The sequence below is a fragment of the Helianthus annuus genome, chromosome 12 (assembly GCF_002127325.2).
Source record: "Helianthus annuus cultivar XRQ/B chromosome 12, HanXRQr2.0-SUNRISE, whole genome shotgun sequence".
Lineage (NCBI taxonomy): Eukaryota > Viridiplantae > Streptophyta > Magnoliopsida > Asterales > Asteraceae > Helianthus > Helianthus annuus.
In genome coordinates, this window is record NC_035444.2 from 161,308,095 (window position 1) to 161,380,183 (window position 72,089).

The following is a 72,089-nucleotide window of genomic DNA, read 5'->3' on the forward strand; positions in this document are numbered from 1 at the left end:
TTTGCGGCAGCACTTCGTGAATTGTGTGTGTTTAAAACTGTTTCTTCTATATCTCAGCGTCTATTTTGAGTTTTAACGTCGTTCAAGTGCCAAAATTCGATTGCCAACCCCCTCTATTTATACACGAAATTTGACCCCCCTCGCGTGACGCGAGGGGTACCCCTGTGGGCGTCGCGTGACGCGAGGGGTCACCCTACTTCATAGGGTAGCCACGTCCTAAACTAGCTCATCTGAGTTGACAGTTTCTCAAATTTCGAATTCTACAGCAAGTTATTCAGATAATCGTCAGCTAGGGTTTACCCCCCCCCCCCTCCCGAGTTTTAGGGGCCCTGATCCTGATTCTGATTGTTCTAAAAATTTTAGGGTTTATGCAGAATTACTTGGGTTTCTCAATTAGGGTTTCCTTATTAGATAATTAACATAATAAGTAATGATTTTAGTGAGAGTTGTTACATCCTCCCCACCTTAAGAAAAATCTCGTCCTCGAGATTTACTGGAATAGGTAAGGATATTTCCGCTTCATTTCTGATTCTAGCTCCCAAGTGTATTCTGGTCCTCTCTTTGAATCCCATTTGATTTTGACTTGCACTAGTCGTTTGTGTTTGAGAAACTTGACTTTTCTATCTTCTATCTGTAGTGGTTTCTCTACAAATTTTTAACTTTTCATTTACCTCTACATCTTGAAGAGGTACTACCAGGGATTCGTCAGATAGACATTTCTTGAGATTGGATACATGAAATACATCATGTACTCCAGCTAGTTCTTCTGGTAGTTGTAAACGATAAGCAACTGGTCCTATTCGTTGCATTACTGGAAATGGTCCTACGTATTTTGGACTCAGTTTTCCCTTTTTACCGAATCGTACTACTCCTTTCCAAGGAGAGACTTTCAAAAGTACTTTGTCTCCGACTTGAAACTCTAGTGGCTTGCGGCAATTGTCTGCATAGCTTTTCTGGCGATCTCTAGCAGTCTTCAGTCTTTCTTTGATTTGAGTTATCTTGTCAGTGGTTTCTTGCACAATTTCAGGACCTGATAATTGGCTTTCTCCTATTTCTGCCCAACAAACTGGAGTTCTGCACTTGCGTCCATACAGTGCTTCGAATGGGGCAGCTTCGATACTTGAATGATAAGTATTATTATAGGAGAATTCAATTAAGGGTAAGTGGCATCCCAATTACCACCAAAATCAATTACACATGCTCGGAGCATGTCTTCCAGGGTTTGTATCGTCCTTTCACTTTGTCCGTCTGTTTGAGGATGATATGCAGTACTTAAATTTAGTCGGGTTCCCATTGCTTCTTGGAAACTAGTCCAGAATGGGAAGTGAAACGACTATCCCTATCCGATACAATGGAGAGTGGGACTCCATGTAAGGATACTACTTCATCTACGTACAACTTAGCTAATCTTTCCATGCTAAAGGTTTCCTTCATCGGTAGAAAATGAGCTGATTTGGTTAATCGATCCACAATTACCCAAATCGCATCATTACCTTTTCTGGTTTTGGTCAACTTAGTAACAAAATCCATTGTTATGAGTTCCCATTTCCATACAGGCATTTCTAATTGTTGTAGTATTCCTAAAGGGTTCTGGTGTTCGGCCTTAACTTGTGAACAAGTAAGACATTTAGATACGTATTCAGCTATATCCTTTTTCATTCCTATCCACCAAAAATTAATCCTTAAATCTTGGTACATCTTATTATTACCTGGATGTATGGTATACCGAGATTTATGAGCTTCTTCTAAAATCTTATTTCTTAATTCTGCCTGCTTAGGTACCCAAATTCGTTTCTTGTGGAATCTCCAAATTCCATCATTTCCTTGCTCTAGTTCCTTTATATTACCTTTCATTCCTTCAGCATCATCCTTGATTGCTGTTTCCTGAACTTTCTTCAATTGTTCCATTAAATCTACTTGTAGATTTAATCTAAGCATACGAACTCGTCGTTGCTTCTCATGATACTTACGACTTAAGGCATCTGCAACTACGTTCGCCTTTCCTTCGTGATATTGAATATCACAGTCGTAATCACTTAGGATTTCCATCCATCTTCTTTGCCTCATATTTAATTCTTTTTGCCCAAATATGTACCTTAGACTTTTATGATTTGTATAAACAGTAAATTTACTTCCATACAGATAATGTCCCCAAATCTTAAGGGCAAAAATTATGGCTCCTAATTCTAAGTCATGAGTCGTATAATTCTCCTCATGCTTCTTCAATTGCCTGGAAGCATACGCAATTACCCTATTGCGTTGCATCAACACACATCCTGTCACACCCCCAAAATCCCACACGCGGAGTACCACCGCTTGGAGGCGTGACATGACCAGGATCAAGCCATCAATCATATCAAACATAGCATTAATATTAAAAGTAGATATAATTGATGTTCCAATCCAAAAATTGTAAACGTAGCGGAAGCATTAAATGTAAAACCCAAAACATAAGTATTAACGTGTGATTGTAAAAGTGTTGAAATAGCATTCACAATCCTTTGCCCACAACGACCTGCTCCTCCCTGTGCAAGCTCCATAAAGTACCTAAAGTCCTGCAAGGCATGCAGCAGATAATCAACAAACTAGTTGAGCGAGTTCACAGATAACAGTTCAGTAATAGTAATAGTGCGAGTAGCGTTATGTTCGTTCGTTATGTCAAGTATCGTATCAATTCGTATCGCGGCCTCCCAGGCAGGTGTGCGAAGATTAGGGGAACACGTCCCGAGTTTTCTAGACTAGGTTTGTTTGTATCGCGGCCTACCAGGCAGGTGTGCGAAGATTAGTAAGTTATAGTTCGCGGCCTTCCCAAAGGCAGGTGTGCGAAGACAGTCATAATATCGCGGCCAATCCTTGGCAGGTGTGCGAAGATCGTTGAATAAGTGTTACTAGTCTAGCAGTAGGTTCCATCGTCTACGTAAGTACATTAACCATCCAACCCATTCCCACCCTGGGAACCCATGCCTTGGCTGTGTGAACTCACCTTGGTTTGCTCGGTATGCTAGGTTATGCGCTCACTAGTAATTAATCACGTCCTACTGTACGCACGTATAACAAATCAGTTCATGTTCACAATGATTCGCATGCAATATAATGTTCACGTAACAGTCAGTTTGTACATCGGCGCAACACGTACCATTTCCTAGTTACTCATCAGCTAGTGCACACAATTACAAATGTAAACATTCATCATCAAGCATGGCATGTCAAATAGTTCATGTATACATTCCATCCTTCGAAGGATGTTTATAATTGCTACTATCCTTCGATCCACTGTTAACTTTCGACACATCAGTAATCTTTCGACACTTACAAGTTTTCACAGTTATCTTTCGGACTAGTTGGTATGTTTCGTACCATCAGTCATCTTTCGACCTAAGGTATCTTTCGGTCAACTTAATTATGTTTCGGTCATATCTATCCTTCGGTCAATGCTATGTTTCGACTACCAGCATCTTTCGACACTACCTATGTTTCGACAAACAGTATCTTTCGATCAATCAACAGTTACGTTTTCACAATCAGTTACGTTTTCACAGGAACAGCAACCCTAATCATCTGTACAGCCGTCATCATCATTACCAAATCATCAGAATCATTTAGCACATCTAATCATAACGCAATCATCCAGAAATCATTGTCTAGCATGAACCTAGTTTAAACGTATCACGAAACCGGTTAACGCACATTAACACATCATCAAACCCTATGTGAAATCTATATCGATATTCAATCGTATCCAAAATCATGATATTCAGGCATGTATCAGTTCAGGTTACATCAACAATCAAGAACACACTACACGTGAACACATACGCATATAAACGAACGATCGAATCAAATAGATTTTACTAACCGAAATGAGGGTTTGGTCGCAAGGGTCTCCTGTGGTTACTAGCTTGCCGTCACAGTTTGGAGAGCTCTAGGGTTGGGAATATGATAGAAAATGACAGCCGGTACATGTTGATACGTATTTATACGTATTACAGAAATGGGCCAAGCCCATCTGAAAGACTGGGCCGAAGGATCTGGGTTCCAGTCGAAGGATATGGTCTTGGTTCGAAGGATATGTTTCGAGATCCTTCGAACCGGCAGTTGATCCTTCGAATCGAAGGATATCTTTCGGGGTCCTTCGATTGGCATAACATGTTTCGATCTAAACTAAGTGTTTTAATAATATTCTAATAATAACTTTAATACCACAGCAAGTAATCACATATGTGCAACACGACAATTCATTTCATCAAAACACAACGTGTACAATTACAAGTCCATAATCCAAACAACTAAACAGTCAAAGTCAACGCGCATTTAATGCGAAAGTGAAAGTCAGAAACTCGAGTTGTCACATTATCCCCAACTAATTGGAAATTTCGTCCCGAAATTTGGTATGCGTTTACTGAGGAAGCTAGGTGAGTCGTATCGTTGACTGGTTTTTTTCCTGGGGTGTCACATCCTCCCCCCGTTGATCTGGAATTTCGTCCCGAAATTCCGAAGTAGTAGCTTCAGCCTCAGTAGTGGTTGCATTGGTTTCATATAACTGGGGGTACTTTTCTGTCATCCTGTCTTCGCGTTCCCAGGTGTACCCTGGGCCACGTTTGGAGTTCCAACGAACTCGAACAAGAGGGATTCTCTTGTGGTTGAGGACCTTAACATCCCGGTCCGTGATTTCAACTGGTTCCTCGACGAACTGCAACCGCCCGTCGATAGTGAGTTCCTTAAAAGGAACTATAAGGGTCTCATCTGATAGGCATTTCTTCAGATTCGACACGTGAAATACATTGTGAACTGCACCGAGTTCAGGAGGTAGGTTTAATCTGTAGGCTACTGGGCCTATTCTTTCAGTGATTTCGAACGGTCCAACATACCGTGGATTAAGTTTACCCCGTTTGCCAAATCGTACTACACCCTTCCAGGGTGAAACTTTGAGTAGCACTCGATCCCCAACTTGGAATTCGGGCGGTTTCCTGCGTTTATCAGCATAGGCTTTCTGGCGATCACGTGCTGTCGCCATGTGTTGTCGTATGATTGAAATCTTTTCTGTGGCGTCCACAACAATATCTGGACCCGTAATTTGACTATCTCCCACCTCTGCCCAACAGAGAGGTGACCGGCATTTACGTCCGTACAATGCCTCAAATGGAGCGGCTTGAATGCTGGTGTGGTAACTGTTATTGTATGAGAACTCCACCAAAGGGAGGTGCTTTTCCCAGCCGTTGCCGAAATCAATAACACATGCCCGAAGCATGTCTTCAAGGGTTTGGATAGTTCGCTCAGACTGCCCATCCGTCTGAGGATGATATGCTGTGCTCATGTCTAATCGTGAGCCGAAAGATTTGTGCATCGCTTGCCAAAGCTCTGACGTGAATCGTGCATCGCGATCCGAAATGATAGAAGTGGGCACTCCGTGCCTCGAAACAACTTCTTTCACGTAGATGTCTGCTAGGGTAGAAAACTTATCCGTTTCTTTGATAGCCAAGAAGTGAGCAGACTTTGTGAGCCGATCAACGATCACCCAAATAGTGTCATTCCCACGCTGGGATCTAGGTAAGCCCGTAACAAAATCCATGGAAATTTCTTCCCATTTCCATTGCGGTATCTTAGGCTGCTGAAGCAGGCCTGATGGTTTCTGGTACTCGATTTTAACCCTTGCACAAGTTAAGCACTTGCCGACGTAAGTTGCGATAAGAGCTTTCATGTTTGGCCACCAATAAGTTGTTCTGATATCGTGGTACATCTTATCCGACCCTGGATGTACCGAGTAGCGAGACTTGTGCGCTTCATCCATCACAAGTTCGCGTAAGCCGCCATAAAGTGGGACCCAAATACGCCCCGTTACATAGTAGGCGCCGTCTTCCTTTTGTTCCATTTGTTGCCTTGAACTGCGCAAGGCTTCAGCCTTGACGTTTTCGGGTTTCAGTGCTTCTAACTGAGCAGCTCGTATCTGTGCAGGAAGACTGGACTGAATAGTAAGCTGTAGCACTCGCACGCGCTTAGGTAGAGTGTCTTTCCGACTGAGGGCATCAGCCACAACATTGGCCTTGCCTGGATGATACTTGATGGCGCATTCATAGTCGTTTAGAAGTTCAACCCATCTCCGTTGACGCATATTCAAATCCTTTTGCTTAAGAATATGCTCGAGACTCCTGTGATCGGTGTAAATCGTGCACTTGGTACCGTACAGGTAGTGTCGCCATATCTTAAGCGCGAAAACAATAGTTCCCAGTTCTAAATCGTGCGTCGTGTCGTTTTGTTCGTGAATCTTGAGTTGTCGCGAAGCGTTGGCAATAACCTTATCACGCTGCATAGCGTCACTATAAACCACGAAGTCATCTGTGCCCTCCGGCAATGAGAGAATAGGTGCGCTGCAAAGCCTATCCTTTAAATACTGAAAAGCGGTTTCCTGGGAATCTCCCCAACGGTAGGTGACACCTTCCTGTGTCAGCATAACAAGTGGCTGCGCGATCTTGGGGAAGTCCTGATAAACTGCCTGTGGTATCCCGCCAAACCCAAGAATCGGCGTATTTCTGTTGGTGTACTCGGTGCTGGTCTGTTCCTGATCGAATCTATCTTGGATGGGTCGACATGGATCGCATCCCTGTTCACTACATGGCCTAAGGAGTGGACTTCACGTATCCTGAGGTTGCATTTAGAAAACTTGGCGTATGTTTGCTCTTTTCGAAGAAGTTCCAAGATAAAACGTAAGTGCTGTTCGTGCTCCTCCTGACTCTTGGAGTGTATCAGAATATCATCGATGGAGACAAGGACAATTTGTCCAGGTAGGGTTTGCACACCCTGTTCGTAAGGTCCATAAATACGGCAGGTGCGCTCAATAATATCAAAACATCCATCATACCAAACATAAAATATAATAAGTAAAATACTTCATAAAACCAAACACGATTAATGTTCAATCCAAACTTTGTTTGAGTAGCGTAAACATAATAATGAAAATCAAAGATAAGCTATGAGTTCAATTTGCGTTCATTGCGTCTCCTCCTCCTAACATGAAAACTCGACCTCTTGCCTCGTTGCCATTGTTGTTGTTGTTTCCCCCGTTGTTGTTGTTGTTGTTCCCGTTGCCCTGGTTATTGTTGTGGTTCTGATTCTGGTTCAACTGAGGACAATCGCGTTTGTAATGACCCTCTGCCCCACACTGGAAACATCCCCGATTTCCACGCTGTGGTTGCTGCTGCTGGTTCTGTGGAGCTGGCGGTGGGAGTTGCTGGTTCTGATTTGCTGGCCGAGAGCTCCTACAATCCTTAGCCTCATGACCCATCTTGAGGCATCTTTGACATTGTTCCCTGCGACATCTTCCACTATGGTGTTTGTTGCACTTATTACACAGTGGGTGAATTCCCCGATATCCACCCTGCCCCTGACTGCCAGATGATTGTTGGCTCGGGTTCTGATAGTCATTTGTCTTGCGCTGCTGAGACTGAATAGAAACCGATCCCTTACTGGAATCCCCCTCCCATTTCCTCTTGTTGTCACTGGGAGTAGCAGAAGTGGTGACAGCAGTAGTGGTAGCCTTGACACGTTTTGGCAGTTTGTTCTGATCCACTGCCTGATCTGTAATACGGTGAGCGAGGCGCTGAATTTCCTGGATGTTGTCGAGGTTAGCCGAGGTAACGTGGCTCTGGATTTCTGATGCCAAACCTTTGAGATACAACTCAATACGCTTGTATGGAGGGTCTACCATAGTTGGACATAACACAGCCAACTCATTTGATCTCTTGGTGTAGGCTTCAATTTCCGATCCAACCATCTTCAGGTTATACAACTCGTCTTCCAACTTGTGAATATCTTCACGTGTACAATACTCTCTCTTAATAAGTTCTTTGAATTCGTTCCAGGGTGTGGCGTTAGCAGCTGCCAACCCGAATATCTGCACTTGCGCGTTCCACCAAGTTAACGCGATTCCCTCTAGGGTACCGGTAGCGTATTTCACCCTGCGTTCCTCAGGGCATTCACACATTTCGAATACTGATTCTAGCTTCTCGAACCAGTGAAGGAGTCCAACTGCTCCTTCTGTGCCGCTAAACGTGCTGGGACGGCATTCCATAAAGTTCTTGAATGTGCAGACAGGCTGTTGCGCGTGTTGACCTATTGTGTACGAATAGGGCAAAGTTAAATACGAAAGTTAAGGTAGGATCTAAAGATCCTAGTGTGTGTCTATACTGCAGGGTATACTACCTGCTTGGGCGGCTGCAACTGCCGCAGCAACGAGAGCCTCTAGCTGGGCTTGAGTCATGGTAATTCGTGCGGCCATTGATCTTCACATCAAAGGCAACATAAGTGAGAAAGGTTCGCGAGTAGTGCGATGACAGAAGAGTGTAAGCACATAAGTATTCTCATGCAATGTCAAGTTGTGAGCAAGTAATGTAAGCATACTACGAGCAAAGTTCTATGCAAATTCTAGCATGTAGGCAATAAACATAAACCTTATTACCTAGGGAGTTGAGTCTTGCACGTGGAGCGAAGCGTCGTTGTGGATCGTTGAGAGCACTGTTCTGGTTATAGTCTGGTTTTAATAAAACGTTTTCCCATATTAAAACCAAGTTCTCTATAACCAATGGCTCTGATACCAATCTGTCACACCCCCAAAATCCCACACGCGGAGTACCACCGCTTGGAGGCGTGACATGACCAGGATCAAGCCATCAATCATATCAAACATAGCATTAATATTAAAAGTAGATATAATTGATGTTCCAATCCAAAAATTGTAAACGTAGCGGAAGCATTAAATGTAAAACCCAAAACATAAGTATTAACGTGTGATTGTAAAAGTGTTGAAATAGCATTCACAATCCTTTGCCCACAACGACCTGCTCCTCCCTGTGCAAGCTCCATAAAGTACCTAAAGTCCTGCAAGGCATGCAGCAGATAATCAACAAACTAGTTGAGCGAGTTCACAGATAACAGTTCAGTAATAGTAATAGTGCGAGTAGCGTTATGTTCGTTCGTTATGTCAAGTATCGTATCAATTCGTATCGCGGCCTCCCAGGCAGGTGTGCGAAGATTAGGGGAACACGTCCCGAGTTTTCTAGACTAGGTTTGTTTGTATCGCGGCCTACCAGGCAGGTGTGCGAAGATTAGTAAGTTATAGTTCGCGGCCTTCCCAAAGGCAGGTGTGCGAAGACAGTCATAATATCGCGGCCAATCCTTGGCAGGTGTGCGAAGATCGTTGAATAAGTGTTACTAGTCTAGCAGTAGGTTCCATCGTCTACGTAAGTACATTAACCATCCAACCCATTCCCACCCTGGGAACCCATGCCTTGGCTGTGTGAACTCACCTTGGTTTGCTCGGTATGCTAGGTTATGCGCTCACTAGTAATTAATCACGTCCTACTGTACGCACGTATAACAAATCAGTTCATGTTCACAATGATTCGCATGCAATATAATGTTCACGTAACAGTCAGTTTGTACATCGGCGCAACACGTACCATTTCCTAGTTACTCATCAGCTAGTGCACACAATTACAAATGTAAACATTCATCATCAAGCATGGCATGTCAAATAGTTCATGTATACATTCCATCCTTCGAAGGATGTTTATAATTGCTACTATCCTTCGATCCACTGTTAACTTTCGACACATCAGTAATCTTTCGACACTTACAAGTTTTCACAGTTATCTTTCGGACTAGTTGGTATGTTTCGTACCATCAGTCATCTTTCGACCTAAGGTATCTTTCGGTCAACTTAATTATGTTTCGGTCATATCTATCCTTCGGTCAATGCTATGTTTCGACTACCAGCATCTTTCGACACTACCTATGTTTCGACAAACAGTATCTTTCGATCAATCAACAGTTACGTTTTCACAATCAGTTACGTTTTCACAGGAACAGCAACCCTAATCATCTGTACAGCCGTCATCATCATTACCAAATCATCAGAATCATTTAGCACATCTAATCATAACGCAATCATCCAGAAATCATTGTCTAGCATGAACCTAGTTTAAACGTATCACGAAACCGGTTAACGCACATTAACACATCATCAAACCCTATGTGAAATCTATATCGATATTCAATCGTATCCAAAATCATGATATTCAGGCATGTATCAGTTCAGGTTACATCAACAATCAAGAACACACTACACGTGAACACATACGCATATAAACGAACGATCGAATCAAATAGATTTTACTAACCGAAATGAGGGTTTGGTCGCAAGGGTCTCCTGTGGTTACTAGCTTGCCGTCACAGTTTGGAGAGCTCTAGGGTTGGGAATATGATAGAAAATGACAGCCGGTACATGTTGATACGTATTTATACGTATTACAGAAATGGGCCAAGCCCATCTGAAAGACTGGGCCGAAGGATCTGGGTTCCAGTCGAAGGATATGGTCTTGGTTCGAAGGATATGTTTCGAGATCCTTCGAACCGGCAGTTGATCCTTCGAATCGAAGGATATCTTTCGGGGTCCTTCGATTGGCATAACATGTTTCGATCTAAACTAAGTGTTTTAATAATATTCTAATAATAACTTTAATACCACAGCAAGTAATCACATATGTGCAACACGACAATTCATTTCATCAAAACACAACGTGTACAATTACAAGTCCATAATCCAAACAACTAAACAGTCAAAGTCAACGCGCATTTAATGCGAAAGTGAAAGTCAGAAACTCGAGTTGTCACACATCCGAATCCTAATTTTGAAGCATCACAATATACTTCAAAATCTTCAGTTCCTTCTGGAAAGGCTAAAATTGGAGCATTTGTCAACCTTTGTTTTAAAATCTTAAAAGCTTCTTCTTGTCTAGGTCCTCATTCAAACTTAACTGCTTTACAAGTTAGCTTAGTCAAGGGTACAACTATTTTAGAAAAATCCTTAATAAATCGTCTATAGTATCCAGCTAAGCCTAGAAAACTTCTAATCTCCATAACCGTTTGTGGTACCTTCCATTTGGTAATTGCCTCAATTTTAGCAGGATCTACCTGAATGCCTTCATGATTCACCACATGACCTAAAAATTGTACTTCTTGTAACCAAAATTCACATTTTGAGAATTTGGCGTAGAGCTTTTCTTTTCTTAACAAAGTTAAGAGTGTATGCAAGTGCTCACAATGTTCTTCCTGACTTTTTGAATAAATAAGTATATCGTCGATGAAGACAATTACAAATTTATCCAAGTATGGTTTACAGATTCGATTCATCATGTCCATGAATGCTGCGGGTGCATTCGTTAATCCAAAGGGCATGACTGTAAACTCATAATGACCATACCTAGTTCTAAAAGCAGTTTTAGGTATGTCTTCTTCTTTAACTTTCAATTGATGATATCCAGAGCGTAGGTCTATCTTAGAGAAGTACCTAGCTCCCTGGAGTTGATCAAAAAGATCGTCGATTATAGGTAATGGGTATCAATTCTTAATTGTAACCTTATTCAGTTCCCTATAATCGATACACATCCTCATCGATCCATCTTTCTTTTTCACAAACAACACTGGTGCTCCCCAAGGGGATGAACTAGGTTGTATAAATCCTTTGCTTAGTAATTCATCTAATTGCTTTTTCAATTCTAGCATTTCAGTGGGTGCTAATCGATAAGGTGCCTTGGCTATTGGTGTAGTTCCAGGAATTAGATGAATTCTAAACTCTACTTCTCTATTGGGTGGTAATCTGGGTAATTCTTCTGGAAAAACATCTGGGTATTCTGAGACTACAGGGATGTCCTGAAGTTCCTTACTTTTAGTGTTAATGATTACGGAAATCATATACACTACTTCTTGTTTTCTTGAATAACTAGCCAACTTCATTACTGAAATGAATTTCAGTGGCTTTCGAGGTTTATCTCCTGAAATTGAAATTACTTCTCCTGTAGGGGTACGAATTTCTACGGAATTCTTATCACAAAGGATTTGAGCATGGTTAGCTACTAACCAATCCATTCCTAATACCACATCGAACCCGGCTAACTTCATAGGTAACAGGTTTGCAGAAAACTTATGGCCTAAGAGTTTTATCTTTCCGTCTTGCAAAACCTTATCTATCTTAACAGAATTTCCATCCGCTGTTTTGACTGTAAAAATCTGCCTAAGGGTGGTTAAGGGTAACTTAAGAGCTTGGCAGAATGAAGTATTGATAAAACTTTGGTTGGCACCAGAGTCGAATAGTACTTTTTCATAAACGTTGTGAACTAAAAACGTACCGGCTATGACGTCAGGAATTAGTTCGGCTTCCTGAGTAGTCAACTGGAATGCTCGTGCATTCTTCTTGGTTGTTCCGTCGGTTGGTTTAGCCTTGTTGTCTGCTGGGTTGACCAGTTTGGGGCATTTAGGTCTGAAATGTCCGGCTTCTCCACAGTTATAGCAGATCCTGGTCTTTCTCCTACAATGTTCCTCACGATGCCCTATGGCTTTGCAAAAGTTACAGGTCTCATTGCATTTTCCAAAATGTTTCTTTCTGCAATTCCTGCAGAAAGGCGGAGTGGAAGATTGCCCGATTCCCCTTTTCTTGAACTTGTTGTTATTACCCATACGAAATCCTTGGGTAATTTTCTGAGCCAATTCCTTCTTCCTGTTTTCTTCCCTTGTGCGCACCAGTTCATCAGTTAGGGTTTTAGCTAATTCCACAGTATCCTCAATAGTGCGTGGTCTCGCAACTTTAACGATATTACAGATTTCGCCAATTAATCCCCAAATATAACGGGAAATAAGCACCGGTTCTGGCGAAGCCAGGGTTGGTACCACTCTCGCATATTCAAAGAATGTCGAAGTATATCCTCGACAATCTACGCCTACCATACGATGGCTTAGGAACTTATTTGCCATTTGTTCTTTTTCATATTCAGGACAAAATTTTCTTTCTACAAGACTCTTAAATTTTTCCCAGTTCATAGCATAGGCCATCCTTCTTCCTTTTGCTTGTAATACCGTGTTCCACCATTCTAGCGCCCCTTCTTTGAATAAATTTGACGCATACATCACCTTATCTTCTTCGGCACATTTACTTATTGCAATTACTACTTCGGTTTTCTCTAACCAACGCAGTGTTGCAGTTGCCCCTTCATTACCTGCAAATTCTGCTGGTTTACAGGCAAGGAATTCTTTGTAAGTGCAACCAGGCGTTGCAGCTTTCATTTTCTTAGGAAGTGTGGCCTGCCGTGGATTATTCTCGTCATGATTGCCGCCCCCATTTATGATGTTACTGCCGTTATCTTCCGGAGTACGTTTACTAGGAATGATTTGTTGTGGTTCAGCAGGTTTCTAAGCAGCAGCCATGATGGCTGGAATAGCATTGGCTATCCCTTGAGCAACAATATTCTCGATATCTTGTCTAGTCATATATTGGTTTTCCTGATTTTGCTCAGATTGGTTTTCTTCATTAACTGGTTCATTATTAGCATTTTCCATTTGTTTATTATTGTAAGTGTAACTTATTAGTGTCAAATAATTGATAAAATATATAGATTAAGTACACATAACCACACAAAATTTTTACAACACGCATATATAGCCAAATTGTCGATTTCTCGACTTTCATTTTTATAGATTATATAGGCATCCATACACACTGTTTATCTTACAATGTTTTATTTCTATTTTACAGTGTTATATGTTTGTCACTACTTGTTATTATACACTACAGCTTCGTAACCCACTATTTCTTTGCCAACTGGTATTTTAGTAGCGATGCTCCCTTTCGTCATATTTCCAGGAGATTTGTTCCCCTATTTCCCGAATCCTATTCCCTGTACCTATCAGTTCTTCACCAAACTGACGAAGTTCGGCTAAGTTTTCGTTGCTCATTGGCGGGTTGGGGATAGGTTCTGGATCAAACTGAGGGAGAAAGGTATAAGGACTATTGATTATGTTTTGGAATTGCCAGTCGTTCGTCCACCACTCTTCCATTTCGCCTAAAGGTCGAGTGTGGATTAGAGGGTCTGGAATAGCCGGTTCTAAATTCACAGGGAGTTGAGTTTCGGCAGGATAAGGGTAGAAATTGTTGTTAATAGGGCTAATGACATCACATTTTTCCAGTAGACGGTCTATTTCTTCTTGAAATGTGATTTCTTCAGTTTGTTTAGAACTTTCTCCAATTTTTATTCCCTTTTTCCTAGAATTTTCCCTGATTTCTATTTCTGCTGGCTTAGAACTCTCTCCGGTCTCGATTCCTTTTCCTTTGTCCATAGGGTTTTCTACTTTGGGGAGTTTCCTAGTTGCTAGTTTCCTTCTGCGCACTTTCCTCCATCCTACATATCTTCTTCTTTTCTTAAGCTTTGCCTTTTCCGGAGGTGGAGCTTGAAATTCCATGGGTTCCTCCACATCAGCAAAATAACCAGTAAAGTCGTTGGAGACTTCGATTGGTACTGGATAGAGATTGAGATTCTGAAATGCTTCAGATAGCTCACTCATGCTGTTTAGCATATATGCAAAAATGCACAAAAATGCTAAGTTAAAATCTTATAAGGAAATTTAGATAAACATTCCATTTATTGCATATCGAAAGACTAATTTTACAAAGGATAACGGAAAATTTAAAACACACCAAGATTTATTTATTTACGGAGTAGTGGTTTTCTGGATAAAGATGCTAATACTGGATCAGGCTTATTAGAGGTTTGTATTCTCTGCTACAGTAGCTAGCATATAGAGGTTAGCCCATTTTTCGTCTAATTTATCTTCCCAAGGTGGATTATTGCCTATTTCCTGGATTTCTGGATTAAACCTCACTTTCTTGAATTGGGGTTTCTTTCTTTTCTCCTGACTTTTCCTAATAATTGAATTTCTTTTCTCTGGGGTAAGAGGATTCTCATATTGTGCTTTACGGACAAAGATTCCCTCTTCCAGATCTGCTAGGTATTTTGAGGAAGAGGTTCCTTTTTCTTTAGGTGCAGTATCTAATTTGTGATAGATGGCAGAAAGTCTTTGTTTACCCATACTGTAACTAACAAATAACTAGTTAAAAACACATAATCACAGAATGGCAATTTAAGTATTCCTCAAATGATTTAATAGACTTAAATCAGTGGCAAGCTTACATCAGTGGCTCTGATACCACCTTTTCCGGTCACGGCCCTCGGCCCTGGTTTGACCCGGTTCAGAGCCGTGGGACAGGAAATCCCGTGGTATTAAATTTAAGCGACAGCGGAAGTCTTTTAATACAGGATCTTTTAATATTAAAACTGCCCGTTTACATAATTTAGGGATAAGACTTTGTAATTTACAATAAGGTGATTTCACTGGGAAATCTTTATTTTACAAAACATGTTTCTTTATTTATTTACATTGAGCCACTTCTCTAAGCTTGTAGTGCTTCACGGCACTTTTCTTGGATCACAACAGATCACCTAAAACATGTTTGAAAAATGTTTTGTCAGCGGGGAAATACTGAGTGAATCATTCAGTTTAATGAAAACGACACATTTGTTATAATTTACAGTATTAAGAGCGATTACAATGTTTCTATATCCACCATATACCCACGGTATTTGTCACTCGACTACCCATTGGCTATCTCGTTGTCCAAATGGTGTCTGTGACCATGGTCAGATCACCCATTGGCTAACTCGTTGTCCAATGGTGACGGGAAATAAGTAATGTATACAAAACCCCACATACCGGCTGTAACTTGGTGATTACAAAGACTTAATCCCTGTAATTATAACTTTGAAAAAAATTTGGAGTTTTGTAAAACAGTTGATAAAAAGAGAATGACTCACATTGCAGTTTTAACGAGCAGTGTATAAGCCTACTGATTAGCCTTGTTTAACCTAAGTTAAATAACAATGCACACAAACTGGGTTAGTAACTAATACAGCAGTTACGACAATTCACGAGATTAAACCCTCACAACGATTGACAAAGTGCAATACTTAAATATCCAGCGGATTCACAACGAATGACATAGTATAGCCCGAGTTCGGGCAGCACTCAAACATCCTGTCGAAATCACGATGAATAACAAAGTATAAACCCAATTTGAGCAGCACTCAAACAATCTTTGGATAGTTTCAATCGATCGGACGTTGAATCGTAATAGCGCTCGAGTTATTACCCTGTTTTGCGGCAGCACTTCGTGAATTGTGTGTGTTTAAGACTGTTTCTGCTATATCTCAATGTCTATTTTGAGTTTTAACGTCGTTCAAGTGCCAATCGATTGCCAACCCCCTCTATTTATACACGAAATTTGACCCCCTCGCGTGACGCGAGGAGTACCCCTGTGGGTGTCGCGTGACGCGAGGGGTCACCCTACTTCATAGGGTAGCCACGTCCTAAACTAGCTCATCTGAGTTGACAGTTTCTCAAATTTCGAATTCTACAGCAAGTTATTCAGATAATCGTCAGCTAGGGTTTACCCCCCCCCCCTGAGTTTTAGGGGCCCTGATCCTGATTCTAATTGTTCTGAAAATTTTAGGGTTTATGCAGAATTACTTGGGTTTCTCAATTAGGGTTTCCTTATTAGATAATTAACATAACAAGTAATGATTTTAGTGAGAGTTGTTACATCTAGCCCTCGTTACTGACACCTCGAAGAAAGAAAAGAAGATCGAAGATATCCCGATTGTGCGTGATTTTTCTGAGGTATTCCCTGAGGAATTACCTGGTCTCCCACCCCATCGTCAGGTTGAATTTCAAATCGAGCTAGCTCCTGGAGCAGCGCCAATAGCTCGTGCACCTTGTCGTTTAGCTCCATCCGAACTAGAAGAACTGTCCACGCAACTACAAGAGCTCTTGGATAAGGGCTTTATTCGTCCTAGCTCTTCGCCTTGGGGAGCTCCAGTATTATTTGTGAAGAAGAAAGACGGTAACTTCAGAATGTGTATCGACTACCGCGAACTCAACAAGGTGACTGTAAAGAACCGCTATCCACTCCCACGCATTGATGACTTGTTCGATCAGCTGCAAGGGTCGAGCTACTATTCGAAGATTGACCTAAGGTCCGGTTATCACCAACTGAGAGTCTGTGATGAGGATATATCTAAGACAACATTTAGAACTCGTTATGGGCATTACGAGTTTCTAGTTATGCCTTTCGGATTGACGAATGCACCTGCAGTCTTCATGGATCTTATGAATAGAGTGTGCAAGCCCTATCTGGATAAGTTTGTTATTGTATTTATCGACGACATCCTGATCTATTCTAAGAGTCAGGAGGAACACGAGCACCATCTACGGCTTATCTTAGAAATCCTTCGAACAGAACAGTTGTATGCCAAGTTTTCGAAATGCGACTTTTGGCTTCGTGAAGTCCACTTTCTAGGCCACGTGGTAAACAAGGATGGGATCCATGTTGATCCATCTAAGGTAGACGCGATTAAGAACTGGCCTGCACCCCGTAAGCCAACAGAAATCCGCCAATTCTTGGGTTTGTCGAGCTATTACAGAAGGTTCATCAAGGACTTCTCCAAGATTGCGCAACCTCTCACTTCGCTAACTCATAAGGGCGTCACCTACCATTGGGGTGATGCACAAGAATCTGCATTTCAGCACCTAAAGGATAGACTTTGCAGCGCACCAATTCTCTCATTGCCAGAGGGCACAGACGACTTTGTGGTTTATTGTGACGCATCAATTCAGGGTCTTGGTTGTGTATTGATGCAACGGGATAAAGTCATTGCTTACGCCTCGCGCCAACTTAAGATTCATGAAAGGAATTACACTACACACGATCTGGAGCTGGGAGCTGTTGTTTTTGCGCTTAAGATATGAAGACATTACCTGTATGGTACCAAGTGCACCATTTACACCGATCACAGGAGTCTCGAGCATATCTTCAAACAGAAGGAGTTAAACATGAGGCAACGTCGATGGGTCGAGCTTTTGAATGACTACGAATGCGCGATCAAGTACTATCCGGGCAAAGCCAATGTGGTGGTCGATGCCCTCAGTCGAAAGGAGACTACACCTAAACGCGTGCGTGCGTTACAACTCACCATTTAATCTAGCCTTCCTGCTCAGATACGAGAAGCTCAGGTTGAAGCATTGAAACCAGAAAACGTCAGGGCTGAGGCCCTACGCGGATCAAGGAAACGGTTAAAACAAAGGGAAGACGGCGCTTACTATGTAACAGGGCGTATTTGGGTCCCACTTTATGGCAACTTACGCGAGCTTGTGATGCTTGAAGCACATAAGTCTCATTACTCGGTACATCCTGGTTCTGATAAGATGTACCACGACTTGAAGACAACGTACTGGTGGCCTAGCATGAAGGCCCACATAGCAACTTATGTCAGCAAATGTTTGACTTATGCGAGAGTTAAGACTGAATATCAGAAACCAGCAGGCCCACTCCAACAACCAAAGATACCACAATGGAAATGGGAGCAAATTTCCATGGATTTTGTTACTGGCCTGCCTAGGTCTTAACGCGGAAATGACACTATTTGGGTAATAGTGGATCGATTGACTAAGTCCACACACTTCTTGGCTATCAACGAAACGGATAAGTTCTCCACTCTAGCAGACGTTTACTTAAAGGAAGTGGTTTCAAGGCACGGGGTGCCAACCTCCATTATATCTGATCGTGATGCGTGTTTTACTTCTGAACTGTGGCAAGCAATGCACAAATCTTTTGGCTCACGTTTAGACATGAGCACCGCAGACGGATGGGCAGTCTGAGCACACTATTCAAACCCTTGAAGACATGCTTAGGGCATGTGTGATTGATTTTGGCAACGGCTGGGAAAAGCATCTACCGTTAGTGGAATTTTCGTATAATAACAGCTACCACACCAGTATCCAAGCCGCTCCGTTTGAGGCATTGTACGGGTGTAAATGTCGATCACCTCTTTGCTGGGCAGAAGTTGGTGACAGCCAAATCACTGGCCCAGAACTTGTGGTAGACACGACTGAGAAGATTGCTCAGATACGACAACGAATGGCGGCGGCTCGTGACCATCAGAAAAGCTACGCTGATAAGTGTAGGAAACCTCTAGAATTTCAGGTCGGGGACCGGGTTCTACTTAAAGTCTCACCTTGGAAGGGTGTGGTTCGCTTTGGAAACAGGGGCAAACTCAATCCGTGTTATGTCGGACCGTTCGAAATCATTGAGAAAATAGGCAAGGTGGCCTACAAACTGAACCTACCAGCAGAACTCAGTGGAGTTCACAACGTTTTTCACGTGTCCAATCTGAAGAAGTGTCTGTCAGATGAGACCCTCGTAGTTCCTCTAAAGGAGCTCACTATAGACGACCAGTTGCAATTCGTCGTGGAACTAGTAGAGATTACTGACCGAGACAATAAGATTCTAAAACGTACCAGAATACCTCTTGTTCGAGTTCGTTGGAACTCCCGTCGTGGCCCAGAGTTTACCTGGGAAGGAGAAGATCAAATGAAACTCAAGTATCCCCAGTTGTTCGGAAATAGTGCAACCACTATTGAGGCTGAAGCTACTGCGGAATTTCGGGACGAAATTCCAAACCAATGGGGGAAGGATGTGACACCCCAGGAAAACCATACAACTTAACTAGCTTCCTCAGTAACCGCATGCTAAATTTCGGGACGAAATTTCTTTCAACTTGGGGATAATGTGACAACTCGTATTTTAGAACTTTCTTTTGTATTTCGTGTTAACCTATATGAACTCTATGTGATTACGTGATACATGGTTTTAATGGAATGCTATGTGTTACATGAATGTGTTTTGAGTATATATATATAATAAACTTGGCCGCACACCTAGATTCTAGTCGCACACACTTTCCTCGGGCCACTCTACTCGATTCGAGACCTAGAGGGTAGCCCAAGAAGGGGTTCGGCCCACTCCTTATGCGCATACATGAACCTTTAGGGGGTTTAGTTTTCTCATAACTTGCAAAACAAGAACAAACACAAAACCCTAAGCTCTCTTCCCCTCTCTCTTGTTCGACGGCAAACCTTGCACCCGAGACCTCTCAATCTCCACCAACCTAGTTCTTCGGTTTTCTGGTTAGTGAGTATCAGTTATGGATTTCTATTTTCTTGATATTGTTTTGTAGTGTTTTTGACTAGGTTTTCATGCTAGAAAATATATGGTTAAAACTATGATTATGAATTAGACTCGCATGCTTGATATCGATACGTACATATATGTGATGAGGTTATGTTGTTTGATGATTAAGAGCATGATTTGATCCAGAATTGGTTGATACCGATTTCATAGATGGGATTGATGAATTTCGAGTATGTGATTTTGGTTAGTTTGATTCATGTGGATAGCAAAAGGTTGCATGTTAGTCCTTGAATTTGTTAATCAGATGATCCAATTGAATGTGTAATGGTTGTTCATGATTAGAGAATTATTAGGGTAGATAATTGTTGAATAATTGTTTTGATCTGATTTGTGAAACTGCCAAAGTTGTTACTGATGTTACGGAATTATGGAGCTGATAATAAGGAAGTTTGTTACACATTCATAGTCTCGACACGGGTTGCGAGCCGAGACTGCACAGTCTCAACTCGAGACCACACCTTAACAGCACACAAACAAGACTCGAGACCACGGTTGCGGGTCTTGTTGCGACTCGAGACATGACTCGAGACCATCTGGTCTCGAGTGATGAATACATGACCCGAGACCCTTTAGTTGCGACTCGAGAACTCCAAGACTCCAACCCGAGACCGCACTGTCTCGACTCGAGATCCTTAGTCTCGACTCGAGACCACATAATCACACTTCCGATTCGGACTTTCACTGCTATAGGCTTGTGTAATTAGGCTGCATGTTTGGGCTCTGTCTGTTTACGTAAATGTTATTGTTGAATGTTGTATGTGGACTACTAACTGCCATGATTATACGTGTATGCCATGATCAATACCTGTATGCAACTTGTTAGTATACGTGTAGAAAACCATATGTGCATTACTTAAACCTAGACCTGACTTGTATGGTAACCATGTTAGGACGTGGTTGACCACTGACGTGATGTCGTGGGTCACGCAAATTTAATCCCTAAACAACTGTAGTTAGTGGTAGTAGGGTATCGAACTCAGGGAGTATGTGGAAAATGTGTTGATTGTATAGCTTTGTAATTAAACTAAAATTAAACTAAATTGCAGAAAATTAAAATTCAAGATTATGGATTGTTGTTTTAGAAAACTAATTTAAGAACTAAATCAAATCAAAGTTGGTTGTAAACAATGAGGAGAAAACAATGATCACCCTAGGTTTCAGTTTCTTTAAACAGTTGTGTGCAATTTCACTAGAAAGAGTTACATAGACATAACTCGTGTATGTGTGATTGAAGTGATAAAAGGGGACAAAGTACTCGGATTAAATAATGTGAGGTTGTTTCCCGATGACCTATTAACCAATAACCAACCCTAACCCTTCCCGTGATATCTCGGTTGCCAACGGCACCAAGAACGTACGATCAAGACTAGAAATTGCAATATGGATTAACACACTACAAACAATCAAACATACACCATGACATTCAAGCAACGCAAGATATCATTCTAGAAATGCAGAAATTAAACACACAAAAGTCTTAGAAACATTCACCTAGGATGATCACCGAAGAGTTTAGCCGGACATGGCTCGGTGAATCATCATCAACTTCAATCTAATGTTCATACAAATTAAAAACACAAACCGAATGATTGGAAATGTTCACAAAGCGAGCTAGTGCTCCAAAATCGCCCCCAAAATGTCCAAGAACCGTCAATGATGAGAATAAGTCCAAAAGACACCCCAAAACCGATTAAAACATGGCAGTTACAAATTTCCGTTCAGGCTCCACCGTAAATTACGGCTCCACCGTAATTTACGGTGGACATCAAGTTGTTACGGTGGAGCAAGCCTGTGTTACGGTGCAGAATAAAGTGGAAAATGGACCACCGTAAATTACGGTAGAACCGTAATTTACGGTGCTTGGCTGTCTTCAATTCTTTGTTATTCTGTTGTTCTCCTCTTGACCCGTTTTCCACCAAAACCTTCAAAAGCTGCCTTTGATCCATCTTTTAGCTCCTAATTCGTACCTGAAACATAAGCATCGTAGTCATCTAATTCAAGATAATTACACGGCTAATTGGAGGATTATTTCATATTTTAACACGCTTAAGGGTTGTCCAAAGGACCACCCGTCACATCCCCACACTTAACCGTTGCTTGTCCCAAGCAACTCGTCAACATAGTTTCAAAACAAGTGATCAAATCAAACCAAACAAAACATGCAATTTCTTTACCAACCCCTTTTTAACGCCCAAGCAATGCACCCCTCACAAATTCTCTCCTCTCGGCTACAAGTGGAAACTAGCAAAGATAAGCTAGACACACATTAGGCAAACGGGTGGTTGCACAATCATAAGCTTGTACTTGAATCAATCATTCTCCTATAATGGGTCAAACATGAATGCAAATCAAAGGGACTTAAAGGTTGTAACGTGGCTAGGTGTATAGGGAGGAAATGGAATATATATGAGTAGCGAAAATTCGACCCGGTCTTTTTATTACAAACATCAAAAACCAACTAACAAATGCGCACTACTATATACAAGACAAAGAAACCTTCTCTTTTTTTTTTCTTTTCTTTTTCTTTTTCTCATTGTTTTTTTTTTTTTTTTCAAGCAATACGATAATACATTAACCATGACTACTTCAAACTCACAAAACTACTAATTCTATCACTAATACTACAAGACCGGGTCAAATTTGGGTGAATTTTCAAGTAAGTAGCTAGGGGAAACAAATGATAAGCTTTAAAGGCACAAAATGGGCAACTAAATGTCCAAACCCCCGCCCCTCTCGCAACCATGCTCATATGTATAATTAATGAGGTTCAACCCCCCAAATCCCACACTCGCTCACACCAACGACGAGGCTACCTAATGCCCTTATCCTTTCTACATTCATGTCTAACTAAGGATTCAAATCGCATTCAAGCACAAGTTCTAACGCACCCCCACCCATAGCCACTCTCATCGAAGATTATTTATGTACACGTGTGGCTACAATTCTCACCAAGAATGAAAAGGACAATAAGGGTTGCCGGTGCATTAACTTGGGATAAATTAGGGCGTCAAGATTTCACATTGTTTTGCTCGGCTTAAAATTTTTCAAAAATCTTCAAAAAATTCCCCCCATCCCCACACTTGGGATACATTGACCCCAATGTATGGCTTTGGGAGGCTTTGATAACTAACCCACTTCAACATCCACAAAAAGCTTTTTATCTCAAACCCCAAATTTCTTTTTGTATTTTTTTTTTCATTTTATATGTTTTTTTTTTATGTTTTTCATTTTAAACACAACACCACCAACCAACACCAACCCAACAATCAATCATATGATCAATCACCACCCATCCTCCAAACCATAATCAACATAAACCACAAATATATACAAACTATACAAGAGAGAGAATACCACCTGATCAATAATAGCGCGGTCCTGGGGGCCCAAAGATGGACGACATCATATCGTTCCATTCTCCAAACCCGAACGAGCCAAAATTTGACGTGATGTCGTGGGTCACGCAAATTTAATCCCTAAACAACTGTAGTTAGTGGTAGTAGGGTATCGAACTCAGGGAGTATGTGGAAAATGTGTTGATTGTATAGCTTTGTAATTAAACTAAAATTAAACTAAATTGCAGAAAATTAAAATTCAAGATTATGGATTGTTGTTTTAGAAAACTAATTTAAGAACTAAATCAAATCAAAGTTGGTTGTAAACAATGAGGAGAAAACAATGATCACCCTAGGTTTCAGTTTCTTTAAACAGTTGTGTGCAATTTCACTAGAAAGAGTTACATAGACATAACTCGTGTATGTGTGATTGAAGTGATAAAAGGGGACAAAGTACTCGGATTAAATAATGCGAGGTTGTTTCCCGATGACCTATTAACCAATAACCAACCCTAACCCTTCCCGTGATATCTCGGTTGCCAACGGCACCAAGAACGTACGATCAAGACTAGAAATTGCAATATGGATTAACACACTACAAACAATCAAACATACACCATGACATTCAAGCAACGCAAGATATCATTCTAGAAATGCAGAAATTAAACACACAAAAGTCTTAGAAACATTCACCTAGGATGATCACCGAAGAGTTTAGCCGGACATGGCTCGGTGAATCATCATCAACTTCAATCTAATGTTCATACAAATTAAAAACACAAACCGAATGATTGGAAATGTTCACAAAGCGAGCTAGTGCTCCAAAATCGCCCCCAAAATGTCCAAGAACCGTCAATGATGAGAATAAGTCCAAAAGACACCCCAAAACCGATTAAAACATGGCAGTTACAAATTTCCGTTCAGGCTCCACCGTAAATTACGGCTCCACCGTAATTTATGGTGGACATCAAGTTGTTACGGTGGAGCAAGCCTGTGTTACGGTGCAGAATAAAGTGGAAAATGGACCACCGTAAATTACGGTAGAACCGTAATTTACGGTGCTTGGCTGTCTTCAATTCTTTGTTATTCTGTTGTTCTCCTCTTGACCCGTTTTCCACCAAAACCTTCAAAAGCTGCCTTTGATCCATCTTTTAGCTCCTAATTCGTACCTGAAACATAAGCATCGTAGTCATCTAATTCAAGATAATTACACGGCTAATTGGAGGATTATTTCATATTTTAACACGCTTAAGGGTTGTCCAAAGGACCACCCGTCAACCACAAGTGGCTCAAGTAACCTTTTAATTATCTGCCGAGCAAACCAAGGTGAGTTCACACTTTCTACAAGGCATGGGATTCCCAAGGGTTGGGAATGGGTTAATAAACTAAAACGGAATCTACATATCCTCCTTGGGTAGGATATGTACGGCCATCCTCCTTGGGTAGGATGCCACTATAACTCCTACGTATTCTCCTTGGGTAGAACTACGTACGTTCGTCCTCCTTGGGTAGGACAACAACCTTACAACTTACTAGACAAAACTCTATCATGAAGTCCCTCCTCTTTATATCGACTTAATCGCCGAGGCCAATGGCGAGCGGGTCATTAGTTAATAGCGCTATTAGGTTTAACAAACCTCATACCATGTCGTTCGAACGGGCGTGTACTAATGGACTATGGCAAACTGTCAGTGATGATAGACACTGATGTAGGGCACAACTTATATTTCGTTAGTAGTCGATATAGTACGGTCTAGTGGTTCACAGGGGAAGCCCCCCACTGATTATGGTTATGGTTTGGGAAACAAAAGAACTGGTTAACTCGTGGTACACGAAACAACTTATGATTTCAAAGCAAACTGGTAAAACTAAACAACCCACTGTGAACTCGCTCAACTTTGTTGTTGACTCGTTGTTACATGCCTTGCAGGTCGTTAGGTGCTTATGGAGCTTGCATAGGGAGGAGCGGTCGTTGTGGGATTATGGACTGTTATGTTCCATACTTAAACCTTTGAACTTTAAACTATGTGTTGGTTATTTAAACATTACTATGCTTCCGCTGATTTCTTAGACATGTTTGGTTTATTTTAAGACACCAATTATATTGCGTTCGGTTTTAAATATTTAATTGTATTGTTCAATATGATTGGTGGCTTGATCCTGGTCAGTCACGCCTCCAAGCGGTGATACTCCGCATGTGGATTTTTTTGGGGGTGTGACATTTTGAGGCGTTGACAAAAACCCAGTTTAGAAAGATTCTTTCAGTTCATTTAATGAAGTGTGTTTTTTTTTGTTGCTGGAAAAACCCTAAAAATTTTGATGAAATTTGGGGGTTTTTTGGATCTTGTTTGTTTATTTGGTTAATGGAAAGCTTAGGGTTATAGTTTAATTATGTATGTGATGTAAAAGGTCAAATGTATGATACCCTTTAGATCAAAGAGACCAAGAGGGATCTAAAATGTTCCTTTTTTACAAATGAGAGTGGTTGATCAAGCTTTTAAAGTATTGATAGGATGTATTTTAGTGGCTCGTATTGTTATTGTTACTGTCAACTTTTTTTTGGTATCATGTAGAAAGGTTTATCTTTTGAGGCTATATGTATTTGTTTGTTAATGTTTTCCAGCTAGGGGTGGTTTTGATACATGTCGAGATAAGCACTTGATTAAATGCATTCGTAACAATAACATTCAAGAAATACACTTGATTGGGTTCCAAAGAGTGTTTTTTAAGTATTTGTAAACATCTTGGTAGCGTTTGGGGCATTTGTTAGAAGAATGCTTCTCATTGTCATCATTGCATATATTGAGGCCATTGACTTTTATCTACGATGTTACTCTTTACCACATTGATTCATCACCTTTGCCGAGTTTTCTTCTTTTTGTGTTGGTGAACTCTTTAATGGTCATATATGCCTCCATTTTGATAGTTATTACATCAAGAGTTACACAAAAATACAGTCATAAATGATACCATTTTGTGACTCACTCTCTGTATCAAATGCAATCATGGTTGGTGGATAGCAACCAATTTGCTTCTAAGATCAAAAGTGCCTCTGGTGCATGTGATCCTGAAAATATCATATGGAAAAGTAATCCCACCAAAGCATGCCCAAACTGTCACCATATAGTCGACAACAGTGATGTAAATTTCTCTTTGTTACATTCCTACATTATTACAATGTTCTTTATTTCTTTCGGGGCCTAACATTCATGTTTCTAGGTTAATCAAGCCTGGTCGGGGTTGCACCGAGGGGTTAAATTTGACCCGCTGGATCAAGAAGTTATGTGGCATTTACTTGCTAAAAGCGGTGCACGAGGTTTCTAGCCTCACCCTTTTATCGATGAGTTTATTTCGACGGTCGATGAAGATGACGGAATCTGTTACACTCATCCTCAAAAGTTGCCAGGTACTTATAAATGTTCATATTTTCTCATATACAATGACACACATTTTTTGTTATATGAGTCTTTTTTATTTTGTTTTAGGTGTCCAACAAGATGGAAGTGTATCTCACTTTTTTCACAGAGCAATCAAAACGTATAATACTGTAACTAGGAAACGCCGTAAGATACACGGTGATGATTTCAGGGACTTTCGCTGGCACAAAACGGGTCGAACAAACCCCGTTGTGTTAGACGGGGTTCAACAGGGGTGTAAGAAAATTATGGTTCTTTACGTAAGTCAGGTAAATGGCGGGAAAGCGGAAAAAACAAATTGGGTTATGCACCAATATCATTTGGGAACTGGAGAAGATGAGAAGGAAGGCGAGTATGTGATTTCGAAAGTCTTTTATCAACAACAACCGCAATCTAAACCAAACGGAAAAGATGAAGAGATTATAGTTGCGGACTTTGTTGCTCCTGTTGTGAAAGTTGACCCTGTGACCCCTAAGTCCATGACCCCTGAACCACCTCGTGCTGAAAAACGGGTCGTAGATATGGGTCTTGAACAAGAGCCCGCTGAAACTTTTGCAGATCCTGTTCAGGTATCTTTTACTTATCAAATTGTCTCGCAAACTTACAAGATGAAATACTAAGGAAAATCTATAAAATCGTGACATTCTCATAAACTTTTGCAGATCTTGTTCAGGTTTTTCGGTTTTAGCAATGGTTCGGTTCGGTTTTTACGGCTTTTTTTTTTTGTTTTTGGAACAAGTATAGCATATTTATCAATGAACGAATTTCAATGGGATAAAGATGTATCGATCTTGTTTCTAACTGGTACAATTTCTACAAAATCTAATTTGTTTCCTAATTTAAGCGAAGTCCATTCAACCCGAATGATTTTGTAGTTTTTAAAGATGTATCGATCTTGTTTCTAACTGGTACAAGTTTGTAGAAATTGTAACCAATTAGAAACAAGTTTTTAAAGATGTATCGATTTTGTAGAAGTGTTGGTCCATTTAACGCCCTGTAATACCGTGCATGTAGTTTTTTACACCACAAGTTTGTGGTTTACGAGTTCCGTAAATTTACGGAACTCGTAAACCACAAACTTGTGGTGTAAAAAACTACACGCACGGCATTTTTTATACGAATGTGTTTATAATACATGCATCTACGTTTTTGAAAAAAAAATTGGTGCACCTCGCCCCGGATCAAGTAGTTCTCGCGGTTCTTACAACTCGAGGTGGTTCTCATTCTAGCGGCCCCTTATATATATATATATATATATATATATATATATATATATATATATATATATATATATATATATATATATATAACACTACAATTAACATCTAGGCTCGTTTGCTAATAAACATTATCCAATATAAGTTCCAACATTTGTTCTCTTCCCCCAATTATTCATATAAATTGGGCCCAATATACTCCTACCATAACCTAACCAAAAGCAACCCACAAAAATAAAGACGGTAAGCCCACGTTCCCAAACAAAACGCTACATAGCAGGCCCATTTATCTCCAACTCCAACTCAAATATTAAAATAAATTAAATTAAATTAAATTAAATTAAACTACATATAGTTGAGTTGTGTGATTGGCCAGAATGGCAGCAAGCAATTAGCTCTTTTTTTCTTTTTAAGTTAGTTATTTAATAGAGACTAATAGTGTCAAATAGCTGTCTGACAATTTTTTATTGGTCCAGACAAATTACGAATTTACCCTATTTAAATTTACAGTTTTGATATTGGTTTTGTTTTTTCCTCTAACAGTCAAATTACGATTTTTCCTCAGATCAAATTTACAGTTTTGACACCGTTTTACCCCTGTTAAATTACAAATTTGCCCCCAATGTAAACTTATAGTCATACCATTGTTTTAATTTTTTTAACAAAACTATGGTAGTGTTTTGTTTTAATTGGTTGACCGCCTGACACACGCTTATTTGTTTTGCTTCAAGTTTAATCATAGTATATCAATCGTTTTAGTTTTTTTTAGTAAAAGTATGGTAATGTTTTGTTTTAGTTGGTTGACTCGATGTAATTTTTTTTTGAAATCGTGTTATAAGCAGTATGTACAAGTAGCTGAAACACAGACGTACATGTTATGAGAGTGAAATATTTGGCTTAATGCCCCGCAACGCGGGCGGAGCAAAATCTAGTTTACTACATATACATTTTCAAGATGAGGGACACGCAGCTTACCTGACACTTCCCTATTGAACCAACTCATTTTTAATTTAATTTTATTCCCAGTTAAAAATTACGGTTTCGTTCTTCGTTTAAAATTACGTTTTTACCCTCAGTTCAAAATAAAATTATAATTTTCCCCTAGCTCAAAATTACGATTTTGCCCTTAGTTCAAAAACCCATTTTTTTATTCCCAGTTTAAAATTACAGTTTCGCCCTCCTTTTAAAATTACGTTTTTACCCCCGGTTTAAAATTAAATTATGTTTTTGCCCCTAGCTCAAAATTACGATTTTGCCCTCAACTCAAAATTACGTTTTTGCCCACAGGTCAAAATAAAATTATGTTTTTCCCCTAGCTCAAAATTATGATTTCACCCTCAGTTTAAAATTATGATTTCGCCCCAATTCAAAATATAATTACGACTTTGCCATCTGTTCAAAATTATGATTTTGTTCTCATTTCAAAAATTACGATTTCTACCCCAGTTAAAAATTGTGATCTTGCCATCATTTTACTTTTTTTTTTCTTTTTTTACAAAACTATAGTAATGTTTTATTTTGCTTGGTTGACTCAAGCAGTAGTCTAACACTCGCTCATTGGTCCTGACAAATTAGTATTTTACCCCCAGCTAAAAATTACAGACCTGTCATCGTTTTAATTTTTTTAGCAAAACTATGGTAGTGTTTTGGTTTAATTGGTTGTGTCAATGTTTTTTTTTAGATCGTGTTATAAGTAGTATGTACAAGTAACCTAAATACATGCATACATGTTATGAAACTAAGAAATATTCAATTTAACGCCCTGTAATGCGGGCGGGCATAAGTAACCTGGTACATGCTCATTGTCCTGAAAAAATTACAATTTTGCTCCCAGTTTAAAATTATAGTCTTTCCATCGTTTTTTTAGTAAAAGTATGGTAGTGGTTTTGTTTTAATTGGTTGACTCGATTTATTTTTTTTTTTTAGATCGTGTTATGAGTAGTATGTACAAGTAAACGAAACACAGACATACATATTATACGAGAGAAATATTCGGCTTATTGCCCCGCAACGCGGGCGGGGCAAAAACTAGTTATCTATATAAGGAAACCATCTCAATTCTCACATAAACTTATGGGTCACTTAAGTAAATATGTATTAGTTTGTTTCTATTTAGTATTTGTAACATAAACATTTCTCACATAAACTTATGGGTCACTTATGTAAATATGTATTAGTTTTTCTACTTTGTGATCCTATTGTGTTTGATCTTGGAGACTTTGATTGTTTGGTATCAATTCTAAGCAAGAGTTCACGAGTTATCCACGGGTTCCTCAGTGGGATGTTGCATGGCATAAAACTGTGGGTTTTTTCTTGATATTCAACGATTAGACTATGGGGTATGGGGCTTGGGTTGGGAGTGTGGGTTGGATGAAAACGCGCAAGCCACCACCCCGGGGTCTTGGGTTGGGGCGTGGCCCAAGGGGCGGGAGTTTGAAGTCGGGCGTGGGGCGGGCTAGCGATCCTATGTGGTGGGCTCCTATTCGCTTTGTTGGCCATGTCCTATTCGTTTTTTTTTAATAAACTGCCAAGCCACGCCCCAACCCAAGCCCCGCCATACCCCACGGACACGTCACTCACCGGTGAGGGGGCTCGAACTCCACGTGTCACCTCATGCCCCTAACCCAAGCCCCACCATACCCACGTTCTTACATCTATTTTATTTCCTACAAAAGGATGCATTTATAAAACGAACGTTACATTTTGACCCCTATGTTTTTTTTTTTTTTCGGGAAGTTTGAAAATACAAGTTTGCAACCAAGGGTGTAGAAGAGCTGAGCTGAGCCGAGCCGAATTCAAAAGCTCGTTGTATGCGGGTTGAGCTAGGTGGGTGTCCTTTTCTGTTTAAGTTAATTTAGTTTTTTTTTTAATCATTGTATTTTCTTTTTTATCTAAATATTTAGGTTTTGTAATTTTTTTTAAAGGTAGTGAACACTTAGATACTTGGGTAAGGTGCGCATCCAAAAATTGAGTACTTTAAATAGTTTTGAGGTGACAAAATTCTATTAACCGGTTTAACTTACTGAGTACTTGGGTATTTGACTAAGGGGTGGTTTACCCAACCTTGTATGGTTGTCGTTGCAGGAACAGTTGCATGATCACATGAGTCATCTCACTGCCTCCCTCACTCACTCACTATCAATCACAAGAAAACCGCTTCAATTCAACCCTCCTTTACTTTTTCTCTCCAAATTAAACCCCACACCAAACCAAAGCACAAGTTCACATTAATCTGTGCAATGGCTCACGATGATGAGCATGATCCAAAAACCAAAAGATCCCACTACCCACTCAACCCCAACGGTTACCAAATCCTGGATGAAATCGGTAGAGGATGCAGTGCCATCGTCTACAAAGCCTTATGCACCACCACCTCCACCGTGGTTGCCATCAAATCCATTGATCTTGACCGATCAACCACCGGTGATTTCGATAACATCCGTCGTGAAGCTAAAACCATGTCCCTTTTATCGCACCCCAACGTTCTCAAAGCCCACTGCTCCTTCACCGTTGGCCCTCGTCTATGGGTGGTCATGCCCTTCATGTCTGCAGGCTCTCTCCAATCCATCATGGCCTCTTCTTTCCCTAATGGCATTTCTGAGAATTGTATTTCCATAATTCTCAAAGAAACACTTATGGGTTTGTGTTATCTTCATGATCAAGGCCATCTGCATAGAGACATCAAGGCTGGGAACATTTTAATGGACTCCAACGGCTCAATCAAGCTGGCAGATTTCGGTGTTTCAGCTTCCGTTTACGAAACAAGCTCTCGTTGTCTTAACCTCAACGAAATCACTGGTACGCCTTACTGGATGGCGCCAGAAGTTATACATTCACATAATGGGTATAGCTACAAAGCTGATATATGGTCATTTGGAATAACTGCACTTGAATTAGCACACGGGAGACCTCCCTTGTCCCACCTTCCGTTTTCGGAGTCTTTAGTGATGAAGATCACAAGAGGGATGCGATTTTCCGAGTACCAGAAAGAAGAAGAAAAGGGGAAGAAATCAAAGTTGTCAAAGTATTTCAAGGAGATGGTAGGATTGTGTCTTGAACAAGATCCTTGTAGACGGCCTACTGCCGCAAAACTTTTGAAGCATTACTTGTTCAAGAACTGTAAAGGTTGTGATTTTCTTGTCAAGAATTTGCTGCATGGATTACCTTCTGTTGAGTTTAGGTTCAAGGAAACTAAGGTTCAAAGGAGTGGATCAATGAGTAAGGAACATGAGGATGAAGATGATGATGATGAAGAAGAGGGTTTGATAGGTAGTAATGTGAAGAAACACAGGAGGATTAGTGGATGGAACTTCAGTTTGGATGCTTGTCAGCATGGTCCTGTGTTTCCTCTTGTGGACTCCATAAGTGGTATGATTTATTCTAAACATATGTTTTGTTTTATTGTTTGTATTTAAAATAACATATTTTTCGGTGTAACATCAGAAAATAGAATATAACTCGGTTTTCAATAGAAGTTTATATCCGAACATGGAAAAAACTAACCTATTTTACGGTTTTGTAACATCAGAAAATACCTACTTTGAAAATAACTCGGTTTTCAATAAAAGTTTATATCCGAACATGGAAAAAAAATAACCTATTTTACGGTTTTGTAACATCAGAAAATACCTACTTTGAATATAACTCGCTTTTCAACAAAAGTTTATATCCGAACATGGAAAAAACAAAATTGTGTATTTAAATTTTGGAAGTATAATATATTACAACTTAATAGAGAAAAACTGAAAATGGGAGATGCGCCCTTGCAAAGTGGCAAGTTTATGTGTAAAAGTTTCTAAGATAATACAATGTAATGTAATCACTCTTTTAAAATTACCCATTTAAAAAATCAAAGTTTTTCAAGGGATGCCTTTTTATTAAAAATTTTTATTGTCTTTATATTGTTGTTTTTATAAATTTATATAGATGAATATTGCGCCTTTCATGTAGGTCCATCCACGAACACAAGTTGTGGAGACGAGGAAACGGCGAAACAAGTTGCATTTTCAGGTGAAAGTGTTGTGTCTGAAAATGAAGGGAGTTCGCGTAGTAATGTAACAGATGGTAGTGAGGGAGAAGTGTGTATTGGTGGTGGGAGTTGTGTTGATAAGGAGGTTGTGATGGGGAGTTTGATGACATTGAAAAGGAGTTTGGATGATCAAAGAGAGAAGGTGATATATATGCTCGCGGTGGTTGGAGCCGAAGAGACTAGCGGCGGCGGTGGTGAATTCGGTGGCAAAGAAGAGAAGCTAATGCAAGTGATTGAAAAGCTAAAATTGGAGTTGGAGAATGAGAAGAGAAAGAGGACTAGTTTGGAGATGGAGCTAGAGTTCTTAAAGCTTAATATCACAAATACTTCTGATGTCTAAACTTTTCACTTGTCCATAGAGGACTCTTAGATAGCATTCGTTTCGTGGAATGTAATAGAAGTGGAATTGGAATTTGCATAGGAATTGAAATCTAATTTGGAATTGTAGGCATGTTTGTTTCACATAATGGAATGGAATCTCAATAGAATTGGAATGTAGATTTCGTTCCTTATGCTATTGTTCAATTCTAATTCCTTATTTTGTTGGAACAAATGACATAAGAAATGGAATCTGCATTCCTATTCCATGCAAATAGCATACCATTTTGTGAAAGTAACACTATCTTAAGTTTCCTTTTTGAAATTGAGGTCCCTCACTTTTTATCTCCGTTTCTCTTTCCTTAATGTAGATTTTACTTTCAATAAATTGAGAAAATACACTCGCCAGTTATACATGTGAATTTTTGATTGTTGCAGGTTATTTCTGCAACCCTAAGCGCTGGGAGGTATGGTTGTTTATAGTAGCAACGACTGCTTATTTGTATCAGTGACGATTGATGAAGCTAGGGTCTCATGGTGATGACGGTGGCTAGTGATGATGGCTGATGACAACGGCTACGGCTAGGGTTAGGGTTAGCGACGACAGCAGTGACTGAGTTGTGGTTGTTATGAATTGGGTGGTTGTCGGCTTTAGTGTAAAACGATGGTATGTGTGGTGGTGGCTAGGGTTTCTCCATGGGTGGAAGCAGTAGTGGTGATGTTGGTTTTGTCGTAGTTAAGGGCGGCAGAAGGATAGAAGAGAAAGACCGTGCGCAGGTTTTGTGGTGGTAGGGCAGCGGCGGTGGCCAGCCGCCCCTCCGGTGGTTGGCTACAAGGCTCTGATACGAAGTTAAACTTTGTAATCAGAATTGTACTAGATTGTAATTGTGCAATTAGGGTTACATGAGGTGTGTATTTACATACAACACCATATTACACATCTAGTCCCTATACTATAATACTTTTTCTAACGAAAAACAAAGACACTTATACATCAATATTTATTAGAATATATGCATGATGTATAAAGTAAATATATTGCAACGGCAAATTCAATTCTAATAATCTACCAATTGATTGACTATCATTTATACTGACAATTTGACCAGTGATAATTATAACAATTTGACTAACGTTCATTTTCGTTGCCAAAGACAACACCACCATAACAGAGAAGTAACTATATATGCCCATGTAGTTGACATGGCATATGCCGTGTCAACGAGGTGACATCTACCTGGAAACATACAATCCAACTTAAGCCAACTATAGCAATTACTAAACCAACATCATGTTGTTTCTACCCGTCATACCTTCTTTGACATGTTCGTTTTCTAGCCTCTTATTATCTTCCTCTAACATCCTCTTACCTTACTCCATATAACGTGGACGAAATAAAGGTTTGGAAGGAACACGGTTCAATTTGTCTGTGATGACAATTTATGAGCCCCAGGTGGTGAAGGGCCGACATCGAGGTGCCAAACCTTCCCGTCGATATGAGCTCTTGGTGACATTATATTTAAATCTAGAAAAAGTAGGTCCAGATTTTTTTCTTATCTTATAACCCTTTCTTATCTTATTAACATTATAAGATTTGGTGTTAAAAGTTAAATATCAATATAACCCTTATAGACACCTTATAATTTAGTTTAAAACCATCAAATAACCAAATTATTCCTTGACACACATACATGGGAACGTAATCCGACTTCAAGGTGAGTGGTCGTGTTTTGTCCCGAGCACTTAATCGTCGTCCAGCATCTTATATGAAATTTTACCAAAGACATTACAATACAATATTTAGTATAATTACGTATAATCATCATTAGATATCTAGAACCAATAGAACCAGGCGTATGATACACCATCACCTTGGTTCTTTCTAACGTGCCACGTAGGCAACCCATTTGGGCGTATCACCAGGGTAGGTCGGCGTATTATACGCCCTGCTTGAAATCAATTTATGCGCAAAAAGGGTGTTTTGGTCATTTTAAAGTACATAACAATCGGCTTCATCATATAACTAACCAAACCTTATGACCATAAGGTATAACCTCAGAGGGTTGTGTATTTTTTTTAAAGCATCTAGATCATGTACAACTTGTTATCAAATCTAAACCCGATATATACAAATATGTAATTTTTGGTAAGTCCTAATGACACATTCCGCTCATAAATCTAGTTTATTGATTCACACAATCCATTTACAATTTGAAATGAGTCAAAATTTCAACATGGAAACTACAAACTAAACAAGAAAAGTCTAATAAATCTTATCACCCTAGCTTCATTCATTCATTTAACCTCCTGATACACCATTTTACAACTACAACAAATACAATGAAACTATTAACAAGATTAAGTTCCATTATGTGATTTTTTAATATGTCATAAGTCACAACCGAACTATATGTCATTTGCAGTCTTACATACCACACAAATGTTACACTACTAGTAATTAATCCCCTTAACATGTTGAGAACTGAACAACTAAGATTCTGCTCTATAAATCTATGAATTCAATGTATATTTTCATTTATTAAATAGGGTGTAAGAATCTCTTACCTTCGTCCGTAGGATTGATTCGACGTTGGACTTCCTTGCCGGACCGTTGACCCCCTCCTTGAAGTCAAACAATTAATTCCAATGTAAATCACCTTACTATAAATGGGTCCATTGAATTACATATACCTGTATCTTCCTTCATGATATTCATTCAAGATATAATACTTGCGCAACTTGTTGCTCGTCTACCTGTCATTAGTCTGTAATCGTCTTTGTTTTAAATGATAACAAGCATACAAGGTCTATTGACCCGTTAGTGCTATATCATCATAAATTTCTCCGTAGCTACAATATTTAACATTTTGAAACTGTAAAAGTAGACTAAAAAAAGTTTCCAAGAATATACAAAACCCTCAAGCGGACACTCGTATGAGTTTTTATAAGATTTTTGCCAAACATGAAATTATGTTTTATTACAACCTGTACAGCTACTGCGTATTCATATTTTTCACCCATCTAATGATCGTATTGATTATTGTTCTAAAAATCTGTAGAAACTAGACTCGTCAAGCTTTCCGAAAGTATATAAAAACCTCAATCGGATAGATGGTTGATTTTATATGATTTTTGCAAAAAAAAAAAAAAAAAAAAAAAGGTCTAAGATTTGGACTGAAGCTGAAAAATTCAGCTAAAATGTTATTTCCCCATTTCGACCCAAAAAAATATTTGAAGCCTCGTTTTCATAGTTTAAATCCTAGTTAACCAATCAAGACAAGTTATACACATTAGGTACACAACACTCGGCAATTAAGACAAAGACCAATTAGTACATGTACTCCCTTGTCTTTCGGCTGTCAACGTCACCATATGATGCATGATCAACCATCCTCCTCTTTTAACATTATTTTCACGAAATTAGTAAAATAACGTTAAAATTAGTGCACTTTCACTTTTGCCCCCTAAGCGCCCACACATATATACATTATATGCGCATACTGCAAGCGGGGCGTTCTATCAATCTTTTAACATGCCTTGTCTAAAATCTAAGCACACTCCTCTTTTGGGATATATTTTGTAACTAAATATGATTCAACATAAACCCATCATGATAAACCTTTATGAAATGTAAAGATAAAGATTGGGACCTAAATTCCGCTTAGATTTCAAGTATCGAGTTTTCATAACTTTCAGCTCTACACAATAGATGCCGGAAGAGAATACATCCTAATTTACTAAAAGTATTAAATTGTGCATTTGTTACTAAAAGTAGCCAACAAGTTCATATTAAGCGAACTTCCAAGATGATGACGTAGTAGCAGGTGACTTTATAAGCCTCTGCAACCAATTGACTTTGTTGACCAGTTCCTCCAGATCAACCATGGCAGCCTCTAGCGTGTCTTCACGCATTATATTCAACTCTCTTTTTTCAACCTCCTCTGGTGCTGCTAACTCTGCCGCTTTTCTCTTTTCCACACGCAAACTCGAAACACTCTCAGAAGATTCCACTAAACCGCAATCCGTTTTCGCATTTTCATTCTGCTCACCATCTCTATCTCCCTCTGTTGGTATACGAGTGGTGGAAGATGCGTTCACAGGTCCATCAGCCGCATGCTCCACTTCCAAATCCATTTTCGCATTTTCATTCTGCGCACTATCTCTATCTCTATCTCCCTCTGTTGGTATACAAGTGGTGGAAGAGGCATTCGCAGGTCCATCAGCTGCATGCTCCACTTCCAAATCCGTGCCTGAAACATATGTACACTTTGCTCAACTAAATTTTATAATAAATATAATCAACTGCCAACAAAATAAATAAAATCGCTTCCCGTTTATATGAACGTTAATCGGATTAAAAATCAGAAACACAAGTGTAACTGCTTTTACCTTGCTTTGTCGGAATAATAAGTTTTGCATCACATAAAGTCTGACCCTCCTGCATGTAGCAATATTTGAAATCAAGTTTAAAGAAAATATTAAAAAACAAACAAGTTTAATCCAAAGTGTTGGGATTAAACAGACACGAAACTCAACACATGCACACAAAAGCAATAAAAGAACACGTAGAGTTAAAGTGGTTCGGTCGGCTGACCTGGGTCCAGTGTGTTGTAACTAGGGTTTCTTATATTATTCGGGTGCTACAAGTACAATGCTATCATATATATAGAGAGACAAATCTAGGGTTAGAAAACTTAATTCTCAAGTTAGGCGCAAGCCTGCATAGAGTCATTAGGGTTGGCTAAGCTAAAACCCTAATTACTGCCAATTATAAACCATGTGAGCCGACCCAAGGCTAGGGCCGGCTGCCCTCCGTTGGTCGAGTCTCCACACCAAATCGCCTAACCAAACGGAATGTTATAGTTCAGATGATGAATTTATCACTATTGAATATCTGAATAACCTGATCTACATTAGGAAAACAAACTACTCCCACAGTTGTTAATAGCGCTCATAGTGGACGCTATAACGAATAGCGTAGCGAAGCGCTAATGTGTCGCTATCTGATTTTGGCAATGCGACAATATCAAACAAGTCAGCTCACAAAAATTGGGTTATTAGTATGCCTCTAACGTACAAGGCCTAATCCATTAAAATTTATAATAAAAATAAAGGAATGAAAGAGAGAGAAAAGGTACCACAATATGAAAGGTCCATCCTTTTGTTTCGGACCAGTCTAAGCATGGGCGTAGATCCTTACATAATGCTTCAAGCTTTCTCTCTTCACCTTCTTTCCCTTCTCCTACCGGAGGCAATGGCAACTCAATCTACAATACAAACATATCAGATCATACGCGTTATACTTGCTTCAAGGACATAAGTAATCTCCTAGTAATAGAACTTGGCTAGAGTATGAAAGGAATAATATCTAAACGGACCATGAAAGATTTTGTCTTTGTTTGTAAGTAATCTTCTTTCAGAACTTTAATATTTTGATGTAGTGAGATACGATACGATGTATATTCAGAAATTTAAGTAGAGATATATATGCTATAGTGAATAATATACCATGTACATACATACTTGTTATAATAAATCAACGGGCAGCAGCCACGATTTGATCTTGCAAGAGCAATTTCCAAAGTTGAATAGCTAAATCCAACAACAAGTCAAGTTGTAATATATCATACAACCATCAACATTATTCAAGGTTTTCCAATGTAGCACAACTATCTACTTTCACCTTATGAGTAGTACTATCTATATAAAAGCCGAGCCTCCATCTATCGATGAACTTAGATTTTTGTTTTGTGATAATATGAGGAATAGTACGGTAATAAATGGGTAGTGGTACCAACCTGAACCTTGTCGTGGCTCAATAGTTTGACAACCCTTGCAGACCAAAAACAATCGTCTTTAAACCAATCTACCATATTTCCAACCTTCCATTTACCATGAATGACAACAGATGATTCTTGTGAAATAGAGCTGAGAGGTGGCATTTGATCTTTGTAATAGATTGCAGGATATTGAGGGCGCACCATCAGCTGCCTTTTAAAATGCTTGGACTTCCTGGCATAGGGAGGCATTTGATAAATCTCCACCCAGCTTGGTTCTGAAAAAAAAAAAACCATTACAGAAATGGATGCTTAGAAGAAAAAGCAAGTAAACGAAATGAATGATGTGATGTGGATCTCACCTTCCAATTCAAAATCGATATAATCTAGCAAAATCTTGTTCTCATTGCGTTTGATATCATTGATCTGTGGCAAAATTAGAGTAGGTAGTTGGTATTGTTAGAAAGAATGTATACCAGTCATGAATATGGAAGACATACATACCTTGCATCGGAACCAAGCAGAACGAAATCCGTCTTCGAATGTTCTCATTTCAGCAAGTTGCCCAACTTTAAAGCTTGCCTTCTCCATTCAACGATACAATTAAGTGTATCTGTAATCCAATTTTCTTATTTTCAACTGTAATCGAAGAAATCAAACCTTGAATTTAGGGTTTGTTTCAACAGCGTCGCCCAATTCCGACTTGTATCTGAACCCAACAACTTTCAACAACCCAAACAAAAACTACACTTAAGTAACTAGGTTAAACCCTAGCGGGTGCATATTGAAAAGAGTAAATTGACATTTTAGTCCTTGAGGTTTGACCTAAAATAACACATTAGTCTAAATAGTTTTTTTTTTTTTTTTTTTGCCATTTTAGTTCCTGACTTTTGTTATTTTTGGTCATTTTCATTCAACCTACTAACTCTATTCAAAAAAGTCATTTAACTTAGGGGCATTTTGGTCAAATCACATTTTTCTTTTACTGGTGCAATGGTATAGGGATGGTGGTGTGCCAGTCTACAACAAAGATGATGGCATTGGTTGTTGTTTTACGATGATGGTGGTGATGTTGGTTGATGACGAGGGTGGTGGAAAAGCGGGCGGTGGTGGTGGAAATGGTGGGTGGTGATGGTGGTGGGTGGGTGGTGACAGTGTTGCAGGCACGTGGTGGCGAGGATAGAATGTTGTGATGGGGTTGGTAGTGGGAGGTGATGGTGGTGGATGAAATGGCAAAAAATGACAAAAGTCAAGGACTAAAATGACATGCAAAAAAAGCTATTTGGACTAAAAAGGCAAGAAAAAAACTATTTAGACTAAAATGTGTAACTCCCTAAATCGAATCTTAACAATTATGTCAATAAACCCCTATCTAGTGCGGTGAGAACACACAAGAAACGATGAATCAAGAGAAACAAGAAGAGATAGAACAAAGACAAACTTCCATACGATTACTTATCAAATCGTCTTATACAAGTGTATTGCTCCTAGATGATTTTGAATTTGCACAAGTGAACCAACAACCCTAATTGATAACCTATAACCCTTTATACAATGGTCAACGTGACCTAGCCCATCTCGAAATCTAGTAATCCCTAGCCCATATTTCATAAACCTTTATTGACCCAACAATCTCCCCATAGGTTTACGCAATAGACTTCAAGCATTGCCTCCAACAGCACACGCACCTGCTCCAGTATTAGCACCAACACTCAGCCGATACTCTTTCACATTTATTGCGGCTTTAGTGTAACACCTCGAATTTTTGTGTCTAATGATGTGTTAACACGTGTCATTTGATTACACGTGGCATCCATATTAAATAAAGGACTAATCTTGACAAACCTTGAAAGTATGTAAATTCGAGGGTTATAAACGTCAACAAGGGTAAATATACTGTATATTAACCCTAAATAATGCTTGAACCTTCAAACGAATGAATCATGAATCGTACGGAAGCGAAACACGAAAGAAAGTGAGAGATTACAAGCTACAGGGGTTAACTGTGTCAACATGTTTAATTATACCTCTGAGTGACCCTTTAACGTTCCCAAGGCTTTGTAACGGTATTATACACTCACTAAAATATAATATATAAATTTCGCGAAGTTTCGTTATGAAACGAGAAAGTTACGATCGAATTCGTAGGAGAAGGGTTAAAAGCGTCAATAATGAAAGTTAAGGCTTTCTGAACAATTAATAAACTAATCGGGGACTTAACAACGCGGGTAAATAACACGAGGTCCCTAGTTGTAATTAACCGAGGGCCAAACCGCAAAGTTACCCCTTCAAACCCGAAAGGTCAGGTAAATCATTACGAAAGATTTCGTTATTAATTACCAGGATTTCGTAATCATTTCAAAAGATTTTAAAAATCTGAAAAACAGGCCCCTCGCGACCCGCGTGACGTTTTGGCCTAAGTTGAGGCGGGCCGCGAGCCTCCTAATATACGCGTCTGATATTTAAACCTCAGGCGACCCGCATTAAAAATGCATGGAACTCCCATGCGGGCCGCGTGGGACGCCCAGATGCAGAAAGTTGTAACTACATGCCTTTTGGGGCATTTGAACGACCAACAACCAATAAATGAGGCATGGGCACCCTATGCTCGACCCATATCACTTAGGGGCACCTGCCCATCATCCATGATCACTTGTAGCATGTGTTGTGATGATCTAATGGCCTTGTAAACACTATAAATAGCCACATTTGGCTCATAAGTTCACCACACCTCAAACACACTCATCTGATCATTTCAAGAGCTCTCAAGCATTCCTCTGTGTTCCTAAATCTTCCCTCAAGCTTCTGTAAGTGATCTAACCCTTTGTGGTTTCACATTTCCTTAGTAAATAGCTAAAAACCAAACGATGGTTCAGTCTTATGACGAATCAAAAGTAGTTTTGAGTTGGTATTTATGTGGGTAATAAACCCCTAAAAGGGTTCCCGCTGATCACCACTCTAACTATGTCAAATATCGAGTCAAACGCGCACTTAAAAAGTCAACAGAAAGTCATTTTGCCGTTTTCTACATAATCTGTAATGCGTACGTTATGAAACCTGTTTTGATGTTCATAAAACATGATATTAAGCATATAAACTTGTTTGCGCTCGTTTGAATCGACCGTTTGCTATATTGACCCGGTTCGGAGCCGAATGTCGTAAAAGTTTGACTTTTGCTTTGACTTCAGTTCTGGGCCGTTTTAGTGAGGTATAGATATACCTTAGGACTCTCTTAGGACCAGGTTACATGATGGTATAAACCTCTGTGATCGGTTCATGAGTTATCCGAGTCTTTTGCACATTTCCGTTAATCGCCTAAAAGTTGACCGTAACGGCCTTTTTAAAATAAGACGAGTATTTCGGACACATGAACGGACCATAACCTTGCTTATTAAATTATAAGCATGTCCTTAAAGTTTCACGTCAATCCGAGGTCTAGAATGAGAGTTATGCTAAAAAGCGCAATTAAAGTAAACTTTAGTAATTAACGGCGCAATTAGCATAACGACCATCTAAACCAAGATTTCGTCACCAAAGCTTTTACCCACTGTATTAGAATAATATTTTGGGAATTTTAAAGATTTTTAATAAATTTTACCTTGCTCATAACCTGCGGTTATGGCTACGGTTCGGTAAATACCGAATATGCCCTTTTCGGCAAAAACTTGAGTTCCACAAGGTCTTTTGACCCGATTCCAGTTGCTACTGATTTTAAATAATAAATAAAGTATTTTAGACCTTATAAACTGATCGGGAAACTCAGATTTCCTGTAGAACTCGAAAAGCCCTTTTAAAGTCTTTAAAATGACCGAAAAGTCCCTACGGGGCGTAATATTAACTTAAACTCGTTACGGGCATCACGGAAGGTATCCTACTGATACCACAACCTCTTTAAGGCATATTGACTCAGGAAATAAGCGTAAGACTCTCATGGTTAACCGTTTCGCCTATTGTGCGCACGGTTCGGCTTATGAAACTAATTTTCATAAATTAGCCGATACGGGTCAAATTATATTATTTGAACCCCAAAATCCAGAGTGTGAACCATAAACCCATATAAAACAAGTCTCTGAACTTGTTGGGTCAGAATCACACTCCATTCTCGGTTTTCGCCTTTTCGCACGATTAAACCATATCTATATATATCCGAACCAACCGGTCTAGGCTACGGCTAATATAAGGACCCGTTAGGATTCTAAGAGGTTAATTAAAACCTTCGTTCCAGATTAGGAGCCCCGGTAAAAGCTATCGGCGATTTAATCAAACTAAGGATATATACTTGCAAAGGTAAATACTTTAACTTATTTCCCCTATATGGGCTTGGGTTACGGTATGTTAATACCGCTTGATTGAGCATTATATTTTTCCATCGCTTAGGTGGTTAATTAAATAATATGATCGGCTCATTTAAACAGTTTTGTTTCTTAAAAGCCTTTGGGGGGTTTAATGACCGTTGTCCCGGATATCCTTGGCATCATTTTACGAAATGGCCACGACCATCGACATCCCGGTGTAGGCGTACACCCGGTATATATTGTCGACATTAAATTAAAAGACGTAGCCGTTGGTTTTTATACTACGGTTTTACGCAATGTGGTGTGTCTATAAATCTTTAACCCGGCACGACCCGGGCTACTGAACGCATAAAAGAACATGTAAAACGTTCACAAGATTCTTAATAATTTTTCCAAGTTATAAAAGAGTTTGTGCCTTGTGCATTCAAATCAATTTTAAATAAACATTTTTAAATGTGTCAGTTGAATGTATTTACCAGTGTAAACTGACGTATTTTCCCCAAAAAGATTAAGTGCAGGTACTATACGAAATTGGCTGGTATTAGCTTCCTAAGCATCACGAATAGTCTCGCAAACTCGATGCCGTATCTGAATGAACAATATTTATTTATTTTGATCCGCTGTGGATATATTCGACTTCTGTAATACATTTGATATTACCACCAGAGGTTGAAGTATATATTTATCTTTAAGCTTCCGCTGTGCATTTATATAATTGTGTGGTTTGACTATATTGTTGCCAACATCGTCACGGTAATCCCCCACCGGGCCCACCGGTGAGACACGTGGAAATCGGGGTGTGACAGGTTGGTATCAGAGCCAACATTGAGTGAATTAAACACTATCCTATTGTGTTTAATCTCAATGACACAATTGCACATACTTGAGTCTAGACAAGAACTTAGGACAAATTCGAATTGTTATTCCAATTTTGTCTTTTTCGTTTATTATTGGTATTTAAAGTTTTATAAAGCAGGAAAAATGCCACCTGTTATATTCCGAGGAAGAGGAAGGGGAAGAAGAGGCAGAGGAGATATCGTGACGCATCACGACAACGAAGCTGGACCATCAGGTACAAGACATCCTTCAATGACACGGAGTGAAGAACCACAACGACGAAGAGATCTTTACGAACCCGCGAGGCATTCCACCTCGCACAGCTCGACGCCATCCTACCGGCACTCCTTTGGGCCAAACTCAGAGAATGATCCCAACAACCCACAACCTTCCTTCATACCTCTACAACGTTCGGTTTCGCACCGGAATTATGACGACCCTACTCCATACTTCATAGGTCAGTTTAATCCGGTTGACTACATACAGGAACCTTCAGGTTTTGTTCCACTAGGGCCACAAGATCACTTCTCCGAGGACCATATGGATAAAGATACTGATCCAACTGAACCTGCTCGTGGTACGCCCACGCATCCGATAGAAGTCTCTGATGGGTCATCTTTCCATGGCACACCCTATCAGGGACCAGACAGTTTCCAAGCGTTGTTCGATCGACATGAGTGGTACTACACGCCACCTCAACAGACATCACAACAACCGCGACATCCGCAAGATCCCTCTGAGGATTCACGCTTCGAGGCAGTTACGCCACCACCTCCGCCACCGGCGCAACCAGTAATGCCTGATCCGCCAAGGCGTAGGAGGACAAATGCTCGTATGTCCACACGAGGAGGAGGGGGTATCCACTTCAGCACCCCTCGACACTCTAGTAGTAGCCACTATCCGCCACTACAAGAAGAAGGACCTTCAAGTCCTATACAGGAGGTGAACTCCGCACCAGCTGCACCAAATTCGCCACCATTTGGGTATGACCAACCCATACCTGCTTACACGGGTCCAACGGCTTACAACCCGTTCGAACCGTCACAAGCACAATACAACTACAATTATGAACGCGACCCATATGTGGTGTCGGCTAGATATAATGCGCGCTACCCTGACGGAGCTCATGGGAACATGGGACCACCGGACTACTCAGCTCATGGGTATCCAATACCTCCCAGACCCCCAGCTCCGCAACACGCGCCACAACCACGATTTTCTCCTCCTGAACAGGAAGAGATACTCCATCGACTAAATCGTGTGGAAAGAGAGTTCGAAGAAGAGAAAAAGAGCCACCGAGGATTTCTCAAAGGCTTGGCGAATCTACTAAAGGGCAAAAAGAAGAAACGTGACCATTAGCCCTTAATAGTTGTACTAATGTAATTTCTATTTTGAAATAAGTCCCTGCGTGGACACTTATCGTATTTCAGTCCCTACGTGGACTTATCTTTTAGTCCTTACATGGACACCTATCTTATGTTAGTCCCTGCGTGGACTTGTCATTTATTTTAAACCTCTATGGAGGTATGTACTATTTGAAAGACCCGTTTAGGGCAATATGTAATTGTATTTGAGATTATGGAATGTATGTTATGAGTTTTGTTTTAATATGCATGAAATAAATCAAAACCATTCCTTTTAAATTGATCTGCCTAAATAAAGAATCTTACGAGTGAAACCTAGCCTGGTGTCTTTTAAGATCCGGTCAAGATGGTAGGACTTAATTAAAAGATTCAGATTTCCTTGTTAACCGCTGCAAGCATGTTAACAACCATGGCAGATGTGATTCGTTAAAATCATGCGCGTCATTCTCATACAATAATCCTTTAAGGATTTCAAAGCCCAACTAAATGATTTATAAATCGTGGGATAAATCACCTATGCAAGTGATCAATCTTATTAAAACATCCATTAGTGATGTAGCGCCTACGGGCCAATCTTATTAAAACATCCATTAGTGATGTAGCGCCTACGGGCCAATCTTATTAAAACATCCATTAGTGATGTAGTGCCTACGGGCCAATCTTATTAAAACATCCATTAGTGATGTAGTGCCTATGGGCCAATCTTGTTAAAACATCCATTAGTGATGTAGTGCCTACGGGCCAACCATATTGAAACATCCATTAGAGGTGTAGTGCCTATGGGCCATAACAATTGTCTTATAAGGACAAAAGGCAGTGGTGGTCTATGACTCTATGTCAGAAAGAGATAAAAGAACTACGGTTCAAATCTCTATGCCTTTGATTCTCTAAAATCTCGGCTAATAATATAAAACATCCTCGTAATTAGGCTTTATGCCGCCAATGTTATTTATATAGCTGAAATAGGATATATTCAAATCCTAATAATTAATGAAGTAACAATTTAACCAAATATGGTCTCTGTTACCATGGTTGACGAATTGTCATAAAAGACAATTATATAATAATCTCCTGAATAAAATTTTGTTATCTTCTGTAACAGATTCAAGTTACAATGGCGGATCCCAATGGAGAGAACAGCCATACAAATGAAGATGACTACGACAATGCGCCGGTGCATCTGACAGGCGCACAGCTAAAGGCTCTGATTGACAATGTTGTTCAGGCAGCTCTTGATCGTCAATACACTGAGTCCCAAGGCAGAACCGTATCAAAACCACCCTCTAAACCAAAGACACACTCCAAACCACCCTCTCAACCCAAGAAAGATGACGACAAACACTCGTCCACTGAGAACAGCGTTCATCGCGATAGAGAATATACAGATGCATCCAATGCTAAGGGTTGCACCTACAAATACTTTGTATCTTGTAAGCCCCGGGAATTTACAGGGGAGAAAGGTGCTGTGGATTGTATCACCTGGCTAGATGAGATGGACACTATCGTGGACATCAGCGGGTGTGCAGAGAGGGATGTGGTGAAGTATGTGTCCCAGTCATTTAAGGGCGAGGCCCTGGCATGGTGGAGAGCGTTGGTGCAGGCATCAGGTAAGTCTGCTTTGTACAAAATGACATGGGAGGAATTTATTGCTCTCATTAAGGAAAACTACTGCCCTCAGCATGAGGTTGAGAAGATCGAGGCTGACTTTGTGTCACTGGTAATGACGAACCTGGACTGCCAGGCATATTTTACGAGCTTCAATACGATGTCTCGCCTGGTCCCATACCTTGTGACACCAGAACCCAGAAGAATCGCCCGTTTCATTGGGGGATTAGAGCCTGCAATAAAGGCTAGCGTAAAGGCCTCTCGGCCGACGACCTTCAGGTCAGTTACTGACCTCTCCTTGTCTCTAACTTTAGATGCTGTCCGTCTGAGGACACTAAGGAGCAAGGAAGCTGAGAAGAGGAAACGTGAGGATGATACCTCGCGGAGGTCAGGGAAAAAGCACCGTGGAAAAGGTGATGGCAAAAAGGGGTCGGAGGCGAAGAAAGATGGGCAAGCTGGTGAAAGGCCCAACTGCAAAATCTGCAAGAAACCCCACTCTGGGAAGTGCTGGTTTGCATCGGATTCACAGTCACAACCAAAGACTTTTTCCTGTGGACTATGCAAGTCCAAGGATCATAAGACTGTGGATTGCAAGAAAATCAAGGACGTAACCTGCTTCGGTTGCAATGAAAAGGGGCATATCAAGAGTAACTGCCCTAAGTATGCCAGGAAGGCGGAAGAGACCAAGAAGTCAAATGCGAGAGTTTTTCGCATGGATGCAAAGGAAGCGGTCCAGAACGACAACGTGCTTACAGGTACTTTTCTCGTAAATAATATATTTGCAAGAGTACTATTCGATTCTGGCACTGATAAATCCTTTGTAGACCAGAAATTTTGCCAACTACTAAATATGCCTATCAAAACCCTTGATATGAAATACGAGGTAGAGTTAGCAGACGGCACGATAGAAACCGTCTCCACTGTTCTAGAGGGATGTGAAATGTCCATTAAGAACCATTCTTTTCCCCTATCTCTATTTCCCTTCAAACTTGCGGGTTTCGACATTGTCCTAGGCATGGACTGGTTATCCCGTAATCAGGCCCAAATCATTTGCGGCAAAAGGCATATAGTAGTAAGGACTCCGAGTGGTGATTCGCTTACTATTCGAGGAGATACGCAGTACGGGTTGCCCGAGGACGTATCTATGCTCAAAGCTTCTAGGTGTTTGAACAGAGGCTGCGTAATTTACATGGCTCAGGTGATAATAGAAGAACCTAAGCCGAAGATCGAGGATCTTCCTGTCATTTCTGAATACCCCGAAGTTTTTCCTGAAGAGCTACCTGGTTTGCCACCAGATAGACAAGTGGAGTTCAGAATAGACATCATCCCTGGAGCGGCTCCGATAGCAAGAGCGCCTTACAGGCTAGCTCCAACGGAAATGAAAGAACTGAGGACCCAGTTGGATGAACTGCTGGCGAAAGGTTTTATCAGACCTAGTTCATCTCCCTGGGGAGCACCAGTCCTATTTGTAAAGAAGAAGGACGGATCGATGCGTTTGTGCATCGATTATCGTGAGCTGAACAAAGTTACCATAAAGAATAGATATCCTTTGCCAAGGATCGACGATCTGTTCGATCAGCTGCAAGGAGCGAGCTATTTCTCGAAGATCGACTTGAGGTCGGGTTATCATCAGCTAAGGGTCAGAGATGAGGATGTACATAAGACAGCATTTAGGACTCGCTATGGTCATTACGAGTTCCTAGTGATGCCTTTTGGACTCACAAATGCACCGGCTGCGTTCATGGATCTCATGAATCGCGTCTGCAAGCCGTATTTGGACAAATTTGTCATAGTCTTCATCGACGATATCCTTATATATTCCAAGAACCAAGCTGACCACGAGAAGCACCTTCGTTGCATTCTTGAATTACTACAGCGTGAGAAACTCTACGCCAAATTCTCGAAATGTGAATTCTGGCTACGAGAGGTTCAGTTTTTAGGTCACGTTGTAAGTGAGCGTGGTATCCAAGTGGATCCCGCTAAGGTAGAGGCAGTCATGAACTGGCAAGAGCCAAAGACGCCTACCGAAATTCGTAGTTTCCTGGGATTAGCAGGATACTACCGGAGGTTTATTGAAAATTTTTCAAGGATTGCTGCGCCCTTGACTTCCCTAACCAAGAAGAAAGAAAAGTTTATTTGGGGCCCAAAGCAGCAAGAGTCCTTCGAAATACTGAAGCAAAAGCTAAGCAACGCACCTGTGTTGACCTTACCTGAGGGTACAGAAGAATTCGTAGTTTACTGCGATGCATCACACACAGGCATGGGGTGTGTGCTTATGCAGAAGGGCAAGGTTATTGCCTACGCTTCACGGCAATTAAAGGTGCACGAAAAGAATTACACCACCCATGATTTGGAGTTGGGTGCCGTTGTATTTGCACTAAAATTGTGGAGGCATTACCTTTATGGTATTAAATTTATGGAGTTAATTACTGTTTTCGTCCCTGTGGTTTGTCAAAAATCACTATTTCAGTCCATTAGTTTAAAAATTGCGATTTCAGTCCCTATAGTTTCACTTTCGTAACCATTTCAGTCCACCTCGTAACCATTTCAGTCCTTGTACTTAACAGAATAATGGATTGAAATGGTTACGAAAGTGAAACCACAGGGACTGAAATGGTTACGAAAGTGAAACCACAGGGACTGAAATCGCAATTTTTAAACTAATGGACTGAAATGGTGATTTTTGACAAACCACAGGGACGAAAGCAGTAATTAACTCAAATTTATGATTTATTCTGATCACAAAAGCCTCCAGCACCTGTTCAACCAGAAGGAGTTGAACATGAGGCAGCGCCGTTAGATGGAAACCTTGAATGACTATGATTGCGAGATCAGGTACCATCTCGGCAAAGCGAATGTGGTCACTGATGCCTTGAGCAGGAAGGAAAGGGTAAAACCTATTCGAATCAATGCCAAGAGCATTGAAGTCAAGAACAATTTGATTGAGAAGATATTAGCTGCACAGCGAGAGGCTGTGTTGGAAGCTAATTATCCTAATGAAAAGTTAGGAGTAACTGAGGAGCAGTTGACTCTTAGCAAGGATGGAATCCTTAGACTGAACGGACGTATATGGGTTCCGATTTATGGAGGACTACGAGATGTTATCCTCCAGGAAGCCCATAGTTCCAAATACTCAGTCCATCCTGGAGCAGACAAGATGTATCAAGATTTAAAGGCAAACTATTGGTGGATAGGCTTGAAAAAGTCTGTGGCCGCCCACGTAGCAAAGTGCTTGACTTGTGCTCAAGTCAAAGCCGAGCACCAAAAGCCGTCTGGCTTGCTACAACAGCCTGAACTTCCCGAGTGGAAGTGGGAATGCGTAACTATGGATTTCATAACCAAGTTACCCAAAACCAGGAAAGGAAACGATACAATATGGGTCATAGTCGATAGGCTGACTAAATCAGCTCATTTTCTACCCATCAAGGAGACATATAGCTCCGATATGTTAGCCCAACTATATGTTGATAAGATTGTAGCTTTACACGGCACACCTGTGACTATTATCTCCGACAGGGATACCAGGTACACGTCTCACTTCTGGAAGAGTTTCCAGCAATCTTTGGGCACGCGTTTAAACTTTAGTACGGCTTACCATCCACAGACGGACGGTCAAAGTGAGCGTACTATCCAAACGCTAGAAGACATGCTTCGTGCATGTGCAATCGATTTAGGCGGTAACTGGGATAAGAATCTACCCCTGATCGAATTCTCCTACAATAATAGCTACCACACCAGCATAAAGGCTGCGCCTTTCGAGGCATTATATGGTAGGAAATGCAGATCGCCTGTTTGTTGGGCGGAAGTAGGAGAGGTCCAATTATCAGGACCAGAGATTGTTTTCCAGACAACGGACAAGATTGTCCAGATCCGGGAACGTCTCAAGGCTGCCCGCGATAGGCAGAAAAGCTACGCTGATCCAAAACGTAAGGATCTTCACTTCGAAGTAGGTGAAAAAGTGTTGCTTAAGGTATCACCCTGGAAGGGGGTGATGCGTTTCGGCAAGAAAGGTAAACTGAGTCCGAGGTACATAGGACCTTTTGATTTTGAGGTCATTGAACGTGTCGAATCCGTTGCCTATAAATTGAATTTGCCTGAAGAGCTCAATGGAATTCATAATGTGTTCCACATCTGCAATCTCAAGAAGTGCTTCGCCGATGAATCATTGGTGATCCCACATACAGATGTGCATATAGATGAGAGCTTAAAGTTCATAGAAAAACCTTTGTCGATTGAAGATCGACAGGTGAAGAAGCTTCGCAGAAAACACGTACCGATTGTAAAAGTCAAATGGGATGCTCGTAGAGGTCCTGAATATACGTGGGAAGTCGAAGCTACAATGAAAGAAAAGTACCCCTATTTATTTGAGTAAATCTCGGGTCGAGATTTATTTTAAGGGGGTGAGGATGTAACACCTCGAATTTTTGTGTCTAATGATGTGTTAACACGTGTCATTTGATTACACGTGGCATCCATATTAAATAAAGGACTAATCTTGACAAACCTTGAAAGTATGTAAATTCGAGGGTTATAAACGTCAACAAGGGTAAATATACTGTATAGTAACCCTAAATAATGCTTGAACCTTCAAACGAATGAATCATGAATCGTACGGAAGCGAAACACGAAAGAAAGTGAGAGATTACAAGCTACAGGGGTTAACTGTGTCAACATGTTTAATTATACCTCTGAGTGACCCTTTAACGTTCCCAAGGCTTTGTAACGGTATTATACACTCACTAAAATATAATATATAAATTTCGCGAAGTTTCGTTATGAAACGAGAAAGTTACGATCGAATTCGTAGGAGAAGGGTTAAAAGCGTCAATAATGAAAGTTAAGGCTTTCTGAACAATTAATAAACTAATCGGGGACTTAACAACGCGGGTAAATAACACGAGGTCCCTAGTTGTAATTAACCGAGGGCCAAACCGCAAAGTTACCCCTTCAAACCCGAAAGGTCAGGTAAATCATTACGAAAGATTTCGTTATTAATTACCAGGATTTCGTAATCATTTCAAAAGATTTTAAAAATCTGAAAAACAGGCCCCTCGCGACCCGCGTGACGTTTTGGCCTAAGTTGAGGCGGGCCGCGAGCCTCCTAATATACGCGTCTGATATTTAAACCTCAGGCGACCCGCATTAAAAATGCATGGAACTCCCATGCGGGCCGCGTGGGACGCCCAGATGCAGAAAGTTGTAACTACATGCCTTTTGGAGCATTTGAACGACCAACAACCAATAAATGAGGCATGGGCACCCTATGCTCGACCCATATCACTTAGGGGCACCTGCCCATCATCCATGATCACTTGTAGCATGTGTTGTGATGATCTAATGGCCTTGTAAACACTATAAATAGCCACATTTGGCTCATAAGTTCACCACACCTCAAACACACTCATCTGATCATTTCAAGAGCTCTCAAGCATTCCTCTGTGTTCCTAAGTCTTCCCTCAAGCTTCTGTAAGTGATCTAACCCTTTGTGGTTTCACATTTCCTTAGTAAATAGCTAAAAACCAAACCGTCGTAAATACGGTTTGACCTTAAAATAAATCAGTGATGGTTCAGTCTTATGACGAATCAAAAGTAGTTTTGAGTTGGTATTTATGTGGGTAATAAACCCCTAAAAGGGTTCCCGCTGATCACCACTCTAACTATGTCAAATATCGAGTCAAACGCGCACTTAAAAAGTCAACAGAAAGTCATTTTGCCGTTTTCTACATAATCTGTAATGCATACGTTATGAAACCTGTTTTGATGTTCATAAAACATGATATTAAGCATATAAACTTGTTTGCGCTCGTTTGAATCGACCGTTTGCTATATTGACCCGGTTCGGAGCCGAATGTCGCAAAAGTTTGACTTTTGCTTTGACTTCAGTTCTGACCCGTTTTAGTGAGGTATAGATATACCTTAGGACTCTCTTAGGACCAGGTTACATGATGGTATAAACCTCTGTGATCGGTTCATGAGTTATCGGAGTCTTTTGCACATTTCTGTTAATCGCCTAAAAGTTGACCGTAACGGCCTTTTTAAAATAAGACGAGTATTTCGGACACGTGAACGGACCATAACCTTGCTTATTAAATTATAAGCATGTCCTTAAAGTTTCACGTCAATCCGAGGTCTAGAATGAGAGTTATGCTAAAAAGCGCAATTAAAGTAAACTTTAGTAATTAACGGCGCAATTAGCATAACGACCATCTAAACCAAGATTTCGTCACCAAAGCTTTTACCCACTGTATTAGAATAATATTTTGGGAATTTTAAAGATTTTTAATAAATTTTACCTTGCTCATAACGTGCGGTTATGGCTACGGTTCGGTAAATACCGAATATGCCCTTTTCGGCCAAAACTTGAGTTCCACAAGGTCTTTTGACCCGATTCCAGTTGCTACTGATTTTAAATAATAAATAAAGTATTTTAGACCTTATAAACTGATCGGGAAACTCAGATTTCCTGTAGAACTCGAAAAGCCCTTTTAAAGTCTTTAAAATGACCGTAAAGTCCCTACGGGGCGTAATATTAACTTAAACTCGTTACGGGCATCACGGAAGGTATCCTACTGATACCACAACCTCTTTAAGGCATATTGACTCAGGAAATAAGCGTAAGACTCTCGTGGTTAACCGTTTCGCCTATTGCGCGCACGGTTCGGCTTATGAAACTAATTTTCATAAATTAGCCGATACGGGTCAAATTATATTATTTGAACCCCAAAATCCAGAGTGTGAACCATAAACCCATATAAAACAAGTCTCTGAACTTGTTGGGTCAGAATCACACTCCATTCTCGGTTTTCGCCTTTTCGCACGATTAAACCATATCTATATATATCGGAACCAACCGGTCTAGGCTACGGCTAATATAAGGACCCGTTAGGATTCTAAGAGGTTAATTAAAACCTTCGTTCCAGATTAGGAGCCCCGGTAAAAGCTATCGGCGATTTAATCAAACTAAGGATATATACTTGCAAAGGTAAATACTTTAACTTATTTCCCCTATATGGGCTTGGGTTACGGTATGTTAATACCGCTTGATTGAGCATTATATTTTTCCATCGCTTAGGTGGTTAATTAAATAATATGATCGGCTCATTTAAACAGTTTTGTTTCTTAAAAGCCTTTGGGGGGTTTAATGACCGTTGTCCCGGATATCCTTGGCATCATTTTACGAAATGGCCACGACCATCGACATCCCGGTGTAGGCGTACACCCGGTATATATTGTCGACATTAAATTAAAAGACGTAGCCGTTGGTTTTTATACTACGGTTTTACGCAATGTGGTGTGTCTATAAATCTTTAACCCGGCACGACCCGGGCTACTGAACGCATAAAAGAACATGTAAAACGTTCACAAGATTCTTAATAATTTTCCCAAGTTATAAAAGAGTTTGTGCCTTGTGCATTCAAATCAATTTTAAATAAACATTTTAAATGTGTCAGTTGAATGTATTTACCAGTGTAAACTGACGTATTTTCCCCAAAAAGATTAAGTGCAGGTACTATACGAAATTGGCTGGTATTAGCTTCCTAAGCATCACGAATAGTCTCGCAAACTCGATGCCGTATCTGAATGAACAATATTTATTTATTTTGATCCGCTGTGGATATATTCGACTTCTGTAATACATTTGATATTACCACCAGAGGTTGAAGTATATATTTATCTTTAAGCTTCCGCTGTGCATTTATATAATTGTGTGGTTTGACTATATTGTTGCCAACATCGTCACGGTAATCCCCCACCGGGCCCACCGGTGAGACACGTGGAAATCGGGGTGTGACAATTAGTCCACATCTTAGCACATACTTTATATTGCTCTGAAGACCAAATCTGATTGGCACACAACATAAGCAGGTCTTCTTGATGAAAGCTAATTAAATCATTTGGGTCCACAAGTCGATAAGCTTGATCAACAGCACAGACTACCACCGCCTCTCCCATCTTTTCTTCATAGATCCAATACTTGAAGTTCTTCAGGCAACCCAGTGGAAACTTCTTAGGAAGCGGTATAGTCTTCTCCTTTTGAGTTGATGGCCATATCACCGTTTGCAGACATTTACCAGTATCGGGGTTTATCACGCCTGGATTTGTCTTCAGATAAGTCTTGGCAGTCTTCATGTTTGGAAAGTTATTTCTAACCTCATGCTCTAACTTTCTAAAGAATGCCCATCCAAGCCCATCTGTCTTGGCGTCAGCATATGGAGCCCTTATCAGTGTATACATATCTGGTTAGTTAACGACTCGAACGCAGCTTGAGTCTTGTAATACTCAATCTCTAGTTAGCTCTAGTGATAATCCATAGGCTTCGATCATGGTCGTATCTCCGACTCACTATACCTGACTTGTTCCTAACTTTGTCATACAAGCTCTTACCAACATGAGTCAAATATCTGTCTAGAACTTTGCTTGGATCAACAAAGTTCAGATTTTCATCCAGTGGATTCACATTCTGATTCTTTGTTACAATGATCTTTTTCTTCTTCTTTGTTGGCCGATCTCTTTTTTTCGAATGCGGAGTGTCAAGACATTGTTGCAATAGGCTTCATGTTCAGCGTCTAATTGAGCGCTTTCTTCAGCAGTTGGCACTCTTCTCTGTTCACATCGTTCTTTATCACCCTCATCCGCAAATTCCTCTCCAAACTTCTTCTCGAGTTTTCCTTTAAGAATTACATGTAACACTTTCAATTCATTTTAAACCACAAGAGTCCTGTTGTTTTTAAGTTGTTATTGGTTGCACCACCTGCTTATCTCAGGTAATACGTTAGTGTCTTCATAAAACTAGAATAAATATTTAAATTTTGAGTTAACTTGTTCAAAGGAAAATTCGTTGTTTTTGTTTTTAAATGTAGATGTCAGTCATTTCATTAGGTTTGTACACAAAAACATAACTTTAAAGTAGGTGCAAATATAATATAATTTTCATGTCTGATGTGGTATATTACTAATTCCGGTCTGGTGAAAATATAATTGGATTGTTACTGAAGGAGTTCAAGGTTAGTGATACAATTGAAGAGAATCTAAGAGAGAGAAGGATTTCAATCACAATCAAGCGGATCTCTCATTCAGTTACTACTGTTATTATAACGATGATTACAACTAACTACCTGTTTACAACGACTAACAACTAACTCTTACGACCAGCCCTCTAACTTTCTAACAATTACAATCTAATCCCTGAACCACTAATTCTTATTATTACAATATTAGTCTCTGTATCCTTTAACATGTAACAATACTCCCTCGGTAAAGAAAATTCTTGTCCTCAAGAATTGAAATGTGGAAAACAAAGCTGGAGACCCTCCAAATCTTCTATCACACCCCAACCGATGGCGGAAACATCGGGGCATGGCACTGAGCGAAACAGATGTCCAGAAGTTTCCATAACAACTATAGTTACCAATTATTTAAAGCATCACGTCCCATACCATGACATAAAAAGTAATATAATTATTACAGACAAAATCTAGTCAAATTGTTCTGTTCCGACAACTCAGATTTCAAATACAGACAATTCGTTTATTCGTTTCTAGACCTTTCCTAGCCTCGATTTCACAGCAAGCCAAGCACATAAAAATCGTAAGCACCTACCACATACGTTAAAGTAAAAGTCAATACACATAGTGTAAAGGTGAGCATACATGTTTAATAGATATAATAGAGTTCGAAAAATCGATTACGCATAACCAGCATGTACACAGTGTGAAATGAAGCACGTTAGTAGGGATGGGAAAATTACCCGAGCCTGACGGGTATACCCGAAACCCAATACAAATGGGACGGGTATACCCGATACCCAACGGGTATTGGGCCGGGTATGGGATTAGTTTTATAAATTTTCGTGGGTATGGGTCGGGTATGGGATTAGGTGATACCCGACCCGATTACCCGAAACCACATACCCGTTTACCCGAACTATATACCCGATCACATACCCGATTTTTTTAATATATATTTTTATTTTCCATTAACCCTTGTCTATTAGTGATTTATTTTAGTATGTTCATAACGTGAAAAGAATAAATTTTCTTTTAGTATACGCATTTGATAATAGCATTTATATTTTGTATGTTGTGAACTATATACATGCAAGTGTATAGGTATTATAAAGTTATTCTTAATTTATGATAAAACTTATATGTATGTAATGTACATTTTTAATTTATAATAATTGTTGTATAAATAAAATAATATAATAATTATGATAGTAAAAAATGTATTTAGAAATCCCAACGAATATCTTTTAACAAACTAATGGTTATACCCGATACCCGCGGTTATACCCGATACCCGACGGGTAATTACCCGACAAATACCCGACGGGTATTGGGTCGGGTATGGGACGCGATTTTATAACCGGGTATGGGTATGGGATTACCAATACCTGACCCGAACCCGACCCATTACCATCCCTACACGTTAGTTATCGACATGAACCTATCGATACCAATGACTGCAGGTTAACTGCCCAAGGCAGTTCGTAATACACACTCACCACTGTGAGCCATGTAACAAATTGTCCTTAACAACCCCTGAGTGAACAGGTGCTGAGTCCAAACTATAGTACTATCGTTGCTAAGGCAGGTAGACAACATTCCATGTGTAAACATAACAAACAAGCATTCATTAAATCACGTATAACATGCGGTAACGGTTAGCGTTAAAATATTGCATAGTGTGTTCTATGTGATTTAGAATAAGTAACGTATGTAACACCCAAAAGTGCGTAAAGCAAAAAGGGATCGAGTATACTCACAACGATGAATGGATTGAAGGGAGCACTCGAGTAAGATTAGCCTGAACAGTTAACGATAGCATAAACGATAAGCGGCGTGTAAAACGGTGCAAGGTGTCAATGGATCGGACGGTAATCCGATTGGGTGGCAATCTGATCAGGTGGCCGGTCGATCGGATGACAATCCGTTAGGGTGGTTGCCCGATCGGGTGGCCACTCGATTGGGTTGTCATCTCGTTTGGGATGGATGTGTTTGTGTATGATGGCTTGACTTTTGAAGTTTTCGTTGTAGCATTTTGAAAATAGAGAAGTATCTCTACCTTTCAGGTCGGTCGATCAAACGGCTGTTCGATCGGACAGCAATCCGATTGGCGAAGCTTCTCAGGTTGAGAACAAGTTCACTGCATGACGGTCACTCGACCGGATTGCAATCCGATCGGGTGGCAGTCCGTATGCATTGAACATGTTGAAAATTGTTTAAGTCCCTAAACGTCACACGATCGGACGGTCACTCGATCGGATGGCAATTCGATCGGGTGGTAATCCATTTCAACGTTCAGATCCTTAAATAGTTTGAGAAAATAGTTTAAGTATAGAACCAAGTGTAGCCCGATCGGACGGCCGGTCGATTGGGTGGTAACCCGATCGGACGGTAATCCGTTCTGACGGTCTGATCGTTCTAACACTTGTTTCTGTTTGGAGGGTTGCAGTTTTGAATGAGACGTTTTGATGTCTTGCTTGTACAACAAAACCCTTATCTCGTCCCAAGTGACCTGGCCGAACAGGAATCACCCTAGTCCGAACAGTTCATGGTTCGAGTCGGTTGTTTATGTTCAAACCCGAAATCAACATCTCTCCGGGTAGAATTCAGATCTGGAACTAATGCATCACTAAGGAAGAGTAGAAGAACAGAACAAGCTTCGACTCTATCGGTTTTTGCGTGCATTGAGTGTAAAAGAGTTGAAAGAAAGTCAGAAACCATCTTTCAATCCGTTCTTACCATGAATATGTTTAGATCTATGCAAGATCTTTGTTTATTTGTGTGGAAATTGTTCAGATCTAAGTTGCTCTTGGTGGATTGAAGCCAAAACATGAAGTTTTCAAGAACACCATGATGACATCATCCTAGAACACCTCAAATCTAGTGATTTCACGGTTAAAAGTTAAGATTCAAAAGATAGAAAGGTGTAGGAGTGCGTGTGGATCAAGAAAGTACAGGATTTAGGTTGAAAACTTACAAGAATCGCGAGAAATCTGAAGAAATAGCGGCTAGGGCGAGTTGAGAGAGGGAGGGCTGTCAACATCAAGAGAGGTTGATATATGAGGGTATTTATAGGGTTTCCATAAATGGAAAGGGGGATAAGTGGCTGGTCAATCGAGTGGTAACCCGATCGGGTGGCAGCTCGATCGGCTGACCACTCGATTGGTGAGTTCGGCGCGACGAATTTTGCGGTTTCGATTCACGTGTTGAGCGTTGCGATGCAATAGGGTTTCTCATTCAAATTACTTTTAATCCCAACTACTATATCTAACATACAATCATCCTACATTACTTGCGTTTAGCGTTTGCGATTCGATTGCGATAGAGTTGCGATTGCGTTTCGATGAATCACCACAACATAACATAAATAAACATGCACAAATAACACATAAGAAGCACACACACGTAAAACAATATCCAAAGCGCGTAATTCGAATTGCGAGTGCGATTGCGCTAAGCGATAAAGCAATAAACCAAGCGATAAATAGCGATTAAAACTCGATTAGTAATAAGTACTCCACATAATACAACTAACATAAAAGCATAAAAAGACTATCTACAAGTCAAAGAAGTCAAAACAGGAGTTGGGCAAGGAGTGACAGATCGCAATTAGCCATCTTTTCTTCCTTTGACTTCAATCTTGACTTTGACTTTGACTTTGACTTTCGAAACGCGGGGTGTTACAGCCTCCCCCTGTTAAGGGAATTTCGTCCCGAAATTAGGCTTCAGCCGTAACAAACAATTGCGGGTACTTTGCCTTCATGTCACTTTCGAGTTCCCAAGTGAACTCTGCGCCTCGTTTGCCTTCCCATCGAACCTTCACAATGGGAATGCGCGAGCCTCTGAGCTGCTTGGTTTGGCGATCCATGATCTCGACAGGCTTCTCCACGAAGTGTAGTGTTTCATTTACTTAAAGATCATCAAGCGGTACATACAAATCATTCTCAACCAAGCACTTTATGAGGTTTGAAACATGGAAAGTCGGGTGAACGTTGCTAAGTTCCTCCGGTAGTTCGAGTCTGTAGGCCACTTTTCCGATCCTTTCCAGAATCTTAAAGGGACCAACGTTTCAAGGTGTGAGCTTTCCTTTCTTGCCGAATCTGACCACACCTTTCCAAGGTGATACCTTTAGGAGTACATGGTCGCCAACGTCAAATTCAAGGGGCTTGCGTCGTCTATCGGCGTAACTTTTCTGTCGACTCTGAGCTTTCAGCAGATTGTCTCGAATTTGGAGGATTTTGTCAGTCATTTCTTGTAGTAGGTCATGACCGGTTAATTACGAGTGCCCGATCTCGTGCCATATAATAGGCGATCGACATTTTCATCCATATAAAGCCTCAAACGGTGCCATTTGAATGTTCGAATGATAACTGTTATTATACGAGAATTCGACTAACGGCAGGTAAGCGTCCCAATTACCACCGAAATCTATGACACACGAACGGAGCATGTCTTCAAGGGTACGAATCGTTCTCTCAGTCTGACCGTCGGTTTGGGGATGAAAAGCGGTACTTAGATTAAGCGTAGTACCGAGTGCAGCTTGAAACGTTTGCCATAGACGCGAGGTAAACCGAGCATCACGGTCAGAGATGATGTTGTGAGGCATCCTATGTCGACAAATGATCTCATCGGTGTAGATTCGGGCTAATTTTTCTACCTTGTAGTCTTCTCGTATTGGTAGAAAATGAGCAGATTTGGTCAAACGGTCAACGACAACCCAGATGCTGTCGTGACCTGACGACATGCGTGGAAGTTTCGTTATGAAGTCCATAGTTATGCTTTCCCACTTCCACATAGGGGATCGGGGGTTGTTCAAGCAAGCAAGAGGGTCTTTGATGTTCAGCCTTGACTTTCGGGCAAGTCAGGCACTTCCCAACATAGAGAGCGATATCCCTCTTCATGCCCGGCCACCAGTACTTGTAGCGAAGGTCCTGGTACATCTTATCGGCACCAGGATGAATAGAATACCGAGATTTGTGGGCTTCGTCCATCAGAATCTGTCGTAAATCGGTCCGCTTAGGGATCCAAATTCGGTCCAGATAATGGAATATCCCATTCGACTTATTCACTAGCTGGGCTCCATTGTGGTAGATTCTTTCCTTCTTCAAAGTGCGTTCAGTAAAATAAGCATGTTGGGCTTCGCGGATGAGAGTTTCGAGATGATGCCGGGCTTGGACATTAACAATGCTCTGCAGATAGCTTCGCCTGCTTAAGGCATCGGCAACGACTTTTTCTTTGCCTGGGTGATAACGAATCTCACAGTCGTAATCGTTGAGAAGTTCTACCCATCGGCGTTGACGCATATTAAGTTCGTTCTGGTTGAATATGTGTTGTAGGCTCCTATGATCGGTGAAGACCGTACACTTAGTACCATAAAGGTAGTGTCGCCAAATTTTCAATGCAAAAACAATTGCGCCTAGCTCGAGATCATGGGTTGTATAGTTCTTCTCGTGGATCTTGAGCTGACGAGATGCGTAAGCAATAACCTTGTCCCGTTGCATGAGAACACAACCAAGACCAAGGTTTGAGGCATCGCAGTAGACAATAAAGTCGTCGTTTCCGTCGGGTAAATCAAGGACAGGAGCATTGCAAAGCATATGCTTGAGGGTTTGGAAGGCAGACTCTTGTTCAGTTCCCCAAACAAAGGATCTGTCTTTGTGCGTGAGAGCGGTAAGCGGCACAGCGATTTTAGAGAACCCTTCGATAAATCGACGATAATAGCCCGCTAGTCCGAGGAAAGACCGGACTTCAGACGGGTTCTTAGGCGTAACCCAACTCTTAACAGCTTCAATCTTCGCGGGATCGACATGAATACTTTGACTATTAACAATGTGACCAAGGAATTGAACCTCCTCTAGCAAAAATTCACACTTGGAGAACTTGGCATAGAGTCGATTTCCCTGGAGTAGCTTGAGAACCAAACATAGATGCTGCGGGTGTTCGGCTTTCGACTTGGAATAGATCAGGATATCATCGATGAACACGATGATGAAGTGGTCCAGAAATGGTTTACACACGCGATTCTTCAGATCCATGAAAACCGCGGGTGCGTTGGTTAAACCAAAAGGCATAACAACGAACTCATAATGGCTGTATCGAGTGCAAAAAGCGGTTTTGGGTATATCCTGCTCTTGAATGCGTAACTGGTGGTAGCCTGAACGTAGATCGATCTTCGAGAAACATGTAGCACCTTGTAGCTGGTCAAACAAATCATCGATTCGAGGCAGGGGATAGCGATTCTTGAACGTTAGCTTATTCAATTCCCTGTAGTCGATGCACATCCGGAACGACCCATCCTTCTTTTTGACAAAAAGGACTGGCGCGCCCCATGGAGAGGTGCTCGGGCGAATGAAGCCTTTATCAAGTAATTCCTGGAGCTGACTCGAGAGTTCACGCATTTCAAATGGAGTGAGTTGATAAGGAGCTTTAGCAATAGGGTTGGCTCCAGGAATGAGGTCGATACAGAAGTCAATATCTCGACTCGGTGGTAGGCCGGGAAGATCCTCAGCAAAAACGTTAGGAAATTCTCGAACCACTGGAACACCGTTTACACCAGGTCTACCTTTCTTTTCTTTCTCCGCTACTACAATGTTAGCCAAGAAAGCTCTGTATTCCTTGCGAAGATACTTCCTAGCTTAGACACATGACATGAGCTTGAGACCTTTCGAGGGAGTTTCACCATAAATACACAATTGGTCACCATTTGCGAGCGAGAATGGAATCATCTTATCATAGCACACAACTTCAGCATGGTTTTCACGAAGAAAGTCCATGCCTACTATGATGTCAAAACTTCCGAGCTGCATCGGAATTGTGACAACTGTGTTCAGTAGTCGTGGTTCAATGTAAAACAATGTTGATTATTAATAAAACAATGTTCTTTGGTGTTATTATATATGTTTTTGTGTTATTATGTGTGTATTTATGTTTGGTAAGTTTTCAATTCGATTCGATTCCGATTTCAAGCTCTAAATCGCTTTCTGGAAGGTTACATGCGCACCGATGCGTAAATAACCAGTTTAATGCAACAAACACTCCGGAATAGTGACATAGGCATAACATACCTTAAATAACGTCCACATAACTTAGAAATAAGTTTTGGATGGTTTGGTGTGTTAAAATCAACTTTGTTCGATCACAGGGACTATTTGTGTCAAACTGTGAAACTATGCCGATTTGTATAGTAACGAACATTCCGGAACTTGATCATAAGTTAAACATACCCTAAATAACCTTTACATAGCTTAGAAATAGGTTTTGAGGGGTTCGGTATGCTAAAATAAACTTTATGCTCATTCAGGGACTAAAAGCATCAAAAAGTGCATAAGTTTGCATTTTCGCGCACAACTTACGTTCTGAACACATCCGGACATCCGAAAAAAATTTATGTAAGCATTAAAATATTTTATTTTAGTGTTTGGCATGATAAAATTCCATTCGTCGCTTAATTTGGATCGTTTTTGCGTTCGTTACGACTTCCGTCGTAATTAAGCGAATAACGCAACCGTACGACCAAATGAACCGACATCCGAGATGTTTTTGAGCATATTTTAAGTTCCCTATACTTTAAATTTATTTTAGAGCCTTGAAATGGGGTTAACGGGGCTTAAAAGTGCCAAAACAAATGAAGTTTTACAAGTGCAGGGACCATTTTTGAAATTTCTGGCAGATTCAATGAACCTAGTCCATTTTGAAGTGTGATGGTTTTCACCCATGGTTTTGCAAAACCATGGGGTGGTATTCAATGAACATAGTCCATATTAGGGGCTCCCATGGTTTTAGAAAACCATGGGCACACATGTAAGGTCCAGATCAAAGCTCAGTTTTCGAGGAACGATCTTAACGGTTCTAGAAATCCTATATATACCCCATCCATTTCACTTCAAAACCCACAATTTGAAATCTGATTTATGCTCTCTAAGTGGAAGTATATGCTTTCTACCTGAGAGAAAAATCGGAATCAAATCTTGCGGGGACCTTCTGTAAGTGTTCTTTCGTTCTTTTCATTCGTTTTAGCGTTAAAGTCAAACTGCGTTTGACTTTCTGCATTGACCAATTTATGGTCAATGTGAAGTTCGTTTAAACTTCATAACGTGAGTGTAATCACGATGGTTATAGCCCCTAGTGACTATACCTACTGATTACCACGTTATCTAGGCTCAGTGACGAGTCGTAGTTTCAGCCAAAATACACATTTACGCGTATTTTGTAACCAAACTACTCTTAGGTATCAAAACCGTTTGTTTTGATACCAAACTTGTTTTCTAATTTAGTTAAGAATGTTTTAACATGTTTAGGTCGTCACTTTTTAGTTTAGTGCTTGTGTAGAGTCGTAAGTCAAGCGGACTAAACACCCGCATAGACTTTCGAACACGACCCGTTTGGTTGATCATTAGGATCCGACCAAACATGTTTAGTGACCATGGTAGCATAGGGAATAACCTTCCGAGGTTATACCTTATGGTTACCGAGTTTAGGTAGTTGTATGATAAGTAGTTTTGTATGCCTTAGGTAATTACCAAAATACCCTTTTCATACATAATTGGTAATTAGGCATATGTAACTTAAACTTTGGTCACGTAACTGATTATGTAACATAATTAAACATGTATGGGCATATAATACTTGTCATAGTACTAATTAGACGTCTCGAATGCGCATTGCGCGCACGACGCGTAAAAGTAGCGTAAGCTACCCTAATGGGTCGCAATGGGTCGAAAGCACATAGGTTAGGTTCCGATTTAGGATGTAGGCTTTGTTAAACCATATCACATGAGTTCCAACACTCAATTGGTTTACAATTCCTCATTCTATCCGATCTTCCGATTTAGGTGTCTATTGTTGACTAGTGATTCGATTACTAGGTGTTGTTTCATTTCTCTGGTTTGCTCGAGTTTGTTGAAGTTCTATTGACTGAGGATACTTTGCACTCCATGTGAGTACATAGTTCCCCTATTTTACTGTTTTTAAATGTTTTGGGGTGATTCATATGTACGAAATGTTTTCAAGGTTTAAACGATGATTTCAAAAACGATTAAAACGATTTTTACTAAACTAATAACGATTTCAATAATGTGAATAAAACTTGATGGTTGTAGTTACATAACAAATGACATTCATTAATTTTGGCCCAACCGACCAGTATTAGGTTATGGTACCATAGGATCTGACAAATCCCGTTACTTTACTACACCCATGGTTATGTGTGGGGGTTGTGGATAGCGACTGAATCTGATGTTTGTTAACTTACCCTTTGGTGGTTTGTTAATTCGAGAAGCGATAAGCGAGGTGATTGAGTCACAAAGGTTTGAATGTTATTAACGAGACGACCATATATAAGTTATCACAATTAAAACAAGGACAATTTTAACGATTTAAACGAGTAAACGATTTGGGAACGATTTGGAAACAATTTGGGTAAACGATTGGTTTTTGGCTAGTGTTTAGATAACGGGACGGGTGTAATATGGTGAAAACATGGTAGATACGCCGCTGGTACTTCTTATATATAAGTGTTTTCAACATATTACATACTGTGGCGTTATTTAGTTCACTGGGGTAAACGATTTTGGAACGATATCACACAAACGAGGTTTTCGAAATGATATAAACCATACGAGTTTTATTAACAAGATTTTATTAACGATTTAATACGAGATGTTTTACAAATTGCTCTACTAAAGCAAATGTTTTTGGGTTAAGATTCATGGCTACGAGGTTTTATAAACTATAACCCGCTGGTTTTGAGTTGGTTAATTAAGTTGCAATATTACACTCTTTTCAAAATAAAGTTTTTAATAAAATATTGCAACAATTAAACTAGCCATTAATCCGACACTCCTATAAAACCTATGTACTCGCCAGCATTTCTTTGCTGACTAAGTTTTTACATATGTTTCAGGTGTTGATGCTTGATCGATTTCTAGGATGCATGCGTCACATAGGATCTGGACAAGGCCTTAGTGACATAATAACTATGATAGACGATATAAAACTTGTTTGTTCTATGTGTTAAGACAATATAATGTTTAATATTATCAATAAAACGAAACACTTTTTGTATCCATGGTTGTGAAACAATAGCTTCTGTTGCAACACTCCCCGACGTTTCCGCCACGGTTTGTTGTCCTACGTGGTCGGGGTGTGACAGGAATAAGATCAATCGGAAAGACGTGATTGTTGAGCTCAAGAGTACAATCACGAAGAACAGAATTGACAGCGACAGTTCTTCCGGTGGCAACTTCAACGTCGAACGTCAAGGGGAGATGGGAGCGCATACGATTGAGAAGCTTTTCGAACTCAAACGATACAAAACAGTTATCGGCTCCAGTATCAAACAAACATGAAGCATAAATACCATTCACAAGGAACGTACCATTAACCACATTGTTGTCGGCTTGGGCTTGGCGCACATTGATGTTGAAAGTTCTGGCGGGGGCGGCTTGTTGCTGTTGCTACTGAGGCTGTTGCTGCTGCTGTTGCTGTTGCTGAGGCTGCTGCTGCTGGGGCTCTTGTTTCACAACCCTGTTCGGGCACATGTTCGTGAAATGGTTGGGATAACCACACGCGAAGCAGACTCTAGCGTTGATCGCGGGTGCCTGAGCCGCTTATTGGCCTTGAGGGGCGGGAAGCAGAGCTTGTTGAGCAGTAGCTTGAGCTGGTGCTTGTCGAGGACCTGTACGGCAGTTGGCGGTGAAGTGGCCATACATGTTGCAATGCACACAAAATCGGCAGGCGATACCCACTGGGTGATGATAAGTACATGTCGGGCAAGCAGGGTGGGGGCCAGTGTATGCACGCTTTGCAGGCGGTGCATAGGTAACCGGTGCTGGAGCTGATCGCTGCTGAGGTTGCTGCTGAGCCGGTACGGCTTGAAGCGGGGCAGCAGTGGTAGTGACAACACAGTTCTTGTTGCTGGAGTTGCTGTTGTTGTTCTTCCTCTTGCGACGAGAGGACTTTGATGAATGCGGAGCGGCGGCGGTTCCGGCAATTGCCGCGGCGGTGGTAGCTTGATGCAGGTTCTTTGAAGCTTTATCCCAAAAACCAGCTTTTACTCGTTTCTCGTTGATTTCAGCGGCAAGCAGGTAAGTTTCTTCGATTGTTGCTGGCTTTGAAGCATGCACAAAATCTGCAACACAATCCGGTAGAGCGCGGATATACTTCTTGATCGTCATATCTGCAGTCTTGACTTGATCAGGGCAGATGATACTGAGCTGCTTGAAGCGAGCAGTTAAAGCAGCGTTGTCACCATCTTTCTGCTTCAGATGCCAGAATTCGTCCTCCAACTTTTGGCGCTCATGGGGAGGGCAGAATTCTTCGAGCATAACATTCTTCAACTCATCCCATGACAGACCATAAGCTGCGTCATTTCCCTGTTTGTTCCTCTCGGCCGTCCACCAGTCTAAAGCATGGGACTGGAAGACGCCGGTAGCATTCAGAGTGCAGAGATTGTCAGCAGATCCACTATGTCGCAGGGTGACTTCGATAGAATCGAACCATTGAAACAAAGCCGTAGGGCCATCTTCGCCAGTGAATTCTTTTGGTCCGCAAGCTTTAAACTGCTTCAAGCTGAAAGCAGCTTTGGGGGTTTCAGTCCTGAACTCTTCAGATGATTTACTCACATTCTCGTATAGTTCACTCACGATCTGAGGAACTACCTTTGCCACTTGCTTAGCGACGAGAGCAGTAAGGCGTTTGTCTTTCTGGCTCTGGCGAGCAGCACGCGAGTGACGGGATCCAGATGGCGACATTGTCTACAACAGACATTGTCATAGGACTCAGACACAATATAATCGAATCTCACCTCACACGCCTAATACTACTAAAGCTCAGGAACACGATCACGTAAACACATAGGCACATAATCACAGATTCACATAAGCACAGATGCACATAAGCACGTATGGCACAGAAACACAGAAGGCACATAGAGACAGTCAGAATACAGAAACCTATCATTCAAAGTCCGCGAGCGTTCTAGAATAGCGGTTGCGATTAGCGAATATACAGCGAATAACATGGCATAAGGTCATTCCTCATGTAGTAGCGATTTGTTAGCGGTGTGAAATGTGTTGTGCGTGTCGAGCGATAAACAAAAGCGTTAAATCGAAACCAGTGGTACCTCAACATGCTAACAAATAAGCATATAAAGCCACATAAAACACATAAAATCCACATAAAATTGACAAATATCAGAGTCAGCAGTAACGAGCTCAGAATCGAAACACATAAAAATTGAGAAATAGATTGTCTGCGGCTATTAGTCGTCGACTAACCAAAGTGGTTCGACTATTAACAAAGACTCTTGGTACAGACTTCAACCTTCGGAACTGTGCTCTCGCCTCGAATTTGGGCGAATGGCACGCATACTTCTAGTTACGGTGTGACTTCAAGTCGTTGGAGTCCGTCGAGACTTTGGTGAGAGTTTTGTAAAACAAAATAGGGAGCGGAACAGGTCGTCAAGGTTCGGGTTTCACCCCTGACTTAACAACTTTATTCCTTTTCTTGATAAAATAAGGACGAAAATCTGCGTTAAAGTATGGATTTCACTCCTGATTCAACGTAAATTCTCGTGTTCATAGATAAAAATGCGGGTCGAACAAGCAATTTAGTCGAGAGTTTGCGGTTTTCACACCTAATCTCAACCTAATCACCTGCTCATTTTCGAAAATTAAGGTGCAGTGATAGTGTAGCGTGCACGATAATAACGAGAAATAGCAAGTAAGCTTGTACAAAACCCTTACGGGGTATGCACAAGTCGGTTTGTTGGTACCTAGCTATAGACTAGGTCGTTTCTAAGACATCGACAGTGACTAGGTCGAGTCTTGCCTAATTCCCTATAGTTATGGCTCTGATACCAATCTGTCATACCCCAACTGATGGCGGAAACATCGGGGCGTGGCACTGAGCGAAACAGATTGTCCAGAAGTTTCCATAACAACTATAGTTACCAATTATTTAAAGTATCACGTCCCATACCATGACATAAAAAGTAATATAATTATTACAGACAAAATCTAGTCAAATTGTTCTGTTCCGACAACTCAGATTTCAAATACAGACAATTCGTTTATTCGTTTCTAGACCTTTCCTAGCCTCGATTTCATAGCAAGCCAAGCACATAAACATCGTAAGCACCTGCCACATACGTTAAAGTAAAAGTCAATACACATAGTGTAAAGGTGAGCATACAAGTTTAATAGATATAACAGAGTTCGAAAAATCGATTACGCATAACCAGCATGTACACAGGGTGAAATGAAGCACGTTAGTTATCGACATGAACCTATCGATACCAATGACTGCGGGTTGACTGCCCAAGGCAGTTCGTAATACACACTCACCACTATGAGCCATGTAACAAATTGTCCTTAATAACCCCTGAGTGAACAGGTGCTGAGTCCAAACTATAGTACTATCGTTGCTAAGGCAGGTAGACAGCATTCCATGTGTAAACATAACAAACAAGCATTCACTAAGTCACGTATAACATGCGGTAACGGTTAGCATTAAAATATTGCGTAGTGTGTTCGATGTGATTTAGAATAAGTAACGTATGTAACACCCCAAAAGTGCATAAAGCAAAAAGGGATCGAGTATACTCATAACGATGAATGGATTGAAGGGAGTACTAGAGTAAGATTAGCCTGAACAGTTAATGATAGCATAAACGATAAGCGATGCGTAAAACGATGCAAGGTGTCAATGGATCGGACGGTAATCCGATTGGGTGGTAATCCGATCGGGTGGCCGGTCGATTGGATGACAATCCGTTCGGGTGGTCGCCCGATCGGGTGGCCACTCGATTGGGTTTTCATCTCGTTTGGGATGGATGTGTTTGTGTATGATGGCTTGACTTTTGAAGTTTTCGTTGTAGCATTTTGAAAACAGAGAAGTATCTCTATCTTTCAGGTCGGTCGATCGAACGGCTGTTCAATCGGACAACAATCCGATTGGCGAAGCTTCTCAGGTTGTGAACAAGTTCACCGCAGGACGGTCACTTGATCGGATTGCAATCCGATCGGGTGGCAGTCCGTATGCATTGAACATGTTGAAAATTGTTTAAGTCCCTAAATGTCACACGATCGGACGGTCACTCGATCGGATGGCAATTCGATCGGGTGGTAATCCGTTTCAACGATTAGATCCTTAAATAGTTTGAGAAAATAATTTAAGTATAGAACCAAGTGCAGCCCGATCGGGCGGCCGGTCGATCGGGTAGGAATCCGATCGAGTGGTAACTTGATCGGACGGTAATTCATTCCGACAGTCTGATCATTCTAACACTTGTTTATGTTTGGAGTGTTGCAGTTTTGAATGAGAAGTTTTGATGTCTTGCTTGTACAACAGAACCCTTATCTCGTCCCAAGTGACCTGGCCGAACAGGAATCACCCTAGTCCGAACAGTTCACGTTTCGAGTCGGTTGTTTATGTTCAAACTCGAAATCAACATCTCTCCGGGTAGAATTCAGATCTGGAACTAATGCATCACTAAGGAAGAGTAGAAGATCAGAACAAGCTCCGATTCTATCGGTTTTTGAGTGCATTGAGTGTAAAAGAGTTGAAAGAAAGTTAGAAACCATCTTTCAATCCTTTCTCACCATGAATATGTTTAGATCTATGCAAGATCTTTGTTTATTTGTGTGGAAATCGTTCAGATCTAAGTTGTTCTTGGTGAATTAAAGCCAAAACATGAAGTTCTCAAGAACACCATGATGATATCATCCTAGAACACCTCAAATCTAGTGATTTCATGGTTAAAAGTTAAGATTCAAAAGATAGAAAGGTGTAGGAGTGCGTGTGGATCAAGAAAGTACAGGATTTAGGTTGAAAACTTACAAGAATCGCGAGAAATCTGAAGAAATAGTGGCTGGGGCGAGTTGAGAGAGGGAGGGTTGTCAACATCAAGAGATGTTGACATATGAGGGTATTTATAGGGTTTCCATAAATGGAAAGTGTAACACCTCGAATTTTTTGTGTCCAATAATGTGCTAACACGTGTCATTTGTTTACACGCGGCATTAATATTAAATAAAGGACTAATTTTGACAAACCTTGAAAGTATGTAAATTCGAGGGTTATAAATGTCAACAAGGATAAATATACTGTATAGTAACCCTAAATAAATGCTTGAACCTTCAAACGAATAAATCATAGATCGTACGGAAGCGAAACGCGGAAGAAAGTGAGAGATTACGAGCTACAGGGGTTAACTGTGTCAACATGTTTAATTATACCTCTGAGTGACCCTTTAACGTTCCCAAGGCTTCGTAACAGTATTATACGCTCACTAGAATATACTTTATAAATTCCGCGAAGTTCCGTCTTAAAACGAGAGAGTTATACTCGAATTCGTATGAGAAGGGTTAAAAGCATCAACAGTGAAAGTTAAGGCTTTCCAAATAATTAATAAACTAACCGGGGACTTTATAATGCGGGTAAATAACACGAGGCCCCTATCGGTAAATAACCGAGAGCCAAACCGCAAAGTTACCCCTTCGAACCCGAAAGGTCAGGTAAATCATTACGAAAGATTTCGTTATTAATTACCAGGATTTCGCAATCATGACAAAAGATTTAAAATTTCTGAATTTATAACCTCTCGCGACCCGCGTGAAGGTTAGGGATAAGTTGAGGCGGGCCGCGAGCCTCCTAATATACGCGCCTGATATTTGAATATCAGGCGACCCGCATTAAACAAGCATGGAACTCCCATGCGGGCCGCGTAAAACGCCCAGATGCAGAATACTTGTAACTACATGCCTTTTGGAGCCTTTGAACGACCAACAACCAATTAATAGAGCATGGGCGCCCCCTATTCGACCCATATCACTTAGGGACACCTGCCCATGATCCATGATCAAAGGTAGACTGAGTTGTGATGATCTTGAAGGCTTTTGAACACTATAAATAGCCACATTGGCTCATA

At 40.5% G+C, this 72,089-nt stretch overlaps 2 protein-coding genes and 1 pseudogene across 2 annotated transcripts; 2 read left to right on the forward strand and 1 right to left on the reverse strand.

Annotated features, from left to right (window-relative positions):
• Positions 1-26,295: 26,295 nt before the first annotated feature.
• Positions 26,296-27,589, forward strand: LOC110893657 (annotated as a pseudogene).
• Positions 27,590-31,081: 3,492 nt separating this feature from the next.
• On the forward strand, positions 31,082-34,362 carry LOC110896194 (serine/threonine-protein kinase BLUS1). The gene is made up of 2 exons (XM_022143655.2): positions 31,082-32,299; positions 32,882-34,362. The coding sequence occupies exons 1-2, from the start codon at positions 31,171-31,173 to the stop codon at positions 33,298-33,300; spliced, it is 1,548 nt and encodes a 515-aa protein (XP_021999347.1). The 5' UTR covers positions 31,082-31,170; the 3' UTR covers positions 33,301-34,362.
• Positions 34,363-36,909: 2,547 nt separating this feature from the next.
• LOC110896193 lies at positions 36,910-39,792 on the reverse strand. Its single transcript, XM_022143654.2, has 6 exons — positions 39,560-39,792; positions 39,418-39,481; positions 39,077-39,333; positions 38,417-38,545; positions 37,668-37,716; positions 36,910-37,528 (listed from the first exon to the last, which is right to left on the reverse strand). Exons 1-6 carry the CDS (start codon positions 39,644-39,646, stop codon positions 37,068-37,070), a joined length of 1,047 nt encoding a protein of 348 aa, XP_021999346.1. The 5' UTR covers positions 39,647-39,792; the 3' UTR covers positions 36,910-37,067.
• Between the last annotated feature and the right edge of the window lie 32,297 nt (positions 39,793-72,089).

Excerpts from the sequence above, each read along its gene's own strand:
- LOC110896194 (XM_022143655.2), top strand. The coding sequence starts at position 31,171 with ATGGCTCACGATGATGAGCATGATCCAAAAACCAAAAGATCCCACTAC. Across the intron at positions 32,300-32,881 it reads TCTTGTGGACTCCATAAGTG|GTCCATCCACGAACACAAGT; the intron begins GTATGATTTATT and ends CCTTTCATGTAG.
- LOC110896193 (XM_022143654.2), bottom strand. The coding sequence starts at position 39,646 with ATGGAGAAGGCAAGCTTTAAAGTTGGGCAACTTGCTGAAATGAGAACA. Across the intron at positions 39,482-39,559 it reads CTGCTTGGTTCCGATGCAAG|ATCAATGATATCAAACGCAA; the intron begins GTATGTATGTCT and ends ATTTTGCCACAG. Across the intron at positions 39,334-39,417 it reads TATCGATTTTGAATTGGAAG|AACCAAGCTGGGTGGAGATT; the intron begins GTGAGATCCACA and ends TTTTTTTTTCAG.